General features: G+C 42.8%; 2 protein-coding genes across 2 annotated transcripts; both read left to right on the forward strand.

Annotated features, from left to right (window-relative positions):
* The first annotated feature begins 6,911 nt into the window (after positions 1-6,911).
* On the forward strand, positions 6,912-12,787 carry btr01 (bloodthirsty-related gene family, member 1). The gene is made up of 8 exons (XM_059551628.1): positions 6,912-7,029; positions 8,428-9,061; positions 9,159-9,254; positions 10,618-10,851; positions 10,942-11,089; positions 11,270-11,314; positions 11,690-11,716; positions 11,835-12,787. The coding sequence occupies exons 2-8, from the start codon at positions 8,435-8,437 to the stop codon at positions 12,398-12,400; spliced, it is 1,743 nt and encodes a 580-aa protein (XP_059407611.1). The 5' UTR covers positions 6,912-7,029; positions 8,428-8,434; the 3' UTR covers positions 12,401-12,787.
* A 377-nt stretch (positions 12,788-13,164) lies between these two features.
* Positions 13,165-21,050, forward strand: adissp (adipose secreted signaling protein). The gene is made up of 6 exons (XM_059551629.1): positions 13,165-13,340; positions 15,420-15,531; positions 15,772-15,905; positions 16,004-16,154; positions 17,667-17,792; positions 20,728-21,050. The coding sequence occupies exons 2-6, from the start codon at positions 15,513-15,515 to the stop codon at positions 20,796-20,798; spliced, it is 501 nt and encodes a 166-aa protein (XP_059407612.1). The 5' UTR covers positions 13,165-13,340; positions 15,420-15,512; the 3' UTR covers positions 20,799-21,050.
* The last annotated feature ends 51,039 nt before the right edge of the window (positions 21,051-72,089 follow it).

The raw sequence follows: 72,089 nt of genomic DNA on the forward strand, positions 1-72,089 counted from the left end.
GTCGCCGTTGCCCAGTCAACAGAGCGCGCTTCGCATCCAGCCCTTAGCCATTCATGCAGATGAGCGGATGCAGATCTGAAGGACGCGTATTTTCAAATACAGATAGCGTCAAGTCACAGGCGATATTTGAGATTCGCCTTCGAGGGCCAGGCATACCAGTTTACAGTCCTGCCGTTCGGCGTGTCCGTAGCTCCTCGTACGTTTACGAGGTGCATGGACGCAGCGCTCGCTCCTCTCAGACTCAGAGGCATGCGAGTGCTGAACTATTTGGACGACTGGCTGATTCGGGCTCAATCACGAGCGGAGCTCGTGGAGCACAGGGCCGTTTTACTCGATCACCTCGAGAAACTCGGTCTCAGTGTCAACTGGACGAAGAGTTCACTGAACCCCAGTCAGACGATACTGTTTTTGGGTTTAGCTCTGGACTCACGTTCCATGACGGCGCGGCTGTCACCACAGCGCGCGTTGGACATTAAGCGCGCGGCGAGTTCTCTCCGCTGCGGCGCGACCGTTTCGCTCAGAGAATGTCAGAAGATGCTGGGTTTCATGGCCTCAGCATCTCCGGTTCTGCAGTTGGGCCTGCTCCGCATGCGCCCCCTGCAGTTCTGGCTGATAGCGCGTGTATCTGGTCGACTGCGTCTCAAGGTCAATCAGGGCTGCGTTACAGCCTTGAAACCCTTGACAGCAAACGACTGGTACCAATCAGGTGTATTCCACTTCCTCGAAAGTGAAGATGGTGTCGACGGACGCCTCCACTTCGGGATGGGGAGCGCTGCTCGAGGGCAGACCGTCCTTTGGCCTGTGGTCAGAGCCTTTTCCCGTAGCGTCTTAGCTAAGACGCAGTACTCGTTCCCTCTTCTAGAGAGAACCGAGGTTACGTTAGTAACCGAGTACGTTTTCATTTCAGCACAGACATCACACATAACTGCAATTAATTATATATATATAACATAACCAATGTGCAGAACCCCGCTCAGCGAAGGAGATCGTCACGTCATCTGCGTCTCCTGTCTGGGTGAAGACCATGCAGCGCTCGCGCTCGCTGATGGCGGATGTCCTCATTGCGAGTTGATGCCTATGGTGACTCTGAGGACTCGCCTGGCATCCTTCTCGAAGCCTGCATCATCCGCGGCGCCTACCAGAACCGCCTCCAGCTTGGCCGAGCTCGCCGGTTCCCTCCGCTTCGCCGGTCTCCCCTGCATCGCTTCCCGATGCTCAGCGTCCGCTGCTTGCCGACGCGTCATCGGAGGAAGTGGATCTCAGGCCCACGTCGGAGGAAGAAGACACGTGCTCTCTGCTTGCTTCGGGCAGTGAGGGTTGGGCGAGCTCCGTGGATCTCGCGCCCGCTGCTCAGAGGCCTAGCAGACGGGGGGATATCGATAAGGAGCTGATGCGTGTACTCTCATTGGCCACGGCGAACCTCGGCCTCGAGTGGTCTGCACCAGCGCCCCCTTCACGTTCCCGGCTGGATGGTAGCTATCTTCCGGATGAGCGCTCTTCCTCAAGCTCAAAACACGCCCCTTTTCTTCCTGAGCTTCACGAAGAAGTGGCGAAGGCTTGGGACGCTCCATTCTCGGCGAGAATCCGCTCATCTGTTTCGTCAGCATTCTCCACACTGGACAGTGCTAAGAACAGAGGCTACCTGTCACTTCCGCCGGTGGAACAGGCTATAGCAGCGCACCTTTGCCCGCCCTCTGCTGGACGGCGGACTAAGGCGACGTTGCCATCCAAAGCCTGCCGCATGACGTCATCGCTGCTCGCACGGATATTCTCTGCTGCTGGGCAGGCTGCGTCTGCGTTACACACCATGGCGACGCTACAGATTTTCCAGGGCGATCTTCTCCGCAAGCTGGATGAGATGGGACCTGAAGCGATCTGTCTCGCGGATCTGAGGAGTGCTTCGGATCTCTCCCTCCGCGCTACTAAGTCCGCTGCACAGGCCATGGGATGGGTTATGGCTTCCGTTACGGTGGCTGAGAGGCATTTGTGGCTGACGCTTTCTGACATCAAGGAGTCTGAGTGTGCTGCGTTTCTTGACGCTCCGCTAACTCCTGCCGGCCTCTTCTTGCCGAAGCGCTCCAGTTCTGCAGCTAGCCGCTCTAGACCGGCCCCACAGAGCTCTCAGTCACGCCCACCGCCTCCTGCTGCGCCATCACGACAGCGTCAGCAACGCAGCTCGGGACACCGTTCTCGCTCTTCGAGCCGTCGCCCCGCGCCGCGGGAGCCGCGGCAGAGGATTGCGGTGAAGCCAGAAGCCCCGAAAGCATCCTAGCACTGCTGGGAAAGCGCCGGTGTTCGAGTTCCGCTGCGGCCGAGCTCTCACCCAAGCGCGCCGCTGTTGCAGTTCCAAGAGTTGCGACTGCCTCAGTGTCTTCTGCAATGCGCAAGCCTGCACGAGTGCCCGCTTGCCTGCACACAAAAGCCGTTATCACGGCTACCCAGATGTTTCACAAAAACAGTGTTTTTTCTGGTGTTCCGGCCACGGCCGATGGTGCTATAAATGTTGTGACGATGCCCACTCCTCAGTGCCCATCTCCACATGTAAGCACAGCCCTACACACAGGGCCTGCGCTCATAATGTCGACTCAAGTCGGTCGCGCACACTACATAGTAAACGTGCCCACCCCTCAGTGCCCACCATTACTATGTCACACGCGTCATGTGGTTTCTGTAAAAACGAACCCGTGCACGCTCGTCCGGCCACGGCCGATGGTGCTTTAAATGCAGTGACGATGCCCACTACCCAGTGCCCATCCCCGCATGTAAGCACAGCCCTACACATAGGGCTGACGCACATAAGATCGACACAGATCGGTCGAGCGCGCCGCATAGTAAACGTGCCCACTTCCCAGTGCCCACATACACTATGTCACTTACGGCGCGGGGCTTCTGTAAAAACGAGGCCCGTGCACGTACATTCTGCACAGGCAGACGGCGAGTTGGAAGTGGTAAAAGTGCACACATGCAGCCCACGGTTACCCGCAGATATATTGAGTCCCACGGGACCCGCTCAGCCTCCCTCCAGTCGGTTAAGCGCCGGAACGGGGTCGAGGATGAGCGATCTGCCCGCTGTGATCAGCGCGCTCCCCGCCTCAGATGCGCAGCACACTCGAGCGCCGCCGTTGCCCAGTCAACAGAGCGCGTGTCACATCCAGCCCTTAGCCATTCATGCAGATGCATGGTCAGCGCTTCCAGGGGTTTCGGATTGGGTGCTAGGCATTATAAAGAGAGGCTACTCGCTACAGTTTTCTCGACGCCCACCGCGCTTCTCAGCGCGCGTCGAAACTACGGTCAAAACAGAAGTAGCACACATACTTCGGGCCGAAATATCAAAACTGTTGAGCAAAGGGGCTGTAGAGCCTGTGTCTCAAGCTCAAAGCGAGGGGGGGCTGTACAGCAGATACTTTCTGGTGCCCAAGAGAGACGGGGGTCTCAGGCCCATACTGGATCTAAGACAGCTGAACAAGGCATTGATGAAACGCAGTTTCAAAATGCTCACGACCAGGAAGCTCCTCGCGCAGATTCGCGGAGGGGACTGGTTCATGTCAATAGATCTGAAGGACGCGTATTTTCAAATACAGATAGCGTCAAACCACAGGCGGTTTTTGAGATTCGCCTTCGAGGGCCAGGCATACCAGTTTGCAGTCCTGCCATTCGGCTTGTCCGTAGCTCCTCGTACGTTTACGAGGTGCATGGATGCAGCGCTCGCTCCTCTCAGACTCAGAGGCATACGAGTGCTGAATTATTTGGACGACTGGCTGGTTCTGGCCCAATCACAAGCGGAGCTCGTGGACCACAGGGCCGTTTTACTCGATCACCTCGAGAAGCTCGGCCTCAGTGTCAATTGGGCGAAGAGTTCGCTGAACCCCAGTCAGACGATCCTGTTTCTGGGTATAGTTCTGAACTCGTGTTCCATGACGGCGCGACTGTCACCACAGCGCACGATGGGCATTCAGCGCGCAGCGAGTTCTTTCTGCTGCGGCGCGACTGTGTCGCTCAAACACTGTCAAAAGATGCTGGGTCTCATGGCCTCAGCATCTCCGGTTCTGCGGCTGGGCCTGCTCCGCATGCGCCCCCTGCAGTTCTGGCTGAAGGCTCGGGTGCCGCGCAGAGCGTGGGCGTCTGGCCGGCTGCATTTCAAGGTCGATCAGAGCTGTGTTGCGGCTCTAGCACCTTGGACAGCGAACAGCTGGTACCGATCAGGTGTAAGCCTGGGGACTTCCCCGAGTGTGAAAATGGTGTCGACAGACGCCTCCACTTTGGGATGGGGAGCGCTGCTCGAAGGCAGACCGTCCTTTGGCCTATGGTCAGAACGGGAAAAGCTCCATCATATCAACTGCCTGGAAATGCTGGCAGTGGAGAACGCGCTGACGCGCTTTTGTCCCCATATCAAGGATCACCACGTCGTAGTCCGTTCGGACAACATGTCCGTGGTGTCCTACATAAATCGCCAGGGCGGTCTCGGGTCCCGAAACCTGTACAGGCTGACGGAACGCCTCCTGATTTGGGCTCAACGCAACGTGCGCTCGCTGAGAGCAGTGCATGTGCCTGGACTGCAGAATCTGGGTCCAACAAGGCTGTCCAGAGGCAATGTCCCTACGGGCGAATGGTCTCTACACCCGCAAACAGTTCGGCTGTTGTGGGAGAGATTTGGCACGGCGGAGGTGGACCTCTTTGCATCCCACGAGAACGCTCACTGCCCCGCGTTCTTTTCCAAGAACGAAAGCGCGCTGTCACGGAAATGGCCGTGCTGCCCGCTTTATGCGTTCCCTCCCGTCTCCCTCCTTCCGCAGGTGATAGAACGGGTGAGAGAAACGAGATGTTCAATACTGCTTGTGGCACCTCTTTGGAAGAACCAACCATGGTTCCCAGATTTGATGCAATTAGCAGATGTCGCCCCATGGCCGGTACCGTTGAGGAGAGATCTCCTCTCGCAGGCCAGGGGCTCGATTTGGCACCCTCAACCGGAGTTGTGGTCCCTCCATGTATGGGCACTCAACGGTTACCCGCTGATCTCGCAGTGGGAGTGCTAAATACCATCACTCAGGCTAGAGCTCCGTCGACACGACGTCTGTATGCCTCGAAGTGGTCGGTGTTCTCCAGCTGGTGCACAGCTCGAGGTTATTCACCCCTTAGTTGTGAGGTGACGGAGGTCCTCTCCTTCCTACAGGAGCTGTTGGATAAGGGCAGAGCCCCATCCACGCTCAAAGTTTATGTGGCGGCCATCGCGGCGTTTTCTGAAACGGTGTCCGGTCAGTCAATAGGAAGGAACGATTTAGTCATCCGGTTCCTCAGAGGAGCTAGGAGGCTGAATCCTCCCAGACCTCCGTCAGTCCCTATGTGGGACCTCGCGGCGGTTTTGGAGGCCTTGAAGGGTCCCCCTTTTGAGCCTATCCAATCGGTTAGCCTTCAGCATCTGTCGTTCAAGACAGTATTCTCGTTGGCTCTCGCTTCTGTGAAGCGTGTGGGTGATTTGCACGCGATCTCGGTGAGCCAGTCGTGCTTGGAGTTTGGGCCCAATGACTCAAGGGTCATACTCAAACCTAGGCACGGTTATGTGCCGAAATCCCTCAACACACCGTTTCGGGCTCAGGTTATTGCCCTGTCTGCCCTGCCGGTGTCAGGGGAGGATGGAGACTCGAGTCTTCTTTGCCCTGTCAGGGTTTTAAGAGCTTATGTGTCTCGCTCTGCTGCCTTTCGGCAGACGGAGCAGCTATTTGTCTCGTTCGGTGGACGTTCCAAAGGAATGGCTGTTTCGAGACAGACTCTATCCAGATGGATAGTTGACGCCATAGCGTTAGCTTACGCTTCCAGGGGCCTTCAGTGCCCGTTGGGCATCAGAGCACACTCCACAAGAGGCGTCGCCTCGTCGTGGGCGTGGTCTACTGGGATCTCCTTGCAGGATATATGTGTGGCGGCGGGTTGGGCCTCGCCGTCTACATTTATCAGGTTCTATAACCTGGAGGTTCCCGCCTTGCAAGCAAGGCTGCTGTCGGTATAGAAGAATCAGGGCCCTGAGGGGAATTCTGAATTCATGAGCGCTATGCGCTGCTGACTGTTATATGGGCAGTATTGCGTAAGACCCGCATTGCCACATTGGTCAGGCCTTGCCTCGGCTGTGTGATGTCATATTGCCGCATCTACGGATGCTGCTAGATATGGGACGGAGGGCTTTCCCCCTTTTCTGTCCCGAACTCTCTGTGAGTCCCTCAGGTGACTGTGCACTGTAAATCCTGGGCTTTGCTTCAGGTTTATTGGTGTGTGATCCCTGCGCGCACGGCGTTTTATATCGGGTTCCCGTAGCGTCTTAGCTAAGACGCAGTACGAGAGAGCTCTCGTAAGAGAACGTACTCGGTTACTAAACGTAACCTCGGTTCTCTCTAGAAGAGCGAACGAGTACTGCGTTCTCTGCCGTGCGTACGATTCACTCTGGTTCGCTTCGGCGATGAAATAAATCAGGTGAATCAGCCTTTTCGAGCTCCTTTTATAGGTTGGGCCACACCCGTTTCGGCGGGATTGGTCTGATGTTGCATCAGCCTGCGCTCGATAGGCTGTGCAGTTGCCGCAGAACAAGCCAATGAGCGAGCGAGCCGTCTTGCCTATGGCTGTGTACTGCTGCAAATGCGCTTTATTAAAATACAAAATTAAGGATAATTTTTTGCTTCAGTATTTCGTGAAAAGAGACTTTTCCCGTAGCGTCTTAGCTAAGACGCAGTACTCGTTCGCTCTTCTAGAGAGAACCGAGGTTACGTTTAGTAACCGAGTACGTTTCATGTAATTTAATGCCAAGATAAGAAAACACAAAAGTATGTGTTATAAATGTGTGTTTATCTGCACTTGTCTGACTGGTTGGATTGGCAGCCAGGTGTGTGCGTTGAATAACTTAACTGTGCGTTTGCCTGTTGGTATGTGGACACACCTGCTTCCTGGAGGTCTCCACTTCATAGTGAACGTGTCCTGTATGCCACATACTGAGTGGAACAAAACCAGAGCGAAAAATTGAAACATTGGAGTTCAGAAAAGGAAGAGGTTAGTTAATTGAATTTGTCTTTAAGATTGTATTTCTATATACTCATATACTGTATGTTTATTTATAAAGATGATTATAAGTTTGGGCTGTACTTTATGTTTTCCTGTCCTTTCTATATAAACTATTACATGTAATTGACTGATTTCTTGTAATTCCTAATACTTTGTAAATACAACGTTTTTGCATTATTAATGTTATTATTTTTCTTCCATGCTCCTAATAAGAGACATTTGTCAGAAGAAGCCTTACTGTGTAATTATACAGTAAGAGGTTTCATGAAGCATGTGATTGTACTTTACTGCTAATTTAAATTTAAGATTAACTAATTTATGATGATGTACTGAGAGTATGTCAGGGTAATTTCTGCTTTTTGGGTTTTCTGACAGCCTGTTTTCTTAGATTGTTTTTTAGATTATGTAAGGGCAAGACGGCTGCTCCTAGATCAGCTTCGTTGTATCTGTGTAGCTGGTCTGACTTCATTCCAACATTTCAGTTAACAGTAGTTCACAATGACTCTACCTAAAACTCTACCCTTTTTAATACCAGTTTCTGAAATGATTATATATAGTATATACACTACCAGTTTGGAATCATTTTTGAATTATGTCTCTTGTGTGCTCCAAGGCTGTTTATTTTTATATTTATTTTAAAATGTAATTTATTCCTGTGATGGCAAAGTTGAATTTTCTTCAGTCTTCAGGATGAACTTTCAAATCCTTCAGAAATCATTCTAAGATTTGTTGTTTAAAAAATATATTATTATTATTATTATTATTATTATCAGTGTTGAAAACTTTTACTGCTAAATGTTTTTGTGGAAACCAGAAACCATGATACACTTACCATTCAAAGGTTTGGAGTAAGTATGATAAAAATTTTTTTAAAAACGCATTAACGCAAGGACGCATTGAATTGATAAAAAGTGACAGTAAAGACATTAATCATATGACCAAACATTTATATTTCAAATAAATGCTGTTCTTTTATTTTATTTTTTTTCATCAGTGAATCCTGAATTAAAGTGCCACCTTTTTATTGTGAAGGAAAAACTGTTTATAACATAGATAACATTAAGAATGATTCCAATAATAACTGATAAAGATTGAGCATCGAATCAGCACAATAGAATGATTTCTAAAGGACCATGTGATCATTTCAGATCAAATCACAACCACCTTGGTGAGCAGCAAAATAAATTTTTCCATATTTCAATCTTTGATACAATCAAAAATGTATCTAAATAAATACATTTTTAAATAAATGTACAATTTATTGAATCCAAATTTATCATCTTTGAAACACTTAAAACAATAAAGTGGTTCTTTATGCAACAGTGACTGACGTGTTTGAGGGCACCTGTGTATTTTGTGTTTTTCATTCAGTCTGTATGCTTTCAGATATACGATGTCATTACCTGGAGAATTCCTGTCAGAGGATCAGTTTACCTGTTCTATTTGCTTAGATGTCTTCACCAATCCTGTCTCCATACCCTGCGGCCACAGCTTCTGCTCATCATGCATCACGTCCTACTGGGAGGGCCAGGGAAAAAGCTGCTTCTGTCCTTTGTGCAAGGAAAGCTACCGCAAGCGTCCTGAGCTCCACATCAATCACACACTTAAGGAGATCACAGAGCAGTTTAAACGGATGGCGGAGATCACACTGAGTGCTCCTAGGAGTGCACCTGCAGATTCACTGTCCCTCCCTTTCACTGCACCGAAGCCTGCAGTGCAGCACAGGACAGTAGAGCTGCCCAGAGGCCTATTGCCCGAGATGAAGAGCCGCTTCCAAAGAACATCATCCAGTGAGCCTTTGGCGTCCCATGATGCTTGTTCTATCCCTCCTGCCAAGGCACCTAAACCAAACTTTAGTGTGAGCGGAGCAGGTTCCAGTGGGCCACAGTGTCCCAGACATGGGCAAAGTTTGGAGCTGTTCTGCAAGACTGACCAGACATGTGTTTGCGTAACATGTGCAGAAAGGGAACATTACGGGCATTCTGTGATAGATGCCAAGAGAGAGATGAATATTAAGAAGGTAAGTGTGAGAATGTACGTGAATGAGAAGTAATATCAAGGTAGGGCTGAATATATGTGTTTATGTGTCCGTGTTAAGAATTTGAATCTCTGCTCAGTCCCAGCTGCGTATCATGGAGGCGGAGCTACAAGGATTGATCACAGTCAGAGAGAGGAAGATAGAGGAGATCCAGACATCACTTGCAGTAATTCAAGTATGTGCATCTATGCCATACTAACATTTGTCAAGGAATAGTTCCAACATTTTCACATGGCAATTCATAACTATTTTACGTTTTAGTGAATTGGTGGTTCATTTGTATGAATTCGTAAAATTTGTATCAATCAATTTTTTTTATGTTTTCATGTGATCAGCCTAAACGCCAGTGATGATTATGTTTAGGGCTGGACCTACCTTAATGCTTACTTAAATTTTTTTAAAAAAATAAATAAAAGAAAGAAAAACCTTGCACATTTCATGTGATTCACATTATAAGAATGCATACAAAATCACCACCGTTTTCCCGTGAGATTGGGTTTATAGTTCATCCAAAATAAAAATGTTGTCATTATTTACTCATTTTCATGCTGTTCCAAACCCATATGCTGTTATTTTTGTCTTGTGGAACACAAAAGAAGAATTTCTGAAGAATTTTTGACAAATCTTCATATGGCTATTTTTATACAGTGGCTGGCTGCCCATAGTGACTGTTAAGCTCTACAAATGGGAAAACACACACACACACACCATAAAAGTAGTCTCTTATATTCTAAAGGTTCTGACACATTAAGGAATAGTTCACCCAAATAATTCTGTCATCATTTACCCATTATTTATACTCTGTTGAACACAGAAGAGGATATTTTAAAGAATGTTGGTAACCAAACGGTGACAATAGCCATTGAACTCCATAGTCAGTTGCTATTGTTACCTGTTCGGTTACCAGCATTCTTCAAAATATCCTCTTTTGTGTTCACCGGAAGACCTACAGGTTTATAACAACATGAGGGTGAGTAAATGATGACGGAATAAAAAAAATTGTGTGAACTATCCCACTATTCCTTAGAAGTAGTGATGTATGAAAAAGCACAGCTCACACAGAATTCACTGTCAAACAAAACAGCTGTCTGATGGTCAATGTGGTGAACTTGTTGCAAAATCTGCTTAGGAAAATCTTACGCCTTCATGCACGAATTCCCAAGCATGTTGATTCCCGTTGAGATGCCTGCATTTTGCTTGTGAAAATTCTCTGAACAATTCTATTTCACATTTAGTTTTCTGAAGCCACACAGGCCAAAATTCATAAATATTTTCTTCAGCAAGTAATGACTTAAATTCAGTTCTGTTCTTTGCAAAAATACCAAAAGCAATATTGGCTGCTTTTCTGGTGTTTTTGTCATTAGAGACTTACTGTCAAGATCCAGATAACTGTTGCTGCATGGAAAAGGTGTTTGTGAATATTTTTGTTCCATAGAAGAATGTCATACAGGTTTAAAGGACATGAGGGTTTCCTCATTCTCTTGATTCTCCTAATTGTCTGTTATATGTTCTTCTTTGTCTCAATTGCTTGCTCTAAGGTGAATGCAGAGCAAGAGAAAGCAGGTACTGTGGGTATGTTTGCTGAGTTAATGAAAGCTGTTGAGAAGTCCCAGGCTGAACTTCTGGAGGTGGTGGAGATGGGACAGCGTGCTGCAGAACTTCGCTCTCAGGCCTTCATACGTGAGCTGCAGACAGAGATCTCTGAACTCAGAAATAAATGCAGCTCCCTCAGCCAGCTGACCCAGTCCCAAGATCATGTTTCCTTCTTCAAGGTCTAATTTAAATCCAGACTTTAATTGTTTGTTTTGTATTTTATGCCCCAATATGTAACCAAAATATATATTACTAATGCTTCTTTTCAGACATATCCAGCCTACTGTAGTTTACCTGTGACAAAGAGCTGGGAAGAAGTGGCCTTGACCCCTGACCCCACTGCTGGAGCAGTGCTGAGAAATGTCACTCAGATGGTGGAGGAGGTTCAGGAAGCCTTGAGGAGACTGTCAGCTATCTGTAAGAGAAAGTTCCTTCCTGTACTGCTCTTTGACACATCGTTTACATACACTCTCATTGCAGTTCCAAACGCATATGACTTTTCCCTGTAGACTAGAAAGTAAATAATAACAGATTAATATTTATATTTAACAGTTTTAATTTCAGTCATGTTTATGGTATGTATTGTTGTGCTGTCAGGTTTGCGCCCTTCCACAGGAAATCCACAGGAAATATATCAACAGAGTAAGTTTTTTTTCTCCTACTTTTCCCCTGTCCAGTCCAATTTCAGCTTCCCCTCACAGTTTTCAGTACTAGGGGCTAAATCATAAAATTTTAATGTCACTACAGAGAACTGCATTTTTTTTTTTATAGTCCACTTTTCAAAGCCAGATTCAACACTAGTAGCCATTACTTCAGTATAACAGGATCCTTCAGAAATCATTCTAATATGATTATTTGGTACCCAAATATTAATAATGGTTCTCATTATTAATGTAAAAATTAGTTTTTGCTGTTTAACACTCACACCTTTTGTCTGGTTGTGTATATGATTGGAGTGACTAATTGTACGAGTTGGAATTTTATAAAGCAATATTTTTCTTCTGCTTTCCTCTGTAGAAGTGTGGCGTGTGCAGGAATATGCAAGTATGAGATCTTTTCTATACGATGCATTGGGATTAGATACATCACATTTGTGTCACTATTATTTGGATTCTTTCAAATATCTTATAGGTTTTCAAATGTGTTCTGTTTCTCTCCTCAGTGGACGTGACCCTAGATCAAGACTCAGCCCACCCGCGTCTGATCATCTCTGAGGATGGTAAACAGGTGCACTGCAGTGACCGCTACCAGTTGGTACCAGACACAACTGAACGGTTTGACCGTGTGGTGTGTGTACTTGGCCGCCAAGGCATCAGCTCTGGCTGCCATTACTGGGAGGTTGTGGTGGGTGAGAAGACAGACTGGGATTTGGGCATTGCTAGTAGCTCCATCAACAGGAAAGGAAAAATAGCCGCAAACCCAGCTAATGGATTTTGGTTTCTAAGTTTACGTGACAAGCATGAGTATGTGTTTCGTACAGAACCATCAATGCCTATAATCGTACAAATAAAACCACAGTGTGTCGGTGTGTATGTGGACTATGAAAAAGGACAATTGTCCTTTTATAATGCAGATACAAAGTCACTTATATTTACCTACAAAGACTCCTTTTCAGAGACTTTATATCCTTTTTTCAGCCCATGCACCAACAAATCTGGTAAAAATGAGGGTCCCCTTATCATTTGTCCTGCCTATCCAACTCACCCAAGCTGGCTGACTGAAAAATGAAATATTGCTCATAGGGTTTCTTTACCTTATTATTTAATTCCAAATTATGAAAATTAATATGGTTTTCATTTACAATCCATGTGATCATTTCAATGGCTTAATGATTTTATATATATTCAACAAAACATTAAACAGTTAATCCTTATAGATTATTTGATATACCTAAAACAATAATAAGATTTATGAACTGCAAATGATTGCTAAGGCTTGAAATTTGGGATTCTTTGAAATTGAATACAACATTGAATGGTGATGGGAATCTGATTGTAAAATAACCCATTAGTATTTAGCTTGACCATGCATGTATTATATGCAAAATAGGTAATATTCTAATATGTGTTTTGTACATTACAGTAAAGCAAAAATAAACGTGTATATAGGCGACTGCATTTCTTCTATGTTCTATGTTGTCTTTACTCTCTAAATCTCTATATTGCATATGAGATTATGGTCCAACAAGACAAACCAAACCAAAAGACCTTTAAAAGTACAGCAAGTTATGCAAGTGCGACTACTAATAATAAATATGTCTGTGTGTGTTATTTTGCCTTTTCGTAACTTTTGACATCAAAGTATCTTATTGCATCTTTGATTTCAAATTGACCATTTATTGCATTTCATTCTATTAATATCATCCATTCAAGAACTTCAACAACATCTATATCAATGTTATACATTTGCAGTGCTGGGTGAGGCCACTGTGATCCTCAGCTCAAAGCAGGCTAGATAGGGGCTCTGCTGGGCACTGGTCCGGACCTCTTGCCTCCACATTGCGTGTATATATAATGAGGGAGATAAAAAAAATGAGAGCTAGACGTTAAGTAAGCATCAGTAACCAATGGCTGCGGATCTTCTCTTGTGATCGCGCGCAGCGTCAGAGCGGACGGATGGCACAGCGCTTCAGGCAACGCGACAAACCTGCTTCCGCTCTACAAGGCAGGTAAGTTTGATTTTCAGTGAATTTCCGATTCAAATTATTTTGATATTCAACTAGCTATAGTCTATGTATAGTCTGCGTGCACGCGTACATTTTAAAGCTACCCTCACTGCAAAAAATATTTTTTCTTAAATGGGAGCTATTAATAGAATCCTACAATTCTGTCACAAGTCTGTTAATAAACAGTTCTACATGAACTGCAATCTTCAGAAGACATTTCCCCCCAGATGGATTTATAGCCCAGTTCTGTCTGTAATTAGACGACTAGTCAAACATAATGTATCATTACTATACGAAATAAAGGGTACGAATATTTGGCTGAACCACCAGAACCACTTAGTCTACTCTTTTGAATATCGAATTTTTTTTTCTGTCAGTGGTGGCAAACAGGACACCGGCACGCGACGCTCATTGTTGTTCCATTTTTACACAGAGCACAACATGCTGTACTTTAATCAATTATGAACGAGAGATGCCTTGTCGTCAGGTAGCCTACTGCCTTCGAAGGGACCGCCTGTAATAATGTACCCTATCTCTATAACTTGCATCGCCCATTTCAGCGATTATTGTTGCATAAGCCGCTTTTTTCTTATCGTCATATTTGACGTGATTTTGCAGGGGCGCTTTGGAAGAAAGACTGAGAAGCGCGGTATTATAAGCCGCTTTAGTTTGAATGTGAGTGTCATTCTCTGAAATAACCTTGACTGAACTTGCGTAATGAACCCGATTAAAGTCAAAGATTTTCATGTGAAATTGATGTTTAGAGTCTGGAGTCCCATCTGCGTGCATGATCTACAGATAAATCTACTGGGGGGAAATCAGGGACAGGTACATAGAGTTCTACACCCAAGTAAATAATTTATAATACAGTGTGTGTGTGTGTGTGTGTGTGTCTATATATATATATATATATATGTGCACACTAGATATATATATATATATATATATATATATATATATATATATATATATATATATATATATATATATATATATCTAGTGTGCACATACGTGATTACATCAGTTTAGGAATTGGCAATTTGGAAGAATCATTCAATATTTTGCCAAACCAATTTTGTTTACTGCTATTTAACTGCTTTTCTAGAACAAAAATCGATTTCATTTGTGTTGTGGGTCACCCATCATTGGCGGGTCACCGTATTTTTGCCAAGTAAGACATGTTCCTGGATCAACATCTTCTGATGATCCTGGATAAACATTATTGTTCAAAAATATGGACTAAACCCAATCCCTACCCCTAAACCTAACCTTACCCATAATTTATTCCTAAAATCAGTGAGAAATGTGGGAAATAGAAGCACCTAACCCTGATTTTAAGCCTAAAACAGATATTTCCTGAAAAGTTATCTCTCAATTCTGATTGGTTGATTGGAACGATGTTCCTGGATCAACAAGGATCATCCTCATCCAGCCATGTTGAGATCACATGACCAGCTGAGTCTTGTTATTGTTACTTAAATAATAATAATAATAAAAATAAGTTTATGCTATGCTACCTTACCTTTTCTTTCATGCAGCTTTTCGTTTTGGACTGAATTCAAGTTATGTCCATTATATAGATATGTGAAATATGAGGCTGAGAAAAACATAACTGAAAATGAATAGAACAAAACTTATATTTCAGTATGAAACGCCAGCAATAAACACAATTCATGCACCCATGCTGAATGATGTCAGTATAAAGTCTGACTTGAGGGAAAATAAGGAAGCGTCTAAATGGAGTTTTGGCCTAATAACAGGCTTAATGAATGCTTACTCAGATGATTCGCCATTTTAACCTCAGTTACTACTGCAAACTAATGATGATAATAAAGCATTACAGTTGTGGGGGACCTCCATCCTGTGGCACTTAACCCAGCAGGGCTTAGTCAATGAAATGCAAATTAGGATTGCTCAGAGGAAGCACAATTAATCATTAAAAAGTTGGTGAAATAATGCAATTTAAATCTCTTGATGTGCTGTCTAAAACATTATTCTATATATCAGTGAATATGACTGTATAGGAAATTACAAGCTGATCATAGATTACATAACTCACAGGCATCTTCTGTTCTTCTGCAGCGGTCATTGTCTCTGACTCAGTGTCTGTTATTAAGAGATGATATCAAATTGACGTCAGTCATCATCCCTGGATTTCCCTGGCCTTATGTTGACATGGCAACAGGAAGGAAAAGTCAGTGTCTTTTCTGTGCTCATAATGTCTGAATATGTGTGTGTATGAATTTCTTACACAATGTGCTTTATATATGTATACATTTATGCTTTCTCATCGTCTCTTAACACTTCCAGAGTGTGTATATTCTAACAGCTCTCCCACACTGGGTTCAGCCTGCATTAATCATCTCAGCTTGTATCTTCTGGTCCAGTATCCATCTCTGTGATCTCAACTCCACCCTTGTTTTCTTTTCGCCAGGCTCCACTTCAAAAGGTGGAGTACGTTTTCCTGATGATGATGAAGATGCTCCCATTAACAATAGCTGTGATGAAAAGCTTCAGGATAAAGTCATAATTGCTCTACCAGAGCCTGATGGTGCATATCTTGTTAAGGTGATACAAATTGGTAAAAAATAAATAAATTAGTTAAAAATGTGGTATATAACATGTGTTGCATGCTGAAATTGTTGACTGCGAAACTCTGTATCTAGGTGGGATTTTTAAGGAGCCATCACAGATATGAAATCATCTTTTCTTTGCCACAAGTCCCAACACTAGGGAAAGATGTCACCCTTTCCCCCGCACTACGCACTACTGCAAAACCACGACTACGTGCAACACTCATCACACCACGGCCTGACGGTATGTTTTTGCATTGGTTTTATGGTGTTTATAAGTAAAGTTGGAAAGATTGTATTTAGTTGAACGCACATTAAATTTGTACATGAAACATATTTTAAATGAAAATTACTTCATTTCCATAAAAAATACTATATACTATATACATATATATATATATATATATATATATATATATATATATATATATATATATATATGATTGATATTTCTAAATATATTATTAAATGTGTTTGAATGTTAAAAATACATAGAAAGTACAAAAATTACCCATTAACATGTTTTCATAGATGTATTTGGTAAAAACATTAGATTAAAATAAAACATTATTTTTAACCATTTTTTAAATTGCAACCTACAGATGTATTTATAGATATCTATTTATATTTTAAAAAACTAACTAGCATTTATGAAGAACAAACTGTCATCAAAATAATATAAATATTTATATATAGAAATCACCATAGTGTATTTAGCAATTACGGTAGAATATCTAGTGAATCAATTTACCGGACCTTCATAAATTGAATTAAAAATAAAAAAATATTTTTAATTATTTTAAACAAGACAAAATCTTACTGAATTTTAAGCAGAAAAGGTACATTGGCATCTAATTCTGACCAAAGTTATTTGAACGCCCCTGACATTGTAATTACAACTTCCCAACTCATAAATATGAATTTCCCCGGAGGACTTTAACGCACAATATAGACCAATTTTTACCATACATTCTATGTCACTTATCAAAGTCTGCTTACAACCCTTATGTTCTCATTTATTCACATAAACCCTATTAAGAGGTGTTCAGCTTTTCAGCTGAAGCTACTTACAGTAGACTTATTACAGGGAGAGTCTCAGTGGAGCAACCTGGGTTAAGTGCTCTGCTTTGGGGCACAAGGTTATTGAACAATACATGTGACCTTGAAACCATCTCAGTCTTGCTTGGGATTGAGCAAGAAACCCTTGAAAAAACAGCCCAGATCTATAAACATGAAGCTTCCTTGACTCAGTGAATGATGAGAAAGTTTAGAAATACATACTAAATACATGTAGCCTAGCTAAAACTAAGCAGTAACAATTAAACAAGGATGTAAAAACATATGTGCTTTCAGAGCAGTTAAATAAGCTTGCTTGTACATCTGACTGCTGATAAAACCATCAAGACAAATGCAAGACGTCATGTTAGGATCAATAGTCACACTCCTATTTCAGCCGGCATTGATCCCTCCATTAGCTGAAACTCACTTTATAGTGCGTTTATAGTAGTGTCATTTTTCCCACAATTGAATCTCTAGGGAGATCTCAGTAGGTTAGCCGTATCTGAGTGTACAATTTATATTCTAAAAGAAGCTGCAAGCACTTTGCAGTTAGGTGATTGTTTCTCCATAATGATTTCAATCTTCCAGTCTTATCCTGGTCACTTTTACCCATCTTTTTATTCTGTGTTGTCTTGGTATCCCTCTGTATCGGGATTTATCCCACTCACTCCCATTCATCTTTCTGTGCTCTTTTAAGGGGGAGCGAGGGTGGTTTGTGAGTACAGTGCTCAGCAGGAGGGAGTGGTGCAAGAGGAACTCACCCTGGTCAACAGGAGCAGAAGGGACAGCAGCGTCCGAGTTCGATTACAGGCCAGAGTCATGGGTGAGATGCACACACCAACTGGTGACAGATCTCTAGTCATTCATAACAAAGCATTCATGAGGTGATGTGTGTCCCTCATGTGGACCAGTATAGTTGTCTCTGCATATTCATTTCAGTTCAGTTGTTTCTAAGCAGTTTTACAAAAAATAGCTGGGATAAGAGAAAGTATTTTTAAAAATGAAATTAAAGGAATTTTCCACCGAAGAATGAAAATTTTCTCTTCATTTATGCATCGGTCCGAGATGAATATGACTTGAATGTTTTTTTTTAGATGAACACAAACTTTTAGAGAATTTTAGCAGAATAATCCATCTCTGTGAGTCTATATAATGCAAGTGGATAGATCTCTCAAAATAATGCTTCAAAAACCATGCAAAATGAACATGACGGTAATCCATACAACCTCCAGTTGATGAATCAGTCAGTGTCTTCTGAATAGAGATGTACAACAGCAATGGAGTACTCCAGTATTAAATTGATTGATTAAAATATTTTTTCTCCTGATCAGTTATAGCAGCACTATTGGTTATAGCGGCACCCTGAGCTCTGATTGTGTAGCTTGCCAATGCATGAGTCAAAAGACATGAGAAGAGAGAGAATGGCACTTTGACCAGATAGATTTGGGATATCAGCATGTATTAGCATGCTGTGTGCACTCCTTATCATGCTCAAATACAATGCCCAATATTGACTATCTGAGTTACTTTAGACGGTTATATTGCCTTAAAAAAATACAGATTTTATAATAATGCAGCAGTCTTTTTTTCATCATATTTCTTCATGGCACAATTCGTATAATTTACATGGCTTCGAAAATGTGCAGGCGATATGTGGAAATACTTAATAATGTAAACTGACCAAAATTACTTCTCTTTTGCCGAGATAATCCATCCACCTCACAGGTGTGGCATGTCAAGATGCTGATGCCACTTGATCCACAATGTTGACATCAGCAAACCGCTCACTCACACGCTGTCTGCCATCTGCCATGTACAGTGAAAACAGGGATTCATCTGTGAAAAGAACACCTCTCCAAAGTGCCAGACACCATTGAATATGAGCATTTGCCCACTCAAGTCAGTTATGATGACAAACTGCAGTCAGGTCGAGACCCCGATGAGGATGATGAGCATGCAGATGAGCTTCCCTGAGATAGTTTGTGCAGAAATTCTTTGGTTATGCAAACCGATTGTTGCAGCAGCTGGTCTCAGACTATCTTGGAGGTGAAGATGCTGGATGGTCCTGGGCAGGTGTGGTTACACGTGGTTTGTGGTTGTGAGGCCGGTTGGATGTACTGCCAAATTCTCTGAAACACCTTTGGAGATGGTTTATGGTAGAGAAATTAACATTCAATTCATGGGCAACAGCTCTGGTGGACATTCCTGCAGTCAGCATCCGAATTGCATGCTCCCTCTAAACTTTCGACATCTTTGGCATTGTGCTGTGTGATAAAACTGCACATTTTAGATTGGCCTTTTATTGTGGCCAGCCTAAGACACAGCTGTGCTATAATCATGCTGTCTAAGTAATCAGCATCTTGATATGCCACACCTGTGAGGTGGATGGATTATCTCGGCAAAGGAGAAGTACTTTTGTACAGTGTAGACGAAAATATAGCACAAATCTGCCATAAAACAGCATTATAATGAGAACTTTATAGAAATCTATAGTAAATTTTATCCTTGCTCGTGTTTCAGCGCTGTCATGTAAAAGAAATCAAAGCAGGAGCTCTCTCTCTCTCACTATCTCACTCTCGCTATAGCTTAAAGTATATAAAAAGTATAACTTAAAGTTCACTGAAATTTGCATCCTTTAGTGCAGATACAAGTTGTGATGTTACGTCTATGTTATGTATCTAAGTTATCTGATTAATATCATAGAATGTGTCATAGAACGGGCTACAGTTTATTGGTATAAAGTCACTCTTCACCTCAGTCATCTATTTCTTTTAGATGCATCTTTATTAATAACATTGCTGCATCATAATCATAATCTTACAGTGTTCTAATCACGTGTTCATGTTTTCATAAAAAGTCTTTCATGTCATATTTTTATTTTTAACATTAATTTGCATTACAGTCTTCAGTTATTTTCATTAACTCCATGACGGCCATGTGTGTTCGCTTGACAAAAATGTCAGCTTCGGGACTGTCACTTAAGTTTCACAATGCACTGTTATCAGGCTTTACTATATGCTGACATTCATTGCTGGCTGCAAGCAATAGTTTTTATCTTACAAAGTTTTAAATATTTGTATTTTTTTAACACCTACCGTTTTGTTACAGAAGACATTGATTCAACTTTGGATTACCATTATGTTCGTTTGTGTGGTTTTTGAAACGTCATTTTAAGGGATCTATTTACTTGCATTATGTTGACTCACAGATGAATAATTAAAAAAAATCAAATTTTCTGTTCATATGCAAAAAGAAATTAGAAAAAATATCGGATGAGGGTGAGTAAATAAGAGAATTTTCATTTTTGGGTGGAGTTTAATATAAACCACAATTAGGGGTGCGTGATATATATCAGCCAATGGTTAATGCACATCTCGTCAGTAAAGCCGGTTCTCAAATCAGCGGTAAATACCATCAGATGCCTGATTTCACATAGAGCAGCTGTTACTAGACAGAGCCATTATTAACTGACAAGCTGCGCAAATCCACGTTCATTATCAGCTTGGATCTGTGCAGCGTGTCAGTTAACTTTCTAGCCAGCTTGAGAAACAATACCAGAATTTGTAATAATAAAAACAAGAGCTCTAATTAGTTGATTTAGTACTTACACTCCTCTTATTTTGTAGTAAGATACAAAAACAAAGCGAAAATGTGCTCAATTTGAGGGTCAGAATTGTTAAGCAACATTAAGTAAGAACTAATTTGTAAATCGAAAATCACCACCACTAAAATAAGAAACTGTCTATTGTTTTTCACAGATCGCCACCATGGGACGCCAATGTTACTTGATGGAGTGCGGTGTGTTGGTGAAGAAAAACACACAAAATAATGACACAAAAGATGTGACTAAATCCATTTGCTTGGCTATATGATGAGAATGAACCAAAATGAAAGAATCTACATGTGAATGTGAACAACCCGTCTCACACCCATCCATGGAGGATCCCAAATTAATTGTATTCGCTATTCTAGAGTCTATGCCAATCCATCACGAATTCAACTTTAGTTTTAACTGAATTTTATTACAAGAGAATTAAATCAAAAAGCAATTTAAAGAGAAAAAGCAATACCATTGCATCTGACCAAGTTCAGCTATGTTATGTTTGATAGCCTAATGATGATTTACTATACATTCACTATATTGAGCTCCTCATTAGCCACAAAATGGAGCAAAAAACATGTTTGGCTTAGCTGGGTACTTTATTCAATTTAAAATGTATATCAAAAACATGCAAGCAACCTACTTTATTTATTTTTTTCGCAAGTATTACCTGAATGCCTGAAGGTGGAATGTATGTATAATCGGGTGCATAATGTACACTTCATATAAATAATTATGTCATCCTATTTCTTAAATGCTTTGCAACCATAATCAATCAATCATAAGTCTCTCCAACTGCTGTGATACATTTCTCAAATATGATGTGATTTGTTAATACAAAAAAGCAGGCTATATAAAACACTTAATTAAAGATAAAGATATGTACTGCAATGCATTGACCTACTCTAACATATCTTGGCAATTAACATTACTGTCATTCCCTGAGGGAACTTAAGGGCACAATATGTAAGTTTTTGCCGCTAGAGGATGTGTATTCAAAACAAACAAAGAAACAAAGGTGTAGTTTGATGACGCCTTAACTGAGTGTGGAATCATGGTAGTTGTCGTCTTCATCCCCACAGCCAATGCAATCCGATGGGACAAGGGCAAAAATCATGTTCATGGATAAGCTCATGATTTGTGAAGTGAAGTGACATATGGCCAAGTATGGTGACCCATACTCAGAATTCATGCTCTGCTTTTAACCCATCCAAGGTGCACACACACAGCAGTGAACACACACACACACTGTGAACACACACTCGGAGCAGTGGGTAGCCATTTATGCTGCGGCGCCCAGGGAGCTGTTAGGGGTTCAGTGCCTTGCTCAAGGGCACCTCAGTTGTGGTATTGAAGGTGGAGAGAGCACTGTACATGCACTCCCCCCACCCACAATGCCTGCCGGCCTGAGACTCGAACTCACAACCCTTCGATTGCAAGTCCAACTCTCTAACCATTAGGCCACGACTTCCCACTATTACATTTATTAATGTAATAGTATAAAGCAGGGTGAGGCTGAAAGCCGTCTAAGCAAAACGAGGCTGCTGAACGAGTGTGACATATGGATTTAAAAGCAGCAGAGCTTTTATTATGCTTCTGCTCCTTCCGGTTGTGCAGCGCTGTTTTACACAATATATAAATTTTCTCTTGTAATGATCTGTTATAATGCTACTCTGTGTGGGAGTCACCTGTCTAGTTAAATGCAAAACATATTAAAGAATCTTTGGTGTTTCCATGTTTTCTACAAAACAAAACCGGAAATCGAGTGTGTATGACGTCATTGTCGCGGTCCGTGTCACTAGTTAAAGTTGCTTATTTTTCTGGATTTAAAAATTCTTCAAAACATTTGGGATAATGCAAGTACAAAAGTCAGCAAAATATATAACACTGTTCAAATGGCTTTTGCATATTTTAATTAAAAAATCTTTCATATTGTGCCTTTAAAGGGGTGGTTCACAGTTTTTTTTTTATGGGGTACAGGCTAACGTGTTAAAGCTATTTAATTAATTAAAAAATTAGGTAATAATTTACCTTTATTCCACACCACTCTGTTCCTTCTCTGAGAAATGCGCTGATCATTTCCTGCTTTTATGAAGCCCCTCCCTTAGAAATTGGTGATGGGCTCTGATTGGTTAGCTAGCCCAGTGTGTTGTGATTGGCCAAAATGCCTCTAGTGCACATCTAAAAGTCCCGCCCCTCACCTCAGCGGCATGTGTTCTGGTTGTATTGTAAACAATGGCGTCATTAATATCACTTATCAGTTTGAGCTCGATTGAGAAGCAGAGGATATTATTCAAGAAGATCGTGCAGAACCAGTGCAAGCATGTCTTTTAATTGTAGGCCTATGCTATTTGTTTGTTGTTGTCTCATAGATATGCTGTTATTTGTAAATGCTACTGCTTATGTTAGCCTTCAATATAAAGTTTTATCCTGATTAAAGCTTTAATACAATACGGCAACTGCATGCACGTCCATGTTTAACGCTTCTAATAGCTATGTGAAAATAAGTGTATAATTGGAACAGTTCATTGTTGGAGCCGAGTTGAATGAGACGAACCAGGGAAGTAACTTTTTGAAGTACCTACCAGCCATTTTGTAGGCATTAAATTGCCTGAATTTTAAAAGACGATATCTCCATTTGCATTAAACTTTCAGCTTCATAACTCTGCAGATATTATGTTCAAACAGCAACATTACACACTAACTAACGTTAAAAAAAGTGAAATCGCAATCACCACCCCTTTAAGCAATTTTAGGACAGTACCACCTAGTGATAAATGTAAAGGAATCTTTTGAATAATTTTTATAAAGTTATTTTGATATTCATTTCATCCAGTATTTTGGTTGTCCAGTATCTAACATATTTCCTGTATGGTTTTTTAACAGGATTTTGAAGCAACTCAAAAATTTGTCTTGACCACACAGATGCTCTTGGGACCAAGACACACAAAAGACATGATGGATTTATAAGTATTTTTGACATTTCCTGAAGTAAAGTTGCAACTTAAAACTGCTAATTTGACTATGAAGTTGAAGTGAGCATGAAGTGAGGTTTTATATCAGCAACACTTTGAAACATCCATTCTTCTACGCTTTTCTATTTGAAAAATCTGGTATTTGACCAATAAACTTCCAAACCCTTTTATATTTTAATAGAGTGATTGCTCTACATAGTTTTTGTTGTGGGCAGTAACAAGAAAAGGTTTGTTTAAAAATATCACCTCACCTAATCTTGGCTTGCAGTAACAAGCAGTAAGGGAAGTAGCAGCTTATAACAACACTAGATGGTGTTACTGCTCATGTTAATCTACAAAAAAAAGGGGGGGGGGGGGGGGGTTGTAAAACTAATGGAAAATGTGCATTATCTATATACTGATGAGAAATCCAATTAAAATGACTGACCAAAAAAGACATTGATAACAAATGTAGTTTCATAATGTAGGTTCGGGAGGAGCACGTCAGATACTTAGCCTAATTAGCACAGGTGGAGCCACTTAAGATAATCAACCTTAGGGTATAAATACAGCTGAATTAGCCTACCTGTCTCCATTGACGGTTTATCAGCATCCCGGTTCGCTCTGTCTGTCATCTTATCACAGACCCAATTTTCCTTCCAGCGAGGAGATCCATACCGGGGATTTTTTCAGATCTGCTACTTTTGCTGATACCCATGATCATTAAACACGGCCGTTGAGCACCATCAAACATCATCGCGACAGCTGCTCTTCTCGCCAAGCCACACGTCGTGGCCAATAGACCGTGCAAAGCCCGAGCTCGCCTCGCTTGACACCACGATTGAAGAAATGCGACAATCGTATCCAAATGTCGTGTGCCGTGGAAAGGTGGCTTAAAGTTTGTTAAACGATGCCATTCGTCGTCATCCACACTGAAATGTCCAAAGATATTATCTGCCTTACCGTGCATGTTTAAACCTCACTGTGGTTATACAGACATAAGTTTCATGCAATTATTCTGGCAGGACCAATTTATTTAGGGACATATTTCACCATTTACTGGCGTGATCACTTAGAATTTATCTAATACACCACTACCCTCGTTTTGCCGCAGGACAGCAAGTGTGAGTAAAATTCTGTTGTCTTTCTAGGACTGTAATATGAAAAGCATGCAAGTAAATTCATTAGAAACTGCTTGGAAGTGAATAGCACATAACTGCAATTAATGTTATTGCCATAATCATGTCTATTGGTATGTTTTACAAGACTAAATGATATTCATAGTTTTCAGAAGCCTCTGTTTCCAGTCTATACTGCAACGTGAAACCAGTGTTCCAAATTTATCCGTTTTGGAGGCTGTTTAAAAAGGCCGGAAGGCCAAAACAAGTGGAATAATGCTTTTCCAACAGGAACGTACTAATGTGGACAAGGCTTAAGGAATTGTCAAATTAGGCAACCAATTGCTAAGTTGGCAACACAGTAGGCTACGGATAAATTTTTTAGGTTGCCCCATCAAATGTTACTAACCTGTCTACTCTTCCCACAGCCAAGGAGGGGGAAGTCGTGGCCTAATGGTTATAGAGTTTGACCCCCAACCCTAGGGTTGTGGATTCGAATCGCGGGCCGGCAATACCATGACTGAAGTGTCCTTGAGCAAGTCACTGAACCCCCAACTGCTCCCCGGGCGCTGCAGCATAAATAGTTGCCCACTGCTCCGGGTGTGTGTGTGTGTTCACTGCTGTGTGTGTGCACTTTGGATGGGTTAAATGCAGAGCACGAATTGGGTATGGGTCACCATACTTGGCTGAATGTCATGTCACTTTCACTTTTTTTCACTTTCAACAACTACAGCAGCCGAAGCAAGTTCCGCAGGCGGCCAAAGCAGCTATCTCTCCTCCTCTTCTCATGCTCCCCCTTTACTTCTCTGTTTTCCGTATCTCCTCACTGCCGCAGCAGTGTCTGCTCCCGCAGGAGCCTTTTCCGTATCTGCCACTGCAGTGTCTGCTTCCGCAGAAGCCTTTTCCATATCTTCCTACTGCTGCCGCAGTGTCTGCTCCCGCAGGAGCCTTTTCTGTATCTCCCCACAGCCGCAGCAGTGTCTGCTCCCGCAGGAGCCTTTTCTGTATCTCCTCACTGCCGCAGCAGTGTCTGCTCCCGCAGGAGCCTTTTCTGTATCTCCCCACTGCCGCAGCAGTGTCTGCTCCCGCAGAAGCCTTTCTCTGTATCTCCCCACTGCCACAGCAGCGCCTGCATTATCTTCTGGCAAAAGTCGACATCACCTCCGCTTCAAAGTTATGCCTATTCATCATAGATGGTGGTGATAGTATTACATATCGATTATAGTCAAGTCGATATTAGGCTCATTCTCCTATTTATGTATTTTATTATCATTATTAGCTGGCCTACTATAATTCGGCTACCAAACAGCTCCGTTATACCATTTCACGCTTGCCTGTGCTTGCAAGGATGATTTGAGCCTGTAGGCGGTGAAGAAGTCTCAATCCACAAACAGACGTACAACCCGAATTCCGGAAAAGTTGGGACGTTTTTTAAATTTTAATAAAATGAAAACTAAAAGACTTTCAAATCACATGAGCCAATATTTTATTCACAATAGAACATAGATAACGTAGCAAATGTTTAAACTGAGAAATTTTACACTTTTATCCACTTAATTAGCTCATTTAAAATTTAATGCCTGCTACAGGTCTCAAAAAAGTTGGCACGGGGGCAACAAATGGCTAAAAAAGCAAGCAGTTTTGAAAAGATTCAGCTGGGAGAACATCTAGTGATTAATTAAGTTAATTGATATCAGGTCTGTAACATGATTAGCTATAAAAGCTTTGTCTTAGAGAAGCAGAGTCTTTCAGAAGTAAAGATGGGCAGAGGCTCTCCAATCTGTGAAAGACTGCGTAAAAAAATTGTGGAAAACTTTAAAAACAATGTTCCTCAACGTCAAATTGCAAAGGCTTTGCAAATCTCATCATCTACAGTGCATAACATCATCAAAAGATTCAGAGAAACTGGAGAAATCTCTGTGCGTAAGGGACAAGGCCGGAGATCTTTATTGGATGCCCGTGGTCTTCGGGCTCTCAGACGACACTGCATCACTCATCGGCATGATTGTGTCAATGACATTACTAAATGGGCCCAGGAATACTTTCAGAAACCACTGTCGGTAAACACAATCCGCCGTGCCATCAGCAGATGCCAACTAAAGCTCTATCATGCAAAAAGGAAGCCATATGTGAACATGGTCCAGAAGCGCCGTCGTGTCCTGTGGGCCAAGGCTCATTTAAAATGGACTATTTCAAAGTGGAATAGTGTTTTATGGTCAGACGAGTCCAAATTTGACATTCTTGTTGGAAATCATGGACGCCGTGTCCTCCGGGCTAAAGAGGAGGGAGACCTTCCAGCATGTTATCAGCGTTCAGTTCAAAAGCCAGCATCTCTGATGGTATGGGGGTGCATAAGTGCATACGGTATGGGCAGCTTGCATGTTTTAGAAGGCTCTGTGAATGCTGAATGGTATATAAAGGTTTTAGAGCAACATATGATTACATTATTTTGATTACATTATTTTAAATGAGTCCACCCCCCAAGATTACTGTTATAAACATGAGCCACGTCTAAAAGGCAAAGGTGGAGGTGTTGCTTCAATTTATAACAACGTTTTCAGGATTTCTCAGAGGGCAGGCTACAAGTATAACTCATTTGAAGTAATGGTGCTTCATATAACATTATCCAAAGAAACAAATGTTAATGATAAATCCCCTGTTATGTTTGTACTGGCTACTGTATACAGGCCACCAGGGCACCATACAGACTTTATTAAAGAGTTGGGTGATTTTACATCCGAGTTAGTTCTGGCTGCAGATAAAGTTTTAATAGTTGGTTATTTTAATATCCATGTTGATAATGAAAACGATGCATTGGGATCAGCATTTATAGACATTCTGAACTCTATTGGTGTTAGACAACACGTTTCAGGACCTACTCATTGTCGAAATCATACTCTAGATTTAATACTGTCACATGGAATTGATGTTGATGGTGTTGAAATTATTCAGCCAAGTGATGATATCTCAGATCATTATTTAGTTCTTTGCAAAATTCATATAGCCAAAATTGTAAATTCTACTTCTTGTTACAAGTATGGAAGAACCATCACTTCTAACACAAAAGACTTTTTAAGTTATCTTCCTGATGTATCCAAATTCCTTAGCATATCCAAAACCTCAGAACAACTTGATGATGTAACAGAAACTATGGACTCTCTCTTTTCTAGCACTTTAAATAAAGTTGCTCCTTTACGCTTAAGGAAGGTTAAGGAAAACAGTTTGACACCATGGTATAATGAGCATACTCGCACCCTAAAGAGAGCAGCCCAAAAAATGGAGCGCAGCTGGAGGAAAACAAAACTAGAGGTATTTCGTATTGCTTGGCGGGAAAGTAACATATCCTACAGAAAAGCATTAAAAACTGCTAGATCTGATTACTTTTCTTCTCTTTTAGAAGAAAACAAACATAACCCCAGGTATTTATTCAATACAGTGGCTAAATTTACGAAAAATAAAGCCTCAACAAGTGTTGACATTTCCCAACACCACAGCAGTAATGACTTTATGAACTACTTTACTTCTAAAATCGATACTATTAGAGATAAAATTGCAACCATTCAGCCGTCAGCTACAGTATCACATCAGACAGTGCACTATAGACCCCCTGAGGAACAGTTCCACTCATTCTCTACCATAGGAGAGGAAGAATTGTATAAACTTGTTAAATCATCTAAACCAACAACATGTATGTTAGACCCTATACCATCTAAGCTCCTAAATGAGGTGCTTCCAGAAGCCATAGATCCTCTTCTGACTATTATTAATTCCTCATTGTCATTAGGATATGTCCCCAAAACCTTCAAACTGGCTGTTATTAAGCCTCTCATCAAAAAACCACAACTTGACCCCAAAGAACTATTCAATTATAGACCAATCTCGAATCTCCCTTTTCTGTCCAAGATACTAGAAAAGGAGGTATCCACACAATTATATTCCTTCTTAGAGAAAAATGGTATATGTGAGGATTTCCAGTCAGGATTTAGACCGTATCATAGTACTGAGACTGCTCTCCTTAGAGTTACAAATGATCTGCTCTTATCATCTGATCGTGGGTGTATCTCTCTATTAGTTTTATTGGATCTTAGTGCTGCGTTTGACACAATTGACCACAACATTCTTTTGCATAGACTTGAACACTTTGTTGGCATCAGTGGAAGTGCATTAGCATGGTTTAAATCGTACTTATATGACCGCCATCAGTTCGTAGCAGTGAATGAAGATGTATCCTATCGATCACAAGTGCAGTATGGAGTACCTCAAGGCTCAGTACTAGGGCCGCTACTCTTCACGCTTTATATGTTACCCTTGGGAGATATCATCAGGAAACATGGTGTTAGCTTTCACTGTTATGCTGATGATACTCAGCTCTATATTTCTTCGCAGCCTGGTGAAACACACCAATTTGAAAAACTAATGGATTGCATAGTCGATAAAAAAAAACTGGATGACGAGTAATTTCTTACTGCTAAATTCTGAAAAAACAGAGGTGTTAATTATAGGACCTAAAAACTCTGCTTGTAATAACCTAGAACACTGTCTAAGACTTGATGGTTGCTCTGTCAATTCTTCGTCATCAGTTAGGAACCTAGGTGTGCTATTTGATCGCAATCTTTCCTTAGAAAGCCACGTTTCTAGCATTTGTAAAACTGCATTTTTCCATCTCAAAAATATATCTAAATTACGGCCTATGCTCTCAATGTCAAATGCAGAAATGTTAATCCATGCATTTATGACCTCAAGGTTAGATTATTGTAATGCTTTATTGGGTGGTTGTTCTGCACGCTTAGTAAACAAACTACAGCTAGTCCAAAATGCAGCAGCACGAGTTCTTACTAGAACCAGGAAGTATGACCATATTAGCCCGGTCCTGTCAACACTGCACTGGCTCCCTATCAAGCATCGCATAGATTTTAAAATATTGCTTATTACTTATAAAGCCCTGAATGGTTTAGCACCTCAGTATTTGAATGAGCTCCTTTTACATTATAATCCTCTACGTCCGCTACGTTCTCAAAACTCAGGCAATTTGATAATACCTAGAATATCAAAATCAACTGCAGGCGGCAGATCCTTTTCCTATTTGGCGCCCAAACTCTGGAATAACCTACCTAACATTGTTCGGGAGGCAGACACACTCTTGCAGTTTAAATCTAGATTAAAGACCCATCTCTTTAACCTGGCATACACATAACATACTAACATGCTTTTATTATCCAAATCCGTTAAAGGATTTTTAGGCTGCATTAATTAGGTAAACCGGAACCGGAAACACTTCCCATAACACCCTATGTACTTGCTACATCATTAGAAGAATGGCATCTACGCTAATATTTGTCTGTTTCTCTCTTGTTCCGAGGTCAACGTGGCCACCAGATCCAGTCTGTGTCCAGATCAGAGGGTCACTGCAGTCACCCGGATCCAGTACGTATCCAGACCAGATGCTGGATCAGCACCTAGAAAGGACCTCTATATCCCTGAAAGACAGTGGAGACCAGGACAACTAGAGCCCCAGATACAGATCCCCTGTAAAGACCTTGTCTCAGAGGAGCACCAGGACAAGACCACAGGAAACAGATGATTCTTCTGCACAATCTGACTTTGCTGCAGCCTGGAATTGAACTACTGGTTTCGTCTGGTCAGAGGAGAACTGGCCCCCCAACTGAGCCTGGTTTCTCCCAAGGTTTTTTTCTCCATTCTGTCACCGATGGAGTTTCGGTTCCTTGCCGCTGTCGCCTCTGGCTTGCTTAGTTGGGGACACTTCATCTACAGCGATATCGTTGACTTGATTGCAAATAAATGCACAGACACTATTTAACTGAACAGAGATGACATAACTGAATCCAATGATGAACTGCCTTTAACTATCATTTTTGCATTATTGACACTGTTTTCCTAATGAATGTTGTTCAGTTGCTTTGACGCAATGTAATTTGTTTAAAGCGCTATATAAATAAAGGTGACATTGACATTGACATATGCTTCCCTCCAAACAACGTCTATTTCAGGGAAGGCCTTGTTTATTTCAGCAGGACAATGCAAAACCACATACTGCAGCTATAAAAACAGCATGGCTTCGTCGTAGAAGAGTCTGGGTGCTAACCTGGCCTGCCTGCAGTCCAGATCTTTCACCTATAGAGAACATTTGGTGCATCATTAAACGAAAAATACGTCAAAGACGACCACGAACTCTTCAGCAGCTGGAAATCTATATAAGGCAAGAATGGGACCAAATTCCAACAGCAAAACTCCAGCAACTCATAGCCTCAATGCCCAGACGTCTTCAAACTGTTTTGAAAAGAAAAGGAGATGCTACACCATGGTAAACATGCCCCGTCCCAACTATTTTGAGACCTGTAGCAGAAATCAAAACTGAAATGAGCTCATTTTGTGCATAAAATTGTAAACTTTCTCAGTTTAAACATTTGCTATGTTATCTATGTTCTATTGTGAATAAAATCATCATGAGGCGCGTGGTACGGAGCGCGTACTGAATGCATCAGTTTCAACTAAACTTTACTCCAAATATATGAACTTACCTGTTTTGAATACTATATTTTACACGTTCGTTTACGTCCATATTAGGGTTTAATTGTTGAACTTTAAATGAAATCCACTATTGTTTTCACCATTGACCGATTTGCAGATCATTTAGACAGATAACTTCCGTGTGCAGATGCGGCAAATTTTTCACAAGACAAGCGAGATGACAGTAGTACCCTATTACATGAATTAGCTGTTTTAAATATAGTAATTTTATATTTAACATCAGTTTATCAGTGCATCTGAAAGTATAGATTCTTTTAGACTATCGGTGATTCCATAGGCTCTCTTTCTTTCACCTGCATGGTTTAAAACAGCAAATATTCATGCCATGACAAGAACAGAGTCTCTCTCTTACTCCACCCAAGCACGATTACATCGTCGATACGTATCGTCGATCTCACACGCTGACAAGATGACGATTGACAATGACCATATCGCTGATTCATGGCACTTATTTGGGGTACACTGGCACAGGAAATTCTATTTATTTTTTGTACACTTAATTTTTCAAATACAATGACTGCACCAAGATTTTCTGACTTGTTATTGGAAGCAGCTCATTGGATCTGTTAAACAATTATGCAAGTAATCCTCATAGCGTCTACCCTTTAGACAACCAAATTGTTCTTAGTATTGAACCCCTGTCAGGCACTGCAAGAGTGCTCCTGGTTGAGCCAGCCTTTGCCTTTTCCGTTCAAAAAAAATTAAATAAAATAAAACAACCCTCCTTCACTGTCTGGCCAAATACTGGCCATTCAACTTTACCTTTCCGTCTTACGTTCGGAGAGGCTTTCCCATTTGATGTCGTGAGTATTTATCTCCCATAAGACATCGGTGAGAGCCTCCCATCTAGACCACATTACTTTTTCCTTTCTACGGTCGGCGAGGCTTACCCATTCGACGCCGTGAGTATTGAGCTCCCTTCGGATGTTGGTGAGAGTCTCACGGCTAGACAACTTTTTTCATCCTTTGGTCAAGAAAGGCTTACCCATCCGATGCCGTCAGTATTTGAGCTCCCATGGAATGCTGGCGCGAGCCTCCAGGCCACACACCCTTACCTTTTCCCCCTACAGTCAGCGAGGCTTACCCGTTCGATGCCATGAGTATTGAGCTCCTATTGGACGCCGGTGAGAGCCTCCTGGCAACACAACTTTACCCTTTCCATCTTACGTCCGGAGAGGCTTACCCGTTCGATGCCTTGAGTATTGAGCTCCCATCGGACGTCGACGAGAGCCTCCCGGCCAGACAACCTTACCTTTTCCTTTCTACGGTCGGCTAGGCTTACCCGTTTGGTGTCTTGAGTATTGAGCTCCCATCGGACGTCGGCAAGAGTCTCCCAGCCACATAAAATTTACTTTTCCATGCTACGGTCGGGGAGGCTTACCCGTTCGGTGCCTTGAGTATTGAGCTCCCATCGGACATCGGCGAGAGTCTCCCAGCCACATAAACTTTACTTTTCCATGCTACGGTCGGGGAGGCTTACCCGTTCGGTGCCTTGAGTATTGAGCTCCCATGGAATGTCGGCGAGAGTCTCACGGCCACCTAACTTTTCATTCCTGTTTGATGGGTGACGGTGCTCGCTGTACGACGACAAGAGTCTCCACCTCCCGCCAAACTCTGTCCAAATCTTTTCCCCCCGCCTGGTGAGGCTTACCTGTTCGATGTTCTGAGTCCTGATCTCCCATCGGATGCTGCGAGAGCCCGCGCAGTCGGATTTTCCTCTTCCCGCTCCCCGTCTGCCGACGCTTACCCGTCTGATGCCGTTGAGTATTGTGCTCGTGTCAGATGTCGGCGAGAGTGCTCCCGGTTGGGTTTTCTTTTCTTGCTGCCCACAAACAGGTCTTATCCATCTGATGCCGTGAGTATTGATCTCCCGTCGGGTGTCGCAAGAGTCCTCTTTGTCGGCGGCCCAAAGCCTGTTTACCTGCTCAACTGAGAGGACCTACACGTCCGTCGTCCTGAGTCTTGATCTCCAGTCGGAGGCTTCATGGGTCCTCTCGGTCAGTTATCTGCCCTGGTTGCCCACTGACTAACAGGGGCTCATCAGCCAGTAGGGCCCGTACACCAACACCGTGACCTATTCCAGTCGAGGCAACTCGGCCCCTCCTGGTCGAGCTATCCAATCACGTTGCTCCTCCGCTATCGGCCGGTAGGGCTCATTTGTTCCAATGCAGGTGTTCCGGTTGTGCAGCGGCTCGAGCACTCCCGACCTTGTAGTCCGATACAAGCAGCTGGTAGGGCCTATCTATCCAAATAGGTAAAGTTGCTCCCACTGGAGTACATAGGCTCTTCCGACCTGCCAACCAGCTGACTTTCTAAATATCAGCCCCCGCCAGATCTCAACGCTATTGTGGGGGGGGGTCCTTAGTCTGGCAGCTGTCCTTTCCACTATTGCTTTTTGGGGGGGTACTCTAGGTTCGGGCCATACCCGAGCTCGGAGCCCCTTCCCTGGACAGCACGCCAAATATGCATTATAATACTTCAGCTAATTATATGTAAGTGTGAACTCGTGAAATGTAGTTTCATAACAAGTTTCGGGAGGAGCATGTCAAATACTTAGCCTAATTAGCACAGGTGGAGCCACTTAAGATAATCAACCTTAGGGTATAAATACAGCTAAATTAGCCTACCTGTCTCCATTGACGGTTTATCAGCATCCCCCCTCCACCCCATCTCCTCCACTAGAGTTCATTTTACACTTTTATATACGGGGGGGGGGGTCTAGGTTCGGGCCATTCCCGAGCTCGGAGCCCCTTCCCCGGACAGCACGCCAAATATGCATTATAATACTTCAGCTAATTATATGTAAGTGTTGACTCGTGAAATCAAAAGAAAATAAAAATCCTTAAATTTCCAGTGTTCTAACTGCCCAAAATGTACAGGCTCTACTGGTCGGAAGTCATGTGTTTAGAATGTTCTTGAGAAAAATAAAGTGTATTACACAAAAGACACTAATGTCCTAACACTACAAGAAATTGAAAAGGTTTAGCACAGCAATTGAATGGATGAAATACAAATAAAAGTGAAAAATTGAAAAAATCTTGTTTGTGTCCTTGCGTTGACTGTTGTTTTACACAGCGGTTATTTTTCTACACTCTTGGAAAAAAAAGGTACAAAAGCTGTCACTGGGGTGGGTACCTTTTCAAAAGGTACATGCTTGTACTTAACGTGTAAAGAAGCTAAAAGAAACAAAAGTGTACCTTTTGAAAAGGTACCCCCCAATGACAGCTTTTGTACCTTTATTTCTGAGAGTAAATTCTGTTTCTTGGAATGGTCCAGTTCAGCTTTAGGACAGCTTTTTAGAAAACTCAGAGAGGATGTTTTTATGACATAATATATTGAATCTGACTTATGCATTACATTTCATAATTAATTTTACTTTTTAATTAGTCAAGATGTTTAATTTTATTTACAGTGCCTCGCAAAAGTATTCTTTTTTTTTCACATTTTCTTGTTTCTGCCTTATGTTACATTTTTTTAATTTTCCCATATCAATCTACACTCCATACACCATAATGGCTAAGCAAATTAGCGTTTTTTAACATAATTGCAAATTAATTAAAAATAAAGCAACTTAAAATATTTCATTGCATAAGTATTCATATCCTGATCTGGGACAGCTGAAATTGAGCTCAGGACCATTCATTTTGTTTGTACAGTCGTGGCCAAAAGTTTTGAGAATTACATAAATATTGGAAACTGGAAAAGTTGCTGCTTAAGTTTTTATAATAGCAATTTGCATATACTCCAGAATGTTATGTAGAGTGATCAGATGAATTGCATAGTCCTTCTTTGCCATGAAAATTAACTCAATCCCAAAAAAACCTTTCCACTGCAATTCATTGCTGTCATTAAAGGACCTGCTGAGATCATTTCAGTAATCGTCTTGTTAACTCAGGTGAGAATGTTGACGAGCACAAGGCTGGAGATCATTATGTCAGGCTGATTGGGTTAGAATGGCAGACTTGACATGTTAAAAGGAGGGTGATGCTTGAAATCATTGTTCTTACATTGTTAACCATGGTGACCTGCAAAGAAACGCGTGCAGCCATCATTGCGTTGCATAAAAATGGCTTCACAGGCAAGGATATTGTGGCTACTAAGATTGCACCTAAATCAACAATTTATAGGATCATCAAGAACTTCAAGGAAAGAGGTTCAATTTCTTGTAAAGAAGGCTTCAGGGTGTCCAAGAAAGTCCAGCAAGCACCAGGATCGTCTCCTAAAGAGGATTCAGCTGTGGGATCGGAGTGCCACCAGTGCAGAGCTTGCTCAGGAATGGCAGCAGGCAGGTGTGAGCGCATCTGCACGCACAGTGAGGCGAAGACTTTTGGAAGATGGCCTGGTGTCAAGAAAGGCAGCAAAGAAGCCACTTCTCTCCAAAAAAAACATCAGGGACAGATTGATCTTCTGCAGAAAGTATAGTGAATGGACTGCTGAGGACTGGGGCAAAGTCATATTCTCAGATGAAGCCCCTTTCCGATTGTTTGAGGCATCTGGAAAAAGGCTTGTCCGGAGAAGAAAAGGTGAGCGCTACCATCAGTCCTGTGTCATGCCAACAGTAAAGCATCCTGACACCATTCATGTGTGTGGGGTTGCTTCTCATCACAATTCTGCCCAAAAACACAGCCATGAATAAAGAATGGTACCAAAACACCCTCCAACAGCAACTTCTTCCAACAATCCAACAACAGTTTGGTGAAGAACAATGCATTTTCCAGCACGATGGAGCACCATGCCATAAGGCAAAAGTGATAACTAAGTGGCTCGGGGACCAGAATGTTGAAATTTAGGGTCCATGGCCTGGAAACTCCCCAGATCTTAATCCCATTGAGAACTTGTGGTCAATCCTCAAGAGGCGGGTGGACAAACAAAAACCCACTAATTCTGACAAACTCCAAGAAGTGATTATGAAAGAATGGTTTGCTATCAGTCAGGATTTGGCCCAGAAGTTGATGGAGAGCATGCCCAGTCGATTTGCAGAGGTCCTGAAAAAGAAGGACCAACACTGCAAATACTGACTCTTTGCATAAATGTCATGTAATTGTCGATAAAAGCCTTTGAAACATATGAAGTGTTTGTAATTATATTTCAGTACATCACAGAAACAACTGAAACAAAGATCTAAAAGCAGTTTAGCAGCAAACTTTTTGAAAACTAATATTTATGTAATTCTCAAAACTGTTGGCCACGACTGTAGATGTTACTGAGGAGCTTTCATATCGCTTGTAGATGTTTCTGCACTTCAAGTGAAATTAACCTGTGGCAAATTCATTTAAATGGATATAATTTGGAAAGGTACACATGTCTTAATTAATAAAAGGTCTAACAGCTGATAATAGCACATCAGAGCAAAAACCAAGCATTGAGGTAAAAAAAAAAAAAACAGAAAAATAATGCCTGTAGAGCTCAAAAACAGGATTGAATCAAGCCACACATCTGGGGAACAGTTTAGAAACAATTCTGTTGCACTGAAAGTACTTTTAATAGAAGAAGCTTGAAAGAATCAGGACTTTTCCTAAACCTGGCCTCCTGGCCAAACTGAGCAATCGATGGAGAAGGGCCTTGGTTAGAGTGGTGACCAAGAACCTGATCTACTTTAGTTGGGCTCTATGATCATATGTGTCCCTGGACCACAAAACCAGTCTTAAGTTGCTGGGGTATATTTTTACCAATAGCCAAAAAAACACTATATGGGTCAAAATGATCAATTTTACTTTTATGCCAAAAATCATTAGGATATTGAGTAAAGATCATGCTCCACGAATATATCAAAACTTAATTTTTGATCAGTAATATGCATTGCTAATAATTCTTTTGGACAACATCAAAGGTGATTTTTTTAGCATTTAGATTTTTTGCACCCTCAGATTTGACACTTAAGACGGGTTTTGTGGTCCAGGGTCACATATGTGGATATAGGAAAAATCTGCAGAAGGACAAACATCACTGCGACCCTCCACCAATTTGTTCTTCATGGCAGTGTGCCAAACTCAGTCCTCTCCTCAGTGAAGACACATGAAAACCCACTTGGAATTGGCAAAAAAAGGCACCTAAAGAACCCTCAGTTTGTGAAAAACATTATTCTCTGGTCTGGTGAACCTCAAATCCAAGCATCATGTCTGAAGGAAAGCAGGCACTGCTCATCACCTGCAGAGTAGCATGCCAACAGTAAAGTGTGCTGGTAGCAGCCTCATGCTGAGGAGCTGTTTTTCAGCGACAGGGACTGAGGGACTCGTCAGAGTAGAAGAAAAGCTCAGTGCACCAAAATATTGAGATAGTCCTAATGAAAACTCAGTCAAGAGCATTCAGAACCTCAGACTGTCCAGAAGGTTCACCTTCCAACAGGACAATGACCCTAAGCACACATCAAGAGTGGCTTATAGACAATTCTGTGAATGTCCTTGAATGACCCAGCCACAGACTGAGCTTGAACCCATTCAAACATTTCTGGAGAAAACAGAGCTTGAGAGGTGAAAAGGTGAGGAGAAGAATGGCAGATAATTGCCAAATGCTGATGTTCAAAGCTTGTCGCATTATACCAAAAAGACTAGAGGCTATAAAGGTGTTTCAACTAAATACTGCAAGGGTATGCATACTTTTGTTTTTGTCATTATGTCATTATGTTTTGTAGCGTTTAGATTGATTTGGTGAGGGGGGGGGGGGGGGGGTCAGGGGTTGGGTGTAAAATAGTTCAACATAAGGCAGCAACATAACAAAACGTAAAAAATAAATAAATAAAGGCATATGAAAAATTTTGCAAGGCACTGTAAGTAAAAGATTTCTCAAAGACACATAAATACAGTGGACCAAAATAGCACACTGTACATAATAATGTGTCTTTGCATTATATACAAAATATCAAACCAAGTGGCATCTGCAAACAAATAATGTTGGATCTTAAAAATACGCTTACTGTGGATAATGTTTAATTAAAGTATTTATTGTCACAATATTATTTAAACTAATATATCGTTTATTACAAAGCACTTTTCTAATGACAAATCAGCCATCCTTTCTTCTTAAAATCTGTTGACGAACCTGTTTATCTCTTTTTAGGATGACTTTGAGAACTTCTTTAATGGAAAGAATGCAAGACCTTTAGTTCAACCAGATAAACCACTTGCAGTTTCTCTGAAAGTCAGCAATCAGGATCATTCTCATTGACCGTGCTGCTGCTTTTCATGCTTGCACTAAATGCTCACTGGCATGATGCTTGAATGGGGCAGTGGTAAAAGATGGTAAGAGATATACCTGATAAACATGAAAAACGTACTCGGTTACTAACGTAACCTCGGTTCTCTCTAGAAGAGGGAACGAGTACTGCGTCTTAGCTAAGACGCTATGGGAAAAGTCTCTTTTCACGAAATACTGAAGCAAAAAATTATCCTTAATTTTGAATTTTTGTAAAGCGCATTGTAAAACGCAGTGCGCGCAGGGATCACACACCAATAAACCTGAAGCAACGCCCAGGATTTACAGTGCACAGTCACCCGAGGGACTCACAGAGAGCCCAGGACAGGAGAGGGGGAAAGCCCTCCGTCCCATATCTAGCAGCACCCGTAGATGCGGCAATACAATCATCACACAGTCGAGGCAAGGCCTGACCAATGTGGGAACGCGGGTCTTACGTAATACTGCCCATATAACAGTCGGCAGCGCATAACGCTCACGAACTCAGAATTCCCATCAGGGCCCTGATTCGGCTATAACGACAGCAGCCTCGCTTGCAAGACGGGAACCTCCAGGTTATAAAACCTGATAAATGTAGACGGCGAGGCCCAACCTGCCGCTATACATATATCCTGCAAGGAGATCCCAGTAGACCACGCCCACGACGAGGCGACGCCTCTTGTGGAGTGAGCTCTGACACCCAGTGGGCACTGAAGGCCCTTGGAAGCGTAAGCTAACGCTATGGCGTCAACTATCCATCTGGATAGAGTCTGTCTCGAAACAGCCATTCCCTTCGAACGTCCACTGAACGAGACAAACAGCTGCTCATTCTGTCGAAAGACAGCGGAGCCACACACATAAGCTCTTAAAACCCTAACAGGGCAAAGAAGACTCGAGTCTCCATCCTCTCCTGACACCGACATGGCAGACAGGGCAATAACCTGAGCCCAAAACGGCATGTTGAGGGACTTTGGCACATAACCGTGCCTAGGTTTGAGTATGACCCTTGAGTCATTAGGCCCAAACTCCAAGCACGACTAATGGGTGAACATCCCCAAGCTGTACACCAGCTGGAGAACACCGACCACTGCGAGGCATAGAGCCACCGCGTCGACGGAGCCCTAGCCTGAGTGATGGTATTTAGCACTCCCACTGAGAGATCAGCGGGTAACCGTTGAGCGCCACACATGGAGGGACCACAACTCCGGTTGAGGGTGCCAAATCGAGCCCCTGGCCTGCGAGAGGAGGTCCCTCCTCCAAGGCACTGGCCACGGGGCGATGTCTGCTAACCGCATCAAATCTGGGAACCATGGTTGGTTCTTCCAAAAAGGTGCTACAAGCAGTATGGAACATCTCGTTTCTCTCACCCGTTCTATCACCTGCGGAAGGAGGGAGACGGGAGGGAAAGCATAAAGCGGGCAGCACGGCCATCTCCGTGATAGCGCGCTTTCGTTCTTGAAAAAGAACGCGGGGCAGTGAGCGTTTTCGTGGGACGCGAAGAGGTCCACCTCCGCCCTGCCAAATCTCTCCCACAACAGCCGGACTGTTTGCGGGTGTAGAGACCATTCGCCCGTGGGAATGTTGTTTCTGGACAGCCTGTCTGGACCCAGATTCTGTAGCCCAGGCACATGAACTGCCCTCAGCGAGCGCAAGCTGCACTGAGCCCAAACCAGGAAACGTTCCGTCAGCCTGTGTTGTCCGAACGGACGTGGTGGCCCTTGATTCGGGGACAAAAGCGCGTCAGCGCATTCTCCACTGCCAGCATTTCCAGACAGTTGATATGTTGGAGCTTTTCCCGTTCTGACCACAGGCCAAAGGACGGTCTGCCCTCGAGCAGCGCTCCCCATCCCGAAGTGGAGGCGTCCGTCGACACCATCTTCACTTTCGAGGAAGTCCCCAGGCTTACACCTGATTGGTACCAGTCGATCGCTGTCCAGGGTTTCAGGGCTGTAACGCAGCCTTGATTGACCTTGAGACGCAGTCGACCAGATATCCACGCTCCGCGCGGTACCCACGCTTTTAGCCAGAACTGCAGGGGGCGCATGCGGAGCAGGCCCAGCTGCAGAACCGGAGATGCTGAGGCCATGAGACCCAGCATCCTCTGACATTCTCTGAGCGAAACAGTCACGCCGCAGCGGAGAGAACTCGCCGCGCGCTGCATGCTCAACGTGCGCTGTGGTGACAGCCGCGCCGTCATGGAACGTGAGTCCAGAGCTAAACCCAAAAACAGTATCGTCTGACTGGGGTTCAGCGAACTCTTCGCCCAGTTGACACTGAGACCGAGTCTCTTGAGGTGATCGAGTAAAACGGTTCTGTATTCCACGAGCTCCGCTCGTGATTGAGCCAGAATTAGCCAGTCGTCCAAATAGTTCAGCACTCGCATGCCTCTGAGTCTGAGAGGAGCGAGCGCTGTGTCCATGCACCTCGTAAACGTACGAGGAGCTACGGACAAGCCGAACGGCAGGACTGTAAACTGGTATGCCTGGCCCTCGAAGGCGAATCTCAAATATCGCCTGTGATTTGACGCTATCTGTATTTGAAAATACGCGTCCTTCAGATCTATTGACATGAACCAGTCTCCTCTGCGAATATGCGCGAGGAGCTTCCTGGTCGTAAGCATTCTGAAACTGCGTTTCATCAATGCCTTGTTCAGCTGTCTTAGATCCAGTATGGGCCTGAGACCCCCGTCTCTCTTGGGCACCAGAAAATATCTGCTGTACAGCCCCCCCTCGCTTTGAGCTTGAGACACAGGCTCTACAGCCCCTTTGCTCAACAGTTTTGATATTTCGGCTCGAAGTAGGTGTGCTACTTCTGTTTTTACCGTGGTTTCGACGCGCGCTAAAAAGCGCGGAGGGCGTCGAGAAAACTGTAGCGAGTAGCCTCTCTTTATAATGCCTAGCACCCAATCCGAAACCCCTGTAAGCGCTGACCATGCATCTGCATGAATGGCTAAGGGCTGGATGCGAAGCGCACCCTGTTGCCTGGGCAACGGCAGCGCTTCGGTGTGCTGTAACATGGGCGTCACGCCTGTGGCATTTGAGGCGGGGAGCGCGTTGATCACAGCGGGCAGATCGCTCCTCCTCGACCCCGTCCCGGTGCTTAACCGATCGAGGGAGGGCTGAGCGGGTCCCACAGGACTCGTGATGTCTGCGAGTAACTGTGGGCTGCAAATGTGCACATTTACTGCTTTTGACTCGCTGTCTGCCTGGGCAGAGCGTACGAAACCACGCGCCATGTGTGACATAGTGTTTGTGGGCACTGAGGAGTGGGCACGTTTACTATGTGGTGAGCGTGACCGATCTGAGTCGATCTTATAGGCGCGAGCCCTGTGTGCAGGGCTGTGCTTACATGTGGAAATGGGCACTGAGAAGTGGGCATCGTCACTACATTTATAGCACCATCGGCCGTGGCCGGAACACCAGAAATAACACTCTTTTCGGGAAATATCTGGGTAGCCGTGAAAACGGCTTTTGTGTGCAGGCAAGTGGGCACTCGTGCAGGCTTGCGCATTGCAGAAGACGCTGAGACAGTCACAATTCTTGGAACTGCAACAGCGGCGCGCTTGGGTGAGAGCTCGGCCGCAGCGGAACTCATACACCGGCGCTTTCCTAGCAGTGCTAGGATGTTTTCGGGGCTTCTGGCTTCACCGCAATCCTCTGCCGTGGCTCCCGCGGCGCGGGGCGAAGGCAGGAAGAGCGAGAACGGGGTCCCGAGCTGCGTTGCTGACGCTGTCGCGATGACGCAGCTGGAGGCGGTGGGCGTGACTGAGAGACTTCGTGGGGCCGGCCTATCGCGGCTAGCTGCAGAACCGGAGCGCTTCGGCAAGAAGTGCTTGAACGCCTGCGACGTTTTCTGGTCCTCGGCGAATCTCTCCACAAACTCGCTGACAGATGATCCGAAGAGGCCAGCAGGAGTCAGCGGCGCGTCGAGGAACGCAGCGCGCTCAGACTCCTTGATGTCAGAAAGCATCAGCCACAAATGCCTCTCAGCCACCGTAGCGGATGCCATAACCCGTCCCATGGCCTGTGCAGCGGACTTAGTAGCGCGGAGGGAGAGATCCGAAGCACTCCTCAGATCCGCGAGACAGATCGCTTCAGGTCCCATCTCATCCAGCTTGCGGAGGAGATCGCCCTGGAAAATCTGCAGCGTGGCCATGGTGTGCAGCGCAGACGCAGCCTGCCCAGCAGCAGAGAAGATCCGTGCGAGCAGCGAAGACGTCATGCGGCAGGCTTTGGATGGCAACGCCGCCTTAGTCCGCCGTCCAGCAGAGGGCGGGCAACATAAGGCAGCAACATAACAAAACGTAAAAAATAAATAAATAAAGGCATATGAAAAATTTTGCAAGGCACTGTAAGTAAAAGATTTCTCAAAGACACATAAATACAGTGGACCAAAATAGCACACTGTACATAATAATGTGTCTTTGCATTATATACAAAATATCAAACCAAGTGGCATCTGCAAACAAATAATGTTGGATCTTAAAAATACGCTTACTGTGGATAATGTTTAATTAAAGTATTTATTGTCACAATATTATTTAAACTAATATATTGTTTATTACAAAGCACTTTTCTAATGACAAATCAGCCATCCTTTCTTCTTAAAATCTGTTGACGAACCTGTTTATCTCTTTTTAGGATGACTTTGAGAACTTCTTTAATGGAAAGAATGCAAGACCTTTAGTTCAACCAGATAAACCACTTGCAGTTTCTCTGAAAGTCAGCAATCAGGATCATTCTCATTGACCGTGCTGCTGCTTTTCATGCTTGCACTAAATGCTCACTGGCATGATGCTTGAATGGGGCAGTGGTAAAAGATGGTAAGAGATATACCTGATAAACATGAAAAACGTACTCGGTTACTAACGTAACCTCGGTTCTCTCTAGAAGAGGGAACGAGTACTGCGTCTTAGCTAAGACGCTATGGGAAAAGTCTCTTTTCACGAAATACTGAAGCAAAAAATTATCCTTAATTTTGAATTTTTGTAAAGCGCATTGTAAAACGCAGTGCGCGCAGGGATCACACACCAATAAACCTGAAGCAACGCCCAGGATTTACAGTGCACAGTCACCCGAGGGACTCACAGAGAGCCCAGGACAGGAGAGGGGGAAAGCCCTCCGTCCCATATCTAGCAGCACCCGTAGATGCGGCAATACAATCATCACACAGTCGAGGCAAGGCCTGACCAATGTGGGAACGCGGGTCTTACGTAATACTGCCCATATAACAGTCGGCAGCGTATAACGCTCACGAACTCAGAATTCCCATCAGGGCCCTGATTCGGCTATAACGACAGCAGCCTCGCTTGCAAGACGGGAACCTCCAGGTTATAAAACCTGATAAATGTAGACGGCGAGGCCCAACCTGCCGCTATACATATATCCTGCAAGGAGATCCCAGTAGACCACGCCCACGACGAGGCGACGCCTCTTGTGGAGTGAGCTCTGACACCCAGTGGGCACTGAAGGCCCTTGGAAGCGTAAGCTAACGCTATGGCGTCAACTATCCATCTGGATAGAGTCTGTCTCGAAACAGCCATTCCCTTCGAACGTCCACTGAACGAGACAAACAGCTGCTCATTCTGTCGAAAGACAGCGGAGCCACACACATAAGCTCTTAAAACCCTAACAGGGCAAAGAAGACTCGAGTCTCCATCCTCTCCTGACACCGACATGGCAGACAGGGCAATAACCTGAGCCCAAAACGGCATGTTGAGGGACTTTGGCACATAACCGTGCCTAGGTTTGAGTATGACCCTTGAGTCATTAGGCCCAAACTCCAAGCACGACTAATGGGTGAACATCCCCAAGCTGTACACCAGCTGGAGAACACCGACCACTGCGAGGCATAGAGCCACCGCGTCGACGGAGCCCTAGCCTGAGTGATGGTATTTAGCACTCCCACTGAGAGATCAGCGGGTAACCGTTGAGCGCCACACATGGAGGGACCACAACTCCGGTTGAGGGTGCCAAATCGAGCCCCTGGCCTGCGAGAGGAGGTCCCTCCTCCAAGGCACTGGCCACGGGGCGATGTCTGCTAACCGCATCAAATCTGGGAACCATGGTTGGTTCTTCCAAAAAGGTGCTACAAGCAGTATGGAACATCTCGTTTCTCTCACCCGTTCTATCACCTGCGGAAGGAGGGAGACGGGAGGGAAAGCATAAAGCGGGCAGCACGGCCATCTCCGTGATAGCGCGCTTTCGTTCTTGAAAAAGAACGCGGGGCAGTGAGCGTTTTCGTGGGACGCGAAGAGGTCCACCTCCGCCCTGCCAAATCTCTCCCACAACAGCCGGACTGTTTGCGGGTGTAGAGACCATTCGCCCGTGGGAATGTTGTTTCTGGACAGCCTGTCTGGACCCAGATTCTGTAGCCCAGGCACATGAACTGCCCTCAGCGAGCGCAAGCTGCACTGAGCCCAAACCAGGAAACGTTCCGTCAGCCTGTGTTGTCCGAACGGACGTGGTGGCCCTTGATTCGGGGACAAAAGCGCGTCAGCGCATTCTCCACTGCCAGCATTTCCAGACAGTTGATATGTTGGAGCTTTTCCCGTTCTGACCACAGGCCAAAGGACGGTCTGCCCTCGAGCAGCGCTCCCCATCCCGAAGTGGAGGCGTCCGTCGACACCATCTTCACTTTCGAGGAAGTCCCCAGGCTTACACCTGATTGGTACCAGTCGATCGCTGTCCAGGGTTTCAGGGCTGTAACGCAGCCTTGATTGACCTTGAGACGCAGTCGACCAGATATCCATGCTCCGCGCGGTACCCACGCTTTTAGCCAGAACTGCAGGGGGCGCATGCGGAGCAGGCCCAGCTGCAGAACCGGAGATGCTGAGGCCATGAGACCCAGCATCCTCTGACATTCTCTGAGCGAAACAGTCACGCCGCAGCGGAGAGAACTCGCCGCGCGCTGCATGCTCAACGTGCGCTGTGGTGACAGCCGCGCCGTCATGGAACGTGAGACCAGAGCTAAACCCAAAAACAGTATCGTCTGACTGGGGTTCAGCGAACTCTTCGCCCAGTTGACACTGAGACCGAGTCTCTTGAGGTGATCGAGTAAAACGGTTCTGTATTCCACGAGCTCCGCTCGTGATTGAGCCAGAATTAGCCAGTCGTCCAAATAGTTCAGCACTCGCATGCCTCTGAGTCTGAGAGGAGCGAGCGCTGTGTCCATGCACCTCGTAAACGTACGAGGAGCTACGGACAAGCCGAACGGCAGGACTGTAAACTGGTATGCCTGGCCCTCGAAGGCGAATCTCAAATATCGCCTGTGATTTGACGCTATCTGTATTTGAAAATACGCGTCCTTCAGATCTATTGACATGAACCAGTCTCCTCTGCGAATATGCGCGAGGAGCTTCCTGGTCGTAAGCATTCTGAAACTGCGTTTCATCAATGCCTTGTTCAGCTGTCTTAGATCCAGTATGGGCCTGAGACCCCCGTCTCTCTTGGGCACCAGAAAATATCTGCTGTACAGCCCCCCCTCGCTTTGAGCTTGAGACACAGGCTCTACAGCCCCTTTGCTCAACAGTTTTGATATTTCGGCTCGAAGTAGGTGTGCTACTTCTGTTTTTACCGTGGTTTCGACGCGCGCTAAAAAGCGCGGAGGGCGTCGAGAAAACTGTAGCGAGTAGCCTCTCTTTATAATGCCTAGCACCCAATCCGAAACCCCTGTAAGCGCTGACCATGCATCTGCATGAATGGCTAAGGGCTGGATGCGAAGCGCACCCTGTTGCCTGGGCAACGGCAGCGCTTCGGTGTGCTGTAACATGGGCGTCACGCCTGTGGCATTTGAGGCGGGGAGCGCGCTGATCACAGCGGGCAGATCGCTCCTCCTCGACCCCGTCCCGGTGCTTAACCGATCGAGGGAGGGCTGAGCGGGTCCCACAGGACTCGTGATGTCTGCGAGTAACTGTGGGCTGCAAATGTGCACATTTACTGCTTTTGACTCGCTGTCTGCCTGGGCAGAGCGTACGAAACCACGCGCCATGTGTGACATAGTGTTTGTGGGCACTGAGGAGTGGGCACGTTTACTATGTGGTGAGCGTGACCGATCTGAGTCGATCTTATAGGCGCGAGCCCTGTGTGCAGGGCTGTGCTTACATGTGGAAATGGGCACTGAGAAGTGGGCATCGTCACTACATTTATAGCACCATCGGCCGTGGCCGGAACACCAGAAATAACACTCTTTTCGGGAAATATCTGGGTAGCCGTGAAAACGGCTTTTGTGTGCAGGCAAGTGGGCACTCGTGCAGGCTTGCGCATTGCAGAAGACGCTGAGACAGTCACAATTCTTGGAACTGCAACAGCGGCGCGCTTGGGTGAGAGCTCGGCCGCAGCGGAACTCATACACCGGCGCTTTCCTAGCAGTGCTAGGATGTTTTCGGGGCTTCTGGCTTCACCGCAATCCTCTGCCGTGGCTCCCGCGGCGCGGGGCGAAGGCAGGAAGAGCGAGAACGGGGTCCCGAGCTGCGTTGCTGACGCTGTCGCGATGACGCAGCTGGAGGCGGTGGGCGTGACTGAGAGACTTCGTGGGGCCGGCCTATCGCGGCTAGCTGCAGAACCGGAGCGCTTCGGCAAGAAGTGCTTGAACGCCTGCGACGTTTTCTGGTCCTCGGCGAATCTCTCCACAAACTCGCTGACAGATGATCCGAAGAGGCCAGCAGGAGTCAGCGGCGCGTCGAGGAACGCAGCGCGCTCAGACTCCTTGATGTCAGAAAGCATCAGCCACAAATGCCTCTCAGCCACCGTAGCGGATGCCATAACCCGTCCCATGGCCTGTGCAGCGGACTTAGTAGCGCGGAGGGAGAGATCCGAAGCACTCCTCAGATCCGCGAGACAGATCGCTTCAGGTCCCATCTCATCCAGCTTGCGGAGGAGATCGCCCTGGAAAATCTGCAGCGTGGCCATGGTGTGCAGCGCAGACGCAGCCTGCCCAGCAGCAGAGAAGATCCGTGCGAGCAGCGAAGACGTCATGCGGCAGGCTTTGGATGGCAACGCCGCCTTAGTCCGCCGTCCAGCAGAGGGCGGGCAAAGGTGCGCTGCTATAGCCTGTTCCACCGGCGGAAGTGAAAGGTAGCCTCTGTTTTTAGCATCGTCCAGTGTGGAGAATGCTGGTGAAACAGATGAACGAATTCTCGCAGAGAAAGGAGCGTTCCAAGCTTTCGCCACTTCTTCGTGAAGCTCAGGAAGAAAGGGGGCGTGCTTTGAGCTGGGAGAAAAATGCTCATCCGGGAGAAAGCTACCATCCAGCCGGGAACGAGAAGGGTGCACTGGTGCAGACCACTCGAGGCCAAGGCTCGCCGCGGCCAGCGTGAGCACTCGCATCAGCTCTTTATCGATATCCGCCCGTCTGCTGGGCCTCTGAGAAGAGGGCGCGAGATCCACGGAGCTCGCCCAACCCTCACTGCCCGAAGCAAGCAGAGAGCACGTGTACTCTTCCTCCGACGCGGCCCTGAGATCCACTTCCTCCGATGACGCGGCGGCAGACAGCGGACGCTGACCATCGGGAAGCGATGCAGGGGAGGCCGGTGAAGCGGGGGGAACCAGCGAGCTCGGCAGAGCTGGAGGCGGTTCCGGTAGACGCTGCTAGCGGCGCTTTTTACGGTGCTGCGGCACAGCGGATGATGCAGGCTTCGAGAAGAACGCCCGGCGAGTCCTCAGAGTCACCATAGGCTTCGCTGAAGAGATGAAAAATCAGGTGAGTCAGCCTTTTCGAGCTCCTTTTATAGGGTTGGGCCACACCCGTTTCGGCGGGAAGTGGCGTGATGGGCGCAAAGCGTCTTAATTGGTCTGATATTGCATCAGCCTGCGCTCGATAGGCTGTGCACTTGCTGCAGAGCAGCCAATGAGCGAGCGAGCCGTCTCGCCTATGGCTGTGTACTGCTGCAAATGCGCTTTACAAAAATTCAAAATTAAGGATAATTTTTTGCTTCAGTATTTCGTGAAAAGAGACTTTTCCCGTAGCGTCTTAGCTAAGACGCAGTATGAGAGAACTCTCGTAAGAGAACTCTGGGTTTTAAGTGTCACTTGGCATATTGAAATAGACTGGAAGATAAGACCAAAGAGTGATTTTTAAAGAAATCAGACCAATATGAAACAAATTTCAAATGATCACACATCAGCTGAATCATCAAACACTGATCATTTTCATTTTCATTACCAGCAGTACTATTACCCCCCAATCCAAATCATCAAATAAACATCTACACTCACATCTCTATTATCTCTGGCAATAATGTACAAATAATTATCAGCATCATCAACATGCATTAACTATTCTTGTGTGTCTACCACTGAACACACACACACACACTTAGCCAAATAGAAAATGGGGACTTTTAATAATAGTAAAAAAGAAAATGTTTTCATATTTTATTTCTAAATACTAAATTGCAAACAGATAAATAATATGTTAATTATACAGTATTAATGTTGGTTTCTGTAAACTCCATAGAGTCAATCCATGTCATCTCAACCAGGTCCTTGGCCAAAAAAGTTTTTTTTTTTGATAAGTACCAGAATGCTCCAGTATTTTGTGGAACAGGTCAAAATGACAATTTTCACCTGAGATTTGGTGCCAGATTACAGGGGTAAAAAATACTTCTGTTGACTTAGAAATGTTTGTTTCTGGCATTTGTATGTACATTTCTAACATTCCATTCGTACATTTCTTTACACATCTTTAGACCTTATGTAGCTATACCTCAAAAAAATTTAATGACTAAATATATCTGAATATTTTTAAGATATCAGTTCTTATGCATGCATGTAACTCAAGTGCCAATGTTTGCATGCACACAGCTGATACATATCGTGTTTAAAGTAGAATGTCTGAAAAACAAATAAAAAAATTTTAACTAAATACGTATCTTCTTTTTCTCTCTATTAAAACAACTGCATAGGACATCCCTGAGTGCTAAAAATATTCTTATTCCAAACTTTGCATACCTGTAACTCAAAAAAAAAAAAAAAAAAACCTTAACACATATATTAATATTCTTTTAGATTGTAGTTCCTAACAAACCTTTTTGGAATCTTGAATTTTAAGGCCCTATATAGATAAATATAAAGAAAAAAATCTATACTCACATCCCAAAAAAAAAAGTCTTGGCCAGGTGCAAGATCAAAGGGTAAATAAAAAAAAAGAAAAACACTATAATCTTTCCACACTTGGGTATATTGGAATTGAACATGTTAAAACTACCCAGAAGAGGTGGCGATGTCAACAATATCTTATTAAAAAAGAGAAGTGTATTATATTTACACACTTAATACTATTTCCCCTAAGGGCTTAAATTTAGAACTTGTTTGTAATTGATATATCTTTTGTATTTAAAGGTGAATGTTGTTGATACGGTCTCGTTTTGTACTTAAATGTATGTTGAATATTTATGAATTGATTAATTCTAGGACTTAGAAAGTAAATAAAAAAGATGGGGGAGTGTTTGGGTGTTGTCTTACGATGTTTTGAAGTGTTGTTTTAATGTGATATACTGTACTATAGCTGTTCACTTTATTGATTTTGATTGTTAACAGGTGTCATCAATTAAAACTTTTTGAATCTGTGAGTACTTATTGAACTACACTGCAAAAAAATGGCTTATCTTACTTAGTATTTTTGTCTGTTTTCAATGTATTTTTATTTATTTATTTTGTCACTCAGATAGGTATGTTCTATGCATGTTTTTGATAGAAGGAAGCAGGATGCATTTCTAGTTTCAATATTATTTGTTCTTCAGACATTCTGTAAGTATCAGCTGTATGCAAAGTAAAATGTAACAATTTGAGCTGCATTGAAATCCATCCTCATTTCTACAAAATTGAACCATAATAGAGTACTCAATAATAGTCATGCATGACATTTAACATTTTAGGGTTTCATTGCTGTTTATTTTTGTTTTTATCAAGAAAAATATAATTTCAAAAAAAAATTATTCCTGCCTGGTAAATTTCTGAAATTTGGTTGATTTGACATGGAATGAGCTAATAAGACCGGTTTCACTTAAGCTTGACCTGTCAGAGTCATTTATTACCTTAGTTCTTGACAAGTATTTGTATGTCAACAACCTAAGTATTTAACAGCTTATTCCTTCAACTTGTGTACAGAGAAAACGTTAAAGTCACCTCTTATTCTTTCATTTTTTCTAAAAGATTGCTGACCTTTAAGAGCACTGCTTCCTTCAGCAAATATTATCTGTGACCTATTCTGACAGAGGTTTCAAGACTCTCTTTGACTTAGATGTAATAGCTTAGTGGCATTAAAAATATTCAGAGAAAAAAAAATGAATGAAAAGAAAATCATAAGTTTTACGGTAATAAGTGGCACAGGTTTTACAAGTAGTAGATTTTACTGCATTAATTATTTGAATTGATTATTCTTCAAAATATTTAAATGTGCCATAGAATGCAATGATACAATATAATATTGAAAAGTGAAGAAAAACATCATCAAAGTAGTCCATGTGACATCAGAGGTTCAATTAGAAGTTTTTGAAGCATCGAAAATACATTTTGGTACAAAAATAGCAAAAACTACGACTTTATTCAGCATTGTCTTCTCTTCCAGGTCTGTTGTGAGAGAGTTCAAAACACAGCAGTTCAATGATATCTGGTTTGTGAACAAATCATTCGATGTAACCGGATCTTTTGTTCACCAAATCGAACTGAATCATTTGAAACGGTTCTCGTCTCCAAGACGCATTAATCCACAAATGACTTAAGCTGTTAACTTTTTTAATGTGACTGACACTCCCCCTGAGATCAAACAAACCAATATCCCGGAGTAATTCATGTACTTAAACAGTACACTGACTGAACTGCTGTGAAGAGAGAACTGAAGATGAACACAGAGCCAAGCCAGATAATGAACGAAAGACTGACTCGTTCTCGAGTCAAGAACCGGTTGCATTGGTTCTCTTACGAGAGTTCTCTCGTACTGCGTCTTAGCTAAGACGCTACGGGAAAAGTCTCTTTTCACGAAATACTGAAGCAAAAAATTATCCTTAATTTTGAATTGTTGTAAAGCGCATTTGCAGCAGCATGCAACCATAGGCGAGATGGCTCGCTCGCTCATTGGCTGCTCTGCGGCAACTGCACAAGCCTATCGAGCGCAGGCTGATGCAACATCAGACCAATGAGCGCCCTCCATGCCACTTCCTGCCAAAACGGGTGTGGCCTAGCCCTATAAAGGGAGCTCGAAAAGGCTGACTCACCTGATTTTTCATCTGTTCAGCGGAGCTCACGCATCGTTGGATCACGAAGGAAGCAAGCGCCGTCTGATAAGCATTTCAGCGGGGGGAGCCACTTCTGAAGCCGCTGGCCTTCGCCGCCTTCCACTGCCGTTCCTGCTGCGCTCTCCGGCGCCTATATCCTTTTATATCCTTGTAAGTGTTCGCCCTGCGACGCACACTCATAAAAGAGCTGCGTCTTTTTAAAGATGCCTTCTTGCGGCTCGTGCAGAGCCCCACTCAGCGAGGGAGACCGTTACGTCACTGTGTCTCCTGCCTGGGTGAAGATCATGCAGCGCTCGCGCTCGCTGACGGCAGATGCCCTCACTGCGAGCTGTTGCCAATGGTGACTCTGAGGACTCGCTTGGCTTTTTTCTCTGAGCCTGCACTCTCCGCTGCACTGCGGCGCCGTAAAAAAGCGCCGTTTTCAGCGGACTCCGGAACCGCCTCCGGCTCAACCGAGCTCGCCAGTTCACCCTGCTTCACCGGCCTCCCCTGCATCGCTTCCCGATGGTCAGCGCCCGCTCTCTGCCACCGCGTCTTCCGAGGAAGTCGATCTCAGGGCCGCGTCGGGGGAAGAGGATACGTGCTCTCTGCTAGCTTCGGGCAGTGAGGGCTGGGCGAGCTCCGGGGATCTCGCGCCTTCTGCTCAGAAGCCCTGCAAACGAGCTGACATGGAGAAGGAGCCGATGCGAGTGCTCACGCTGGCCGCGGCGAGTCTTCTCCGAACTCAAAGCCTGCCTCATTTCTTCCTGAGCTTCACGAAGAGGTGGCAAAGGCTTAGAACGCTCCATATTCAGCGCGAACTCGTTCGTCTGTCTCACTAGCATTCTCCACACTGGATGATGCTAAAAACAGGAACTACCAGTCACTTCCGCCGGTGAAACAGGCGATAGCGATGCACTTGTGGCTGAGCTCTCACCCAAGCGCGCCGCTGTTTCAGTTCCAGGAATTGTGACTGTCTCAGCGTTTTCTGCAAAGCGCAAGCCTGCACAGTTGCCCGCTTGCCTGCACACAAAAGCCGTTATCATAGCAGCGTCAGCAACGCAGCTCGAGACCCTATTCTCGCTCTACCGGCCGTCGCCCCGCGTCGCGGGGACCACGGCAGAGGATTACGGTGAGGCCGGAAGCCCCGAAGCCATCCTAGCATTCCTAGGAAAGCGCCGGTGTACGAGTCGCCGTGGCCGAACTCTCACCCAAGCGCGCTGCTGTTTCAGTTCCAGGGATTGTGACTGTCTCAGCGTTTTTTGCAATGCGCAAGCCTGTACGGTTGGCCGCTTGCCTGCACACAAAAAAATCGTTATTACGGCTACCCAGATATTTCCTGGAAAAGGTGTAATTTCTGGTGTCCCGGCCACGGCCGATAGTGCTATAAATGTAGTGACGATGCCCACTGCTCAGTTCCCATCTCCACATATAAGCACAGCCCTTCACACAGGGCTCGCGCCCATAAAAGCGACTCAAGTCGATCGCACGCACTACATAGTAAACGTGCCCACTCCTCAGTGCCCACAAACACTATGTCACACACGTCATGTGGTTTCTGTAAAAACAAAACCCGTGCACGTTCGTTCTGCCCAGGCAGACAGCGAGTCTAAAGCAGTAAATGTGCACGCTTACAGCCCACAATTACTCACAGACAGCACGAGTCCCACGGGACCCGCTCAGCCCTCCCTCACTCGGTTAAGCACTGTGGAGGGGTCGAGGATGAGCGATCTGCCCGCTGTGATCAGCGCGCTCCCTGCCTCAAATGTCACAGGCTTAATGCCCATGTTAGAGCACATCGAAGCGCTGCCGTTGCCCAGCCAACAGAGCGCGCTTCGCATCCAACACCTAGCCATTCATGCAGACGCGTGGTCAGCGCTTCCAGGGGTTTCAGATTGGGTGCTAGACATTATAAAGGGAGGCTACTCGCTGCAGTTTTTTCGACGCCCTCCGCGCTTTTTAGCGCGCGTCGAAACTATGGTCAGAAAAACAGAAGTAGCACACCTACTTCGAGCCGAAATATCAAAACTGTTGAGCAGAGGGGCTGTGGAGCCTGTATCTCAAGCTCAAAGCGAAGGCTGTACAGCAAATACTTTCTAGTGCCCAAGAAAGACGGGGGTCTCAGACCCATACCGGATCTAAGACAGCTGAACAAAGCATTGGCGAAACGCAGTTTCAAAATGCTTACAACCAGGAGACTCCTCGCGCATATTCGCAGAGGAGACTGGTTCATGTGAATAGATCTGAAGGACGCGTATTTTCAAATACAGATAGCGTCACGTCTCAGGCGATACTTGAGATTCGCCTTCGAGGGCCAGACATACCAGTATACAGTCCTGCCGTTCGGCTCGTCCATGGCTCCTCGTTCGCTTACGAAGTGCATGGACGCAGTGCTCGCTCCTCTCAGACTCAGAGGCATGCGAGTGCTGAACTATTTGGATGACTGGCTGATTCTGGCTCAGTCACGATCAGAGCTCGTGGAGCACAGGGCCATTTTACTCGATCACCTCGAGAAACTTGGTCTCAGTGTCAACTGGACGAAGGGTTCGCTGAACCCCAGTCAGACGATACCGGTTTTGGATATAGCTCTGGACTCACGCTCCATGACGGCGCGGCTTTCCCAACAGCGCGCGTTGGGCATTCAGCGCGCAGCGAGCTCTCTCCGCTGCAGCGCGACATTCTCGCTCAGAGAATTTCAGAAGATGCTAGGTCTCATGGCCTCAGCATCACCAGTTCTTCAGTTGGGCCTGCTCCGCATGCGCCCCTTGCAGTTCTGGCTGAAAGCGCGAGTACCGTGTAGAGCGTGGATATCTGGTCAGTTGCGTCTCATGGTCAATCAGAGCTGTGTTGCAGCCTTGAAACCCTGGACAGCGAACGACGGGTACCGATCAGGTGTAAGCCTGGGGGCTTCCTCGAAAGTGAAAATGGTGTCGACGGACGCCTCCACTTCGGGATGGGGAGTGCTGCTCAAGGGCAGATCGTTCTTTGGCCTGTGGGCAGAACGGGAAAAGCTCCAACATATCAACTGTCTGGAAATACTGGCAGTAGAGAACGCGCTGATGTGCTTTTGTCCCCGAATCTAGGGCCACCACGTCTTAGTCCGTTCGGACAACATGTCTGTGGTGTCCTACATAAATCGCCAGGGCGGTCTCAGGTCTCGAAACCTGTACAGGTTGGCAGAAAGCCTCCTGGTTTGGGCTCAGCGCAACTTGCGCTCACTGAGAGCAGTTCATGTGCCTGGGCTACAGAATCTGGGTCCAGACAGGCTGTCCAGAAGCAACATTCCCAAGGGCGAATGGTCTCTACACCCACAGACAGTCCAGCTGTTGTGGGAGAGATTTGGCAGGGCGGAAGTGGACCTCTTCGCGTACCACGAAAACGCTCACTGCCCCGCGTTCTTTTCCAAGAACGAAAGCGTGCTGTCACGGAGGTGGCCGCGCTGCCCGCTCTATGCTTTCCTCCCCGTCTCCCTACTTCCGCAGGTGGTAGAACGGGTGAGGGAAACGAGATGCTCAGTACTGCTTGTAGCACCACTTTGGAAGAACCATCCATGGTTTCCAGATTTGATGCAGCTAGCAGACACTGCCCCGTGGCCAGTGCCGCTGAGGAGGGATCTCCTCTCGCAGGCCAGGGGCTCGATTTGGCACCCTCAACTGGAGTTGTGGTCCCTCCATGTGTGGGCGCTCAACGGTTACCCGCTGATCTCTCAGTGGGAGTGCTAAATACCATCACTCAGACTAGAGCTCCGTCGACACGACGACTGTATGCCTCGAAGTGGTTGGTGTTCTCCAGCGGGTGCACAGCTCGGGGATGTTCACCCCTTAGTTGTGAGGTGACGGAGGTTCTCTCCTTCCTACAGGAGCTGTTGGATAAGGGCAGAGCCCCCTCCACGCTCAAAGTTTACGTGGCGGCTATCGCAGCGTTTTCTGAGACAACGCTCGGTCAGTCCATAGGAAGGAACGATTTGTTCATCCGCTTCCTTAGAGGAGCTAGGAGGCTGAATCCTCCCAGACCTCCATCAGTCCCTGTATGGGACCTCTCAATGGTTTTGGAGGCCATGAAAGGTTCCCCTTTCGAGCCTATCCGATCCATTAGCCTCAAGCATCTGTCATTCAAGACAGTGTTCTTGTTGGCTCTCGCTTCAGTGAAGCGTGTGGGTAACCTGCACGCGCTCTCGGTGAGCCCGACGTGCTTGGAGTTTGGGCCTAATGACTCAAGGGTCATACTCAAACCTAGGCACGGTTAAGTGCCAAAATCCCTCAACACGCCGTTTCGGGCTCAGGTTATTTCCCTGTCTGCCCTTTCGGTGTCAGGAAAGGATGGAGACTCGAGTCTTCTTTGCCCCGTTAGGGCTTTAAGAGCTTATGTGTCTCGCTGCTTATGTGAGCAGCTGTTTGTCTCGTTCAGTGGACGTTCCAAGGGAATGGCTGTTTCGAGACAGAGCCTGTCCAGATGGATAGTTGACGCCATAGCGTTAGCTTACGCTTCCAGGGGCCTTCAGTGCCCACTGGGCGTCAGAGCACACTCCACAAGAGGCGTCGCCTCGTCGTGGGCGTGGTCTAGTGGGATCTCCTTACAGGATATATGTATGGCGGCAGGATGGGCCTCGCCGTCTACATTTATCAGGTTCTATAACCTGGAGGTTCCCGCCCTGCAAGCAGGGCTGCTGTCAGTATAGCCGAATCAGGGCCCTGATTGGAACTCTGAGATCGCAAGCGCTATGCGCTGCCGACTGTTATATGGGCAGTATTGCGTAAGACCCGCGTTACCACATGGGTCAGGCCTTGCCTTGACTGTGTGATGTCATATTGCCGCGCCTACGGACGCTGCTAGATATGGGACGGAGGCCCCCCCCCCTCCTGTTCTGGACTCTCTGTGAGTCCCTCAGGTGACTGTGCACTGTAAATCCTGGGCGTTGCTTCCAGGTTTATTAGTGTGTGATCTCTGCTCGCACGGCGCTTTACATGGGGTTCCCGTAGCGTCTTAGCTAAGACGCAGTACGAGAGAACTCTCGTAAGAGAACGTACTCGGTAACGAGTACTGCGTTCTCTGCCGTGCGCACGATTCACTCTGGTTCGCTTCGGCGATGAAATAAATCAGGTGAGTCAGCCTTTTCAAGCTCCCTTTATAGGGCTAGGCCACACCCGTTTCGGCGGGAAGTGGCATGGAGGGAGCCGTCTAGCCTATGGCTGCGTGCTGCTGCAAATGCGCTTTACAACAATTCAAAATTAAGGATAATTTTTTGCTTCAGTATTTCATGAAAAGAGACTTTTCCTGTAGCGTCTTAGCTAAGACGCAGTACTCGTTCCCTCTTCTAGAGAGAACTGAGGTTACGTTAGTAACTGAGTACGTTTTCGGATCACCAGTAGTGATGGGAAGTTCGGTTCTTTTCCGCGAACCGATTCTTACGGACGTTTCAATTCTGTTAACCGGTTGAAGAAAACGGTTCACAGGTTCTTTTGCGCTCGACGTAATGGCGTCATTGGCGATGATTGCCCTTGATTCAAGCCTTCGGTTTAAGATACATTTTGTGGTATTAGACTTTTGGAGAAAGAGTTAAAATGTTCTCAATTAGTGGACGACACTGCTATTTTTTTTTTAAATTAAACTGAAATTAAAAAAGCTATTGAGTGCCTTAATATTTTCTCTTCTGTATCTGGTTTATGTTTAAACATTAAAAAATGTGTGTTATTCCCCTTGAAAACATGTAATCATAATAACATTTTTGGTATTCCAGTAAAGGAGTTAGTAGATTATTTAGGTATTAAGATCTGTAAAGACCAAAAAGAGAGAAATAATTAAAATTTTACACCAATCATTAGGAAAATTAAACAAAAATTTAATTCATGGTTAATGAGAGATCTTTCATTAAGAGGAAGAATATTATTGTCCAAAACTGAAGGATTGTCACGAGTGTATACAGCTCTTGCATTAGATGTTCCACAATCAATAATAAAAGAGGTGTATACTATTTTGTTCAATTTCATTTGGAAGAACAGAACACATTATTTAAAAAAAAACAGTTTTATGCAATCCAATTGAGGATGGTGGTCTAAATGTACTTAACTTTAATACTGCTAATTGTTTATTTAAGAACAAGCGGATAAAGAACTAGAACTCTAAAGGCAAAATTTGGAGTATTATCCCTGAGTTCATTTTTGATAAACTGGGGGGCTTAGAAATTTTTTTAGGTGTAATTTTGATGTAAATAAGATTCCGATAAAGCTTTCTTCTTTTCATAAACAGGTTTTTCTATTATGGATGCTCATTTATAAGCATAATTTTTCTCCACACAAATCTGTGATTTGGAACAACAAATATATTACATTTAAAAATAAATCTTTATTTTACAGAAACTGGTACAATAATGGTATAATTTTGGTCAGACAATTATTTAAGAATAATGGACATCTTTTTAATAATTGTGAATTCCTTGGCTATTATAAGATCCCTGTAACAGCTAAATAATTTGCAGTAGTATTTGATGCTGTTCCTAGTGGCCTTATTCAACTTTTGTCAGGCAATGTATCTTCTGAAGCTATCCCCATATATATTAATAATCAGTTAAGTATTGATGGCGTGAACATTATAGATAAAAAATTTAATAACTTTTATATTAGAGAATTATGTAGAATTACATTATTGCCTAAATCCAAACCTTTTTGGAACTCAATGTATAATCAGATCGATTGGAAAGAGGTCTGGAACTTACCCAATAAATACTGTCTGACCAATAAAGTTAAAGAAATTACATATAAGATTATTCACTTGATTTATCCAGTGAGACAAGTAGTCTCAAGATTTTTTAGAGACATGGAAACTACATGCAGCTTTTGTAATACAGAAAAGAATCAATAAAACATTAATTCTTTGAATGTGTATTTACCCAATTGTTTTGGATTGATGTTGAATATCTGATATTTAAATTTACAAAAGTAAAGATTCAACTATCTGGTAAAGATATTTTTTTGTTATACAAAAATAAGAGTGTGGAGCAAAATTTTGTTGTTAACTTAATAATTATGTATGGAAAATACCATATACACAAACAGAAATGGTCAAATAATAAACCTAACATCATATTATTTGAAATTGAGCTTAAACATTATATTGAACCCCTAAAAGAAGCAAGAAATAAAAAAGCGAAACGGCTGTATAGAATTTTTGAATCCTTTTCTTTGTATTTTTTTTTATTTTCCCCTGTATAATTATTATTATTTTTTTTTCTCATTGTTTCTTTGATGCTGTTTTGAATGTAATAATAGATTGTGTTCCTCTGTATATGTATGTTGTTCTGCAATAAAAATTTTTTAAAAAAAAAGCCTTCGGTTTACCCGCGCTCATAACACTAGCACAGAATCAGTTCAGAATCAATCACCAAAAGAATCAGTTCGGTTCAGACGCTCTGTGTGTCGGTCTGCTTCACGCTGAATGAGTCAAGAGGGTCTGGCTGCATACTTGCACTTGCATTCTCAGACATTTGCACTTCCGCTAGTGATATCACTTGCAGTCTTAATTTTTTTATTTTATTTTTTTTTACTTCTTTTTTGAATTTCCCAACATTTTATAACAGTAGCCAGGTGGCGAAGACAAGAAAAAAGAAACTAAATTACAATGTCACTTGCAATCATTACTTGCACTCTCCACTACCTGTGACGTCACTTTCAATCAACACAAATCGTGTGTGTTGCAAATGGAGACAAGACGCTGTGGTGGTGATTAAACGATTAAACCTAATTTAGTACTATAACGTACAGGGTCCTGCAAGAAAAAGACAAGACCGGTGTTGTGCCCAATTTTGGCCCCCTGCCGAATTATTACCTACCCCCGAATTATTACTCAAACTAAGCTTGATGACGTCAGCAACCAGTCTGACAGATGTAAATCTTCTAGTAGCTGTGCGTGCAAACTGCCATCGTTAATCTTGCAGAGACGGCAAGCTTGAGCGGGGAGTTCTTTGGCGTGAGTGAGCAGGAGTAAGTATTCTGATTAATTATTTTGTATAGTATTTTAAAATGTAACGCCAGTACGCCATATTAAGTTAATTGCCTGCGAGCTTCTCCTCCTGTGTGTACGGTAATGCGACAGAGAGTCGAGTGGTTATGACGCAATCGTTAGCCTATTTTTACAAAAACTTTTCTACGGGGCCATAATGTAACATAGAAGGTAATGGAGTCCTTTATAAATTGTCGTGTATCTTTAGAAATAAATAATGGACAAACGGAGTCTTTAAACGTCTCAGATGTAAAGTTATTCGCTGTCAAAGTGACGCCAAAATGAATGGGAGTCAATGGGATGCTAACGCAAGTGAAGTTCTGCTACAAGATGGCGGCACGCGGCCGACTTCAACTTCCGGTCGACTTCCTTGCCGCCTGGTTATGTACTCGTCTGCTTGCCTGTATGGAGTTGATCCTTTTAAAATGACGTCACAGGTAGCGGAGAGTGCAAGTGGCGATTACAAGTGACATTGTAATTTAGTTTCTTTTTTTATTGTCTTAACCACCTTGCTACTGTTGTAAAATGTTGAAAGATTCAAACAAAAAGTTATCAATAAATAGAACAAAATAAAAAAATAAACACTGCAAGTGACGTCGCTAGTGGAAGCACAAGTGTCTGAGAGTGCAAGTGCAAGTCTGCACCCAGAGCCTTCTCGAACGAGTCAGTCTTTTGTTCGTTATCTGGCTCGGCTCAGTGTTCATCTTCAGTTCTCTCTTCACAGCAGTTCAGTCAGTGTACTGTTTGAGTACATGAATTACTCCAGGATATTGGTTTGTTTGAACATAGATGGAGTGTTAGCCACATTAAAAAAGTTAACAGCTTACGGTAAGTCATTTGTGGATTAATGCTTATTGGAGACGCGAACCGTTTCAAATGATTCAGTTCGATTTGGTGAACTGGTTCAAAAAGATCCGGTTACATCGAGTGACTCGTTCGCAAACCAGATATCATTGAACTGCTTTGTTTTGAACTCTCTCTCACAACAGACACGGAAGAGAAGACAATGCTGAATAAAGTCGTAGTTTTTGCTATTTTTGGACCAAAATGTCTTTTCAATGCTTCAAAAAATTCTAACTGACCCTCTGATGTCACATGGACTACTTTGATGATGTTTTTATTACCTTTCTGGACATGGACAGTATACCGTACATGCAATGGAGGGACTGAGAGCTTTCGGACTAAATCTAAAATATCTTAAACTGTGGTCCCAAGATGAACGGAGGTCTTACGGGTTTTGAACGACATCAGGGTGAGTTATTAATGACATAATTTTCAATTTTCTGTGAACTAACCCTTTAAGGGCCAGTTTAAGGTCCAGCCACAGCATATCAGCTGGTTCACATCAAGTACATTTGACTGGGACATTGATTTTTTTTTTTTTGAGCCATTCAAAGATGGTATTTCTCCTACGTGCTTTGGATACTTTTTTTGCTTCATAATCCAGTTATGCATGGTTTGAGCTTCACTTCACACACTGAAGATTTTTTCTCAATTATTAAAGTGGTCATATGATGCGATTTCAATTTTTCCTCTCTCTTTGGAGTGTTACAAGCTCTTGGTGCATAAAGATCTGTAAAGTTGCAAAAACTAAAGTCTCAAATCCAAAGAGATATTCTTTATTATAGTTAAGACTCTGCCACACACCCCTAAAATGCCTCTCTTAACACACGCCCCCAAATGTCTACATCACTCTTAACAGTTCCACTTTCGACTCAACATTTTACCAAATAATTTGAAGTTCACCAAGGTGTGTTTTGGCAAAATTCAGATTAGCCTTAATGTTCAGTGGTTTTTGGCCTACCACTCTTGCCCCTTTCCTAATTTGAATGTTTATTCTTTAATAGTTCAGTGATTTACTTATGAACTGTGCTTAACTAGTAAATTGTTGTACATAATGAAGAATAGAAATTAAATGAAGAGCTGAATTCAAATTATTTTTGAGAAATCTACATTACAAATCTATTTGTAATGACTACTTTTTGTGTGGTGATGTAAAAAGTAAAAAGTTTTGACTACGTTTATGTTGCCACTATGCATAAAAAAATTCTGAAACTCCTCCTTTTCATTGTTTGAATGCAACTTACCATGCAATGGCCTTGTCCGGCAAATATTTGTTTGCCTTGTTTTATTTAGCAGATGACATTGACTAGGAGTGTCAGAGGAAAACAAGTCTGAACAAAGGTCCTTGAAAGGAATACACTCAAAGGCAAAAAAAAAAGTCTGTGCATTTAAACTAAAATAAACCAGCTTGCCTGTTGCTCTTCAGGGAAGTTTTAGCAAAAAATATGAAATTGTAGACTTGCGTATTAGAAAACAGAAGTTCAGCAGCAAAAATAGATTCATCAAGCTCAATTTATGAAATGGTTCAGTGAGCATGAGAAATCCTTTTCACACATAAAGTGCACCACAGTTTAACCTTGCTGAAAGTCTTATGGATGTACTGGAGACACGGTGGTTCGATTCTCCTATAGTCAATACAAGATCTCGGCAAAGTTAAAGGCGGTCCAACAAAATATAAGGCCCTTTTTTTTTTTTTGTCCGTGCAGTATATTATACTCATTTTAAAAAATAATTTTCTTTCCACATAACAAGAGCGCTGTTTCCGCATAACAAGAATGCTATGTAAAATATTCTTGATCACTTCTGCCACTTTTGTTTCATGTTTTCTGTAAATGACTACACAAAGCTATCCTCATGAAGCACAGATTTAACCATGTTCTCCTTCAAAACACACATGTATTCAATCTAATTCAAGGTAAAATAAGCAAGTGAATATATTTGTGCCTCAAGACAAAACTCAAAATGTACAACTTTTCTTTCTGAACAATTATGGTAATAATAAATGGGTTGTGGTGGTGGTAGCTATGTTATGTACAGTAGATAATTTGAATGATTATAAAGACTTAGCAATTCAGACACCGAAAATATTAGTACTATTTCTGTCTGAATCGAAATCAAGACAATATTCTTCACACGCACATTCAGCCTATGAAGAACAGGTTCTGGATGATATGCTCAGCTATGAGGAAACTGTCATTATTATTCGTTTTTCACAAGAGCTGTTGGGTTGTTCATACTTTCAAAACTGCTGAAGTAAAACCATATTCTGAAACGCACAAGCCATGTCACATTGAGATCATAATCTGCTGAGTTAATAATACACACACCAGGTGTTTAGGCAGCTTTATGTGGTTGTTCCCTATCATTGAAAGTAAATTGAGTAATCTTCTTAAGCATTTTTTGGCACTTTTCATCCTGTCCATGACTCTTCAACCGGTTTTTCTCATAAATTCAGGAATATTACCTGCCTCACTGCATGTCTTGTCTTGTAGACGAACCTGCTGCTTACTGTATTTCAGTATGACTATAGCATCATGATTCATGTTATCTTTTTTAGTTTTGCTCCCACAAGAGTTGATAATACAAATACATTTATACATTTTAAAGTAATTCTGTCTGGTGTCAGGATAATTTCATTTGAAAAGTAACAATATTTAGGGATAAAACCTACATTCCTGTGGTCAATGCTATAAGATCTCGGTCATTAAGATTAGTTACTGCTACTTTATATCTAACATGAACTAAAAATAAGCAATACAGCATTTATTAATGTTAATAAAAATAGCACTTTCATTTATCATTAAAGTTCAAAGAGCATTAAGTAAAATTAACTTTGTTAATTAAAATGTATCAGTAATTGCAGTGTTTTCTTTAAATGTCAGATATAACACTGAGCAGACCATGTGTAAAATTAACATGTATCATTAACCATCCTATTATTTAAGTTTTAAACATGAGGTGAGATTTGTTTCTGCCCATTGGGGGGTCTAAGATTTAAGATTCTTCATGAAGAAGCAATATGTCGACTGAAATTAAAATATCTGAAAATTGACTACAGCCATTCTTTGTTTGATGAAATCTATCCTGTTATAGAAAAACTCTGCAAAGCTAAAACTGCAACAGTAAATCCCAGTGACATCTGCTAAGCTTCCCTAAGGCAGAGAGCGTCAATCAAATATACAATGCTGAAATTCACGTAATGATGTGTGAATTCAGGAACATGCTTTACATTTCAAAGATGACTCTGTGCTGCTCAACCTCTGACAGCAGTGAAAAAATTAGCAGCCTAGACTAAACACTCTTTGAACTTTAACTGGAAGAAATGATCTGACAGGTTTAGTATTCACTCAGAAAGGAAGAAGGATGAGGCTTATCTATAACACTTATTTTTCAAAATATGATCTGGATCTTATTACGTTTATGTTACCATAAGGAACTAAAAGGACACTAACTGGTAAGGATATGCAGCTGATAATTGATCACGATACTATGTGTTTGGTGTATGTATGTATCTCAGAACTGTGACATTGTTGAATTAGCCAATTGTGAGGATTTATTTTTTGTGTGCTATTCAAATTTGATAAAATACTGCTATTTTGTCCATTTCCAGATGAATTGCTAGCTGTTTTGAATATGTAACAGAGCTGTGTGATGCTATTCTTATATGTTACAAGGGAGATTTGGGGTTTCTTCTTTACTTCCTAAAAAAAACATTGATTACATTAAAAATTTCAACACTTTATTTATTATGTTAGTGTCACTTTAACTGCAATGAATGCGTTTATGACAAGTTTTACAGAATGTACGGTAAAATATGCAAAACTGGTTTAGTACTATTGATTCAACACTTACTGTAGCATAAATGCTGTGATCACTGTTTTGAATAGCTGCTGTTGTTGCTAAGTTGTGGTCTTTTTTGAGAGCTAAACTGCCAAAAGTTTGGAATCAGTAAGACTTTAATGTTTTTTAAAGAAGTATTTTATGCTCATAAAGGCTGCATTTATTTGATCAAAAAATACATTAAAACAGTAATATCGTGAAATATTATTGTAATTTAAAATAATGCTTTTCTATTTGAAAAAAAAAACTTAAAATATCATTTATTCTTGCGAAGCTACATTTTCATCAGCCATTACTCGAGTCTTCAGTGTTGCATGATCCTTCAGATATCAATATTATTTAGCTGATTATCAATGTTGAAAACTGTTGTGCTTCTTAATTAGTTTCAAGGTCAAAATAAAATTAAAAGAAAGAAAAAAAGAAAGAAAGAAAGAATGATTACTTACCCAAACTTTTGAACAGTACTGTATTTTGTCACAAAATATTTATATTTTGAATAAATTGTGTTCTTTTAAACTTTTTATTAATCAACGAATCCTGAAAAAAGTATCACAGGTTCCAAAACATTATTAGGCATTATTGTTTTCAACATCAGCATTTTAGACTGATTTCTGAAGGATCATGTGACACTGAAAACTGGAGTAATGGCTGATGATAATTCAGCTTTGCTTCAACCGGAAATAAATTTTAATGTATATTTTTGAACAGTGTATATCTTGATGATAAACAACAACAGTTCTAATTCTTTTTTTCTTCATTTTTTTTAAAGAAAAACTGATTTATACTTAAAATTCTGTATATGATATAAGGATTTGTTACTTGATATGAATTTTCCACAAACTAAGACCAGCAGCTGTCAACCAAGATGTCTTAAAATGATTAAAAAAAAAATAAAAAAATAAGCTAAAACAGCTAAACATTTTGACATTAAACTTAGATTTTTTCTTTTCTTTTCTCAATGCTTCCCACTGTTTTTGACAATATAAGGTAGCCTAAAAAGTAATTTAAATTATTAAAATCTTAAAACTTCAATGACATTTTATTATTAAAGGGGTTATATGATGTTGCTAAAAAGAACATTATTTGTGTATTTGGTGTAATGAAATGCTGTTTAAGGTTCAAAAAACACATTATTTTCCACATACTGTACATTATTGTTTCCCCTCTATGCCCTGCCTTTCTGAAACGTGTCGATTTCTACAAAGCTCATCGTTCTGAAAAGGGAGTTGTGCTCTGATTGGGCAGCATTTACTATACAGAGCCATTGTTCACTGTGAAGGATGAGAAGGACGAGAGAGAGTCCAGGCCTGGTCCTCTCTCGTCCTTCACTGTCGTCGCTCCTCTTTTATCCTTCCGATCTCCTCCATGGGACTCGAGACTGGTGAGTGGCGCAGGTGTCGCTCATTTCCAAATCACTCCACCAGCCTCGCCCCGTTCCCACGGCTCTCAGCCCCGCCCCACTCGTAACATTCACTGACTGCGCAGCTTGTCACTAAACAATGGCTCTGTGTAGCTAATTCTGCTCCATGTGAGAGCGCGCAGGTGATGGAGATTTACCATTGGTTACAGAACCAGCTTTACTGTGCATTAAATATCGCATGCAATTTATTATGCTGCCCTGTTGGCTGACTGACTCAAGTGTGTGATGGACATGTTATGCCACTTACCATACTGTGATGCAGTGTGTCCCGGCATGATGAGACAAATCCAATAAAACCAATGCTATCTCACGACCAATTCGTACATATTTTACGCGGTGGCTAATTCGTACGAATTTGCACGACCTCACTCAAACGATTTTGTACGATTGGCCAGTATGTTTAGGGGCGTGGTAAGGTGTAGGTCATTCGTACAAATTCAAACGAATTGCGCAACTCCTAAAATACATACGATTTAGCACAAATCATATCAAATAGTACGAATGAGGTCGTACAAATTCATACAAATTAGCCACCGCATAAAATATGTACGAATTGCCGTGAGATCAGGCTGAATAAATCCCATTACAAATTAGGCATTTTTTTGCATCCAGTGTGGGCATAATTACTGATTATAATGACTTTTACTGTTTTTTTACGTCTTGTGTTGCATTGCACCGTGTAAACTTAAAACCATGTCTGCATTTGTGATCAGAGGAAAGACAAACAACAAGCACTTCTCTTCACTGCTCAAAACTCGTGTTTCAATCATCAGTGACTAATTATTTAAATATGAAAATGTAATAACAGACTATTAGTCAGAACAGCCGGTATGTAGTTTTCTCTTCCAGGATCAGGAAACAATCCTCCATAAAATGCATTAAACTCTGAATATTTGGGTTGAACTGTTCTAGAACAGTGTTGTAAATACAACTTAACCACTGATTTCTAGTCGTCTCTTTTGAAAGACCAAACAGAGCAGTTTCACTTTAGCAATGAAACACACAGCGTCTCAACAACATGACGGCTGCAGTGGCAGCAACAATGAATTTATGCCTTCATTATTTGCATGAACATTTTAGCTGCATTATGCAAATCTTCCCACATCGTGACATAGACATGTGGGAGGCGGGGGGGGGGGGGTTAAAATGAGGTTGGGTTTGAGACTTTATTCTTTGCTACTTGGGATTTTATATATGCACAAACAGCTAGTAACACTCCAAAGATAAAGGAAAACTTGAAATGGCATCATATGACCCCTTTAATATATAATTTTCTGATAATGCCAAGCTCTAAAATATTTTATTAGGTAGATGATACGTAATCTTTCCATTACCTTAGTGTTTTACTGTACTAGCAACTGTAAGGCAGTATGATGTACTGTTAAATATATACATAGATACAGTTATTTTGCATTATTCTGCTAAATATTTACAACACTGTGTATCATAGTGTTAATGTGCTTGTGTTTCTTGCAAAATAAATAAATAAATAAAATAAAAAAAAGTCAGACACTTGGTGGGTTTTCACTCTTTGTTTCAGAATTCCACTTGAATTTCCATTTGAATTTGAACCCACTTGAATTTGTGAGCACAACAAACAAACTCAGATCCTCAAAGTTATATTTCACCCAAAAATTTACATTATGTCATTAATTACTCACCCTCATGTCATTCAAAACCCATAAGACTTCATCTTCAGAATACAAATTAAGATATTTTGATGAAATCCGAGAGCTTTCTGGCCCTCCATAGAAAGTTAAGCAAATGTGATGAAGCAGGCACTTTTTTAACATTATTCTTCAAATTGAGTTGGCAGCAGAAATCACACAGAACAGAACAAAATGTTATAATGTTATTATTTTGTAGAACAACATTTTGTGTAAAATACATACAAATCCTCATGAGATCATGTTGAATTTGCTCATATAAAAATGACGTCAAGTAAACATTCTTCATAATGCTTGGAATATCCGTGCAGCATTTTGATCATTAGATAACAGGCATTCGTAAGATGACAATTAAAAAAAAAAGAAAAAAAGACATACAGACAAAGTTTTGTTCGGATATTAACATTTATTCTTAACACAGTTGTCTGCTATTGTTTAAGACATAAAAGAGAATGAATGAATTTATTAAATAACTGAAAATCCAACAGGTTTAAATTCAGATAGAATATAAGTAAAATAATGTGTGCGTATCTTAGTTCAGAGAATATGTATATTTGTATGTATATATTTATTCATGTATGTATACAAAATATTGAAGAAACTCTCTTTTGAACAAAAATGCAGTTATTGAATTTATGTAACATTGGCAAGCTGACATTAGATTAGATTTTACTAATACATCTTTAATCTACCCTGTGATTAACAATAAATTATAAATAAAAAAACATGAAAAGCTAGTTTGACCTGTTTTTTTTTTTTTTTTTTTTTTTTCAAGTTGTTTAGTTGTCTTCATGCTGGAAAGAAAATAATTTATGTTCCCCATCCATTAAGGAATTGACATTTTTGTGGCTGATAATAACAAATTGCAAGCACACAAACTGACCAACACTTTCATGAAAAACTATCAAAAATGTTGTATGCAACTGGCAAACTCAATTATTTGTAGTACAATCTAATCTATTCCACTTTATTTAAATGTAAACAGGTATGCCCTGCTGTGCTACTGCAGGAATTTTGAACAATGCAAGTTGTGCGGATCCTTCAGTAATTTCCAAATTTAAAATAAATAAACCATAGTCTTACATCTGATTTAAACGAGGATGGGGATTTACCAGCATCTTCACAGGTGCTGTTCATATAATAAGAATATCATCAAAAAGTTTATTTATTTAACTAATTCCATTCAAAAAGTGAAACTTGTATATTATATTCATTCATTACACACAGACTGATATATTTCAAATGTTTATTTATTTTAATTTTTATGATTGTAACTGATAACTAAGGAAAATCCCAAATTAAGTATCTCAGAAAATTTTAACTTAAGACCAATACAAAGAAAGGATTTTTAGAAATCTAATTGGCCAACTGAAAAGTATGAACATGAAAAGTATGAGCATGTACAGCACTCAATACTTAGTTGGGGCTCCTTTTGACTGAATTACTGCAGCAATGCGGCGTGGCATGGAGTCGATCAGTCTGTGGCACTGATTTTCCTTAGTTGTCAGTTATAATCATCAAAATTAAAAGAAATAAACATTTGAAATATATCAGTCTATGTGTAATGTATGAATATAATATACAAGTTTCACTTTTTAAATGGAATTAGTGAAATAAATCAAATTTTTGATGATATTCTAATTATATGACCAGCACCTGTATTTTACTAACTCACTGCATGCTGAAGGAGACCCAGCTGATCTCACCAGAAAAAAACTCAACACCACCATCTAGTGGACTGTAAAGAAAAGTATTTTATTATTCTACCAAATAGTATAATAAAGGACCGATATTTGGCGTCGGTGTATCGACATAGTACTACCGCGGAAAATATCCCGATACTAAGCTGTATCGATTACCCCCCCCCCCCCCCCCCCCCCACCCCCACCCCACCAAGTGTCGCCCAAGTCACCCTGCTAGAAGCAATTCATTTTTTTTGTTGAGTTGGTGCAATAATATTTCATGTATTTGCAGGAACCATAAAAAGGACCATGCCCACATTAGTGGTTCTATTGATTATTATAGGTAAATATATATTTAAGATTTTAACGTTTGTGCAACATAGTAGCACTCTAGCTCTCGTATGTTTACATTTAGAAACACTGCAAAAAGTGTCAAACTAATGGTAATCATGTCTCTTCCATCAGGACTGTTGGGGCCAACAAGTGAAAATCTAAATAATGTGTCTGATTCAGGTAAAAACTAATTATCTGCCCTTGTCTACAGTGGAGAAGTAACACCAGTAAATGAAAATAATAATAATAATAATTATAAAATAAATAAATAAAATAAAAATAACAGAATTAATTATTGTTGTTGTCCAATACCCTATTTTTTCTGGCCAGTAACTTATTGTTTCATCTTTCTCATCATCAGCAGTTTCACATCATACGCGCTCAGCAGACCAAAGAGTTAACAACAGGACCCAGGTGAATGTAAAGCCAGGGCACCTTTACAGTTGTTCAATATTCATTTAACTCATTTTAAACAGCATTTTCTTTATCTCTATAGAACAGCGTACTGGAATATTGGCCTGTGGCCAACCGTACAGATATTAAAACTTTCAGGTAAGTGAGAAAACAGAAAGGGCCAAAAAGAAAACTAGCTAGCTAGCGTTTTTGCAACTTCATGTAGGGACATATTTACAAAACAGACCAAACTAGCATGTGACCACAACCCCATTAAAAATAAAAAAAGTAAAAAAATAAATAAAAAGTTCTGTTAAACTTGAAATTGTGACAGAAATATATTACTATTGTACAGTAGAATGTCAAGTCAAGTCAAGTCACTATTATTTATATAGCGCTTTAAACAAAATACATTGCGTCAAAGCAACTGAAAAACATTCATTAGGAAAACAGTGTGTCAATAATGCAAAATGATAGTTAAAGGCAGTTCATCATTGAATTCAGTGATGTCATCTCTGTTCAGTTAAATAGTGTCTGTGCATTTATTTGCAATCAAGTCAACGATATCGCTGTAGATGAAGTTGTCCCAACTAAGCAAGCCAGAGGCGACAGCGGCAAGGAACCGAAACTCCATCGGTGACAGAATGGAGAAAAAAACCTTGGGAGAAACCAGGCTCAGTTGGGGGGGCAGTTCTCCTCTGACCAGACGAAACCAGTAGTTCAATTCCAGGCTGCAGCAAAGTCAGATTGTGCAGAAGAATCATCTGTTTCCTGTGGTCTTGTCCTGGTGGTCCTCTGAGACAAGGTCTTTACAGGGGATCTGTATCTGGGGCTCTAGTTGTCCTGGTCTCCGCTGTCTTTCAGGGCAATAGAGGTCCTTTCTAGGTGCTGATCCACCATCTGGTCTGGATACGTACTGGATCCGGGTGACTGCAGTGACCCTCTGATCTGGATACAGACTGGATCTGGTGGCTACGGTGACCTCGGAATAAGAGAGAAACAGACAAATATTAGCGTAGATGCCATTCTTCTAATGATGTAGCAAGTACATAGGGTGTTATGGGAAGTGTTTCCGGTTCCGGTTTACCTAATTAATGCAGCCTAAAAATCCTTTAACGGATTTGGATATTAAAAGGATATTAGTATGTTATGTGTAAGCCAGGTTAAAGAGATGGGTCTTTAATCTAGATTTAAACTGCAAGAGTGTGTCTGAGTCGACTAGAGCTGAGTATCATCAGCATAACAGTGAAAGCTAACACCATGTTTCCTGATGATATCTCCCAAGGGTAACATATAAAGCGTGAAAAGTAGCGGCCCTAGTACTGAGCCTTGAGGTACTCCATACTGCACTTGTGATCGATATGATACATCTTCATTCACTGCTACGAACTGATGGCGGTCATATAAGTACGATTTAAACCATGCTAATGCACTTCCACTGATGCCAACAAAGTGTTCAAGTCTATGCAAAAGAATGTTGTGGTCAATTGTGTCAAACACAGCACTAAGATCCAACAAAACTAATAGAGAGATACATCCAAGATCAGATGATAAGAGCAGATCATTTGTAACTCTAAGAAGAGCAGTCTCAGTACTATGATACAGTCTAAATCCTGACTGGAAATCCTCACATATACCATTTTTCTCTAAGAAGGAATATAATTGTGAGGATACCACCTTTTCTAATATCTTGGACAGAAAAGGGAGATTCGAGATTGGTCTATAATTAACTAGTTCTTTGGGGTCAAGTTGTGGTTTTTTGATGAGAGGCTTAATAACAGCTAGTTTGAAGGTTTTGGGGACATATCCTAATGACAATGAGGAATTAATAATAGTCAGAAGAGGATCTATGACTTCTGGAAGCACCTCTTTTAGGAGCTTAGATGGTATAGGGTCTAACATACATGTTGTTGGTTTAGATGATTTAACAAGTTTATACAATTCTTCCTCTCCTATAGTAGAGAATGAGTGGAACTGTTCCTCAGGGGGTCTATAGTGCACTGTCTGATGTGATACTGTAGTTGACGGCTGAATGGTTGCAATTTTATCTCTAATAGTATCGATTTTAGAAGTAAAGTGGTTCATGAAGTCATTACTGCTGTGGTGTTGGGAAATGTCAACACTTGTTGAGGCTTTATTTTTCGTTAATTTAGCCACTGCATTGACTAAATACCTGGGGTTATGTTTGTTTTCTTCTAAAAGAGAAGAAAAGTAATCGGATCTAGCAGTTTTTAATGCTTTTCTGTAGGATAGGTTACTTTCCCGCCAAGCAATACGAAATACCTCTAGTTTGGTTTTCCTCCAGCTGCGCTCCATTTTTCGTGCTGCTCTCTTTAGGGTGC

The sequence above is a fragment of the Carassius carassius genome, chromosome 6 (assembly GCF_963082965.1).
Source record: "Carassius carassius chromosome 6, fCarCar2.1, whole genome shotgun sequence".
Classification (NCBI taxonomy): domain Eukaryota; kingdom Metazoa; phylum Chordata; class Actinopteri; order Cypriniformes; family Cyprinidae; genus Carassius; species Carassius carassius.

Bases quoted from the DNA above. Each gene is read 5' to 3' on its own strand.
- btr01 (XM_059551628.1), top strand. From the start codon at position 8,435: ATGTCATTACCTGGAGAATTCCTGTCAGAGGATCAGTTTACCTGTTCT. The intron at 9,062-9,158 runs GTAAGTGTGAGA...ATCTCTGCTCAG, and splicing joins GAGAGATGAATATTAAGAAG to TCCCAGCTGCGTATCATGGA. The intron at 10,852-10,941 runs GTCTAATTTAAA...GCTTCTTTTCAG, and splicing joins ATCATGTTTCCTTCTTCAAG to ACATATCCAGCCTACTGTAG.
- adissp (XM_059551629.1), top strand. The intron at 15,906-16,003 runs GTGATACAAATT...CTCTGTATCTAG, and splicing joins ATGGTGCATATCTTGTTAAG to GTGGGATTTTTAAGGAGCCA. The intron at 16,155-17,666 runs GTATGTTTTTGC...TGCTCTTTTAAG, and splicing joins CATCACACCACGGCCTGACG to GGGGAGCGAGGGTGGTTTGT.